Genomic DNA, 72,089 nt, shown 5'->3' with positions numbered 1-72,089 from the left:
AATTTGACTGTGGTTGTGAGGACATGCAATGAGGCTATTGTGTTGACGCTTGTGTTGGAGGTGCTCTCCCGGGGGTGAAGGAGCAATTCTAAAAATAATGATTTTCCTTTTTGATTTCCTCTCTTAAAAAACACAACAGGTAAGAGCCCAGAGCATGTTTTGACTTTGAATGGATGTTGAAACAATAGCTTGTGCTTTTGAAAATCTGTAACACCCAAATGAAAGTTGGCTGATGTCTGGGCCTGTATTTATCAAACTACTGAAGTGAAAATTGTGGACCTAATTGAAAGATAAGGCTAAAAACCTAACTCCCACTCACAAACTTAAGAATAAAAGCTATTTATCATTTTTTTAATTTAAAACACACCAGTACTCTCTTAGGGGCTGTACACATGCCACATCTTTAACCGCCTGGAAAACGCGAGGTCCAGCGCTCTGTACAACAGCTCTACCTTTTCTGTGCCAGCTTTCAATCGCACGGCGGCAGGTTGCATTTGAGGTTGCTAAGCAACCTTAACAAGGACCGTATCAAAGCCAATTTACCCGCAATCTGAGTGCAGAGCTGATCTTCTTCCAGATGCTGTTTGTGAGTAGGCCTATTGGGACAGATGTAAAACTTGCAGCTTTGTACAAAAATGATCAACTTCCTCTCAATATTCATTGCAGACTAACATTTACAGAACAAGGGAAGGATATCTGTTGGCTGTGATTGGTTGGTCCTTGTCACATGATATGTGGTGCACGCTGCTGCGTTCCTAAAGTTGAACTCTGGGCCGTCTAAGCTGTCATGCACTGAAAAATCGGTGCTTCTCTCTGGTGTTTGAGCACGCCTGCCATGCGTCTACATTAAAAACAATGAAGTTGAGGGCCCAAAAATGCAGTACGTGTACGGACCCTTAAAGGAGCTGTGTGAGGCATTCAGAGCATATCTATAATTCAGAGTCTCCACACGGTTCCCAACATGGAGGCAGCTGAACTTGTGGCCTGCAGCTAACCATGCTCAAAGTGCAAACAATGCTAAAAGTGGCAACAGTGCTTACAGACCTAATGGTGTTAACGTGGAGAGTGGGAAAAGAGGGTGGGCGTTCCACCTCCACAGCAATGCCGTTCTGCCATGGTGGGTCAGAAAGGTGAAAACCCCATATAAGCACAGTGCACAGACAGTGAAAACACACACAAGGACTCTTGTGTACTAACACGCATGCACGACTGGACCTGCTATCACAACGAAGAACGTAGAGGCTCAGATTACAACACAAAGAGGCACTGTGACATCAATCTCTGCTCAGAGCGCCATTACTCCATCATATCTGTACATAGCTGATAGCAGTTTCCTGCTATATTTATGTTCTGAATGTTGCATACAGCTCCTTTAAAGGGATAGTGCACCCAAAAATGAAAATTCAGCCATTATCTACTCACTCATATGCCGAGGGAGGCTCAGGTGAAGTTTTAGAGTCCTCACATCCCTTGCGGAGATCCCAGGGGAGAGGAAGTAGCAACACAACTCCACCTAATGCAGGCTGACGGTGCCCCAGATTCAAACGTCCAAAAAACACATAATTGAAACCACAAAATATCTCCATACTGCTCGTCCATAGCGAACCAAGTGTCCTGAAGCCCTGACATAAAAAGTTGTTTGGAAAAACGTTATTTGAACTCAGTTTTTAGCCTCATTGTAGCCTGTAGCTCTAACTGCTCTAACCCTCATGTATGCATGCTGGTGTGCACGTAGATAATGGCTGAATTTTCATTTTTGGGTGCATTAGCCCTTTAAGTTAGTTGCTAGTTCCTGGATGACTAAAGAAGTCAGCACAAACCTTCTGACAGATGTTTTGGAATTATTGTACAAAACATTATTGATCAGAATGTGAAAAAGTGAAAGTCATTTCAGTGTTGAATAGAACAGTTTTTGCATTTGATTCAAACACAATGTTACATGACTTCCTTTTTCTATTTTGGCATTTATACGTGGTGCAAACAGCAACAAAAATGCTGGCATTGATTTTATGTGCAGTCACTTTCCATGAGATTCACTTTCCATAGAGCTTCACTGTCTGCAGTGTCAGTGTGGAACCAATCTGGAAATCCATCGGTTAAAAAAAAAAAAAAACTTTTTTTTTTCTTCCTTTACCTCTGGAGGCACAGCCCAGAGTTTTTCGACTAACTAAAGTGCAGGGACCTTGGCGATCGCTCACGCCCTTCACTTCTGGCGGTGCCCCCAGGGAATCACCATGTTGTTTACAAGTACTTCGGGTAGAAAACCAGCAGAGTTTATATATCACATTTTTCACGTCACTATATCACCGTGTAGACTAATCTGAAGTTTGTTAAATCTATAAACACAATGATTGAACAAACGTTACTATTTCTGTGTGCACGTTTTGTAAATAACATGGTTATCGTAGATTAGCTGGGCTAACAGTTAGCTGTTAACGTTAGCCGTTAGCGGTGTCTGTAATAACCATAGACTGTATAAAAACAAGGTAATAACTCAATAAACGGTATATGAATAAAATATTTTTTCCAGCGGATATCTTAGTTACAACATGATTGAGCTAGCAAAGCAGTTTTGTGTTGCTATGTGTGGAATTTATTCAGTTATGGGAAATCACGATGTCTAGAAAGCATCAGTGGCTGCAGCTGACAGGGGCAGTTAGCAAAGCTAGCAAAGCAAAGCTGAAACTACTCCAGTTAGCTCAATCATGTTGTAACTAAGACATCCGCTGGAAAAAAATATTTTTTTTCACATTGACGAGAAGGCGTTTTGGGTGGAGCAGTCGCCATGGACGCAGAGCTTGCTGTTTCTGTAGGTACACATTTCCTGGGGACACCTGCACGTCTCGGCCACGCCCCCTCCATTGTGATTGGCTAAAGCGCAGCATGTTCAAACTCAAAGCCCCCCCCCCAGTTGTCTTTCACACAGGGCTGCTGACAGATTCGACAATGTAAATTGCAGAATCTGTCTTGAGAGATTAGTGTGGAACTAAATTCTCTCTTTTGTATACCGTAATTTCTTTGATGTACCTCGTCTACCAGCAGCAGAATGTCTTTCCTATTTAGGGTTGGTTTTCTTTATGTTTGCATTTCAGCCAATTTTGTGTGAATCATTATAATTATATTTGCAAATTATGGCTCTATTGATGTTCATTTTACATGTTAATAAGGGATAAGATCTTTAGGCAGAAAGAGTGTATTTTTATTTTTAAGAATTTCCAATATGGCAGACATTATGTAAATCCATGGCTCAGATTGGCTGTTTCTGGTCAGAGAATATATGATTAATCATGTGATCCCTTGAAAGTTTCTCTTAAAGATTACTCATATGCTTTGCTTTAAGAAGGAGTAAGTACCTTGATGAATGTGTGTTACTGCAAAGACTAACAGTGAAGAAGTGTCTTACTTGTAAACAGGCACTTTTCTTGAGTGTAATTCTTAAAAGTTTGATAAGTACAGGCCCTGGTCTTGTCTGCTGCATCTCTATCATTTTGTTAAATGAAGATCTAAACAACTTCCTGATATCTGTTAAAAACAGTTTACAGAGCCGCTTGGGTAGGGATTCTCCCCTGCCATGAAATATTGATTTCAGTGGGAATTTCTCCTCATGCCATAAAGTACAGTGAAATTTTCAAGCTCTCGTCAGTTGATGGTGAGCTCCACCTCCTCCATGTGAAAAAGCCTCCATCACTCAGGCCTCATTTAGCCCATGCCCCCATGACTTCAATAAATGCCAGATATGGGAAGAAGGGGGGAAAGAAGTGGTAAGGGGGGGAGTGTTGTTTAAGAGCGAGGCTGCAGCAGGATTAATGATCAGAGAGGCAAACTTGGCTTTTGCTTGCATCACGTAATCAATGGCGTTGAGCGAGGCGGACGTGCCGGCCGGCAGAGGGGCTCGATGAGAGCTGCAAGAGCCGAGACTAACCCCTTCTCATTTCTCAACAAGACAGAGGGCCCCTCGCTGCCAAGCAGACAAGGTGAAACACTGTGGGGACCCGAGTTGAATGGCAAGGGCTTTTATGCAGTTTAATGATTTTATTAATCCGATGAGTCAAATGCTCGTGTCGTGAGTCCCAGTGATATGTCATTTGTCTTAAGTGGCTGTTTTCACTTGTTTCACTTGTGCCCTTGACTGGGATTAGGTAGATATTAGGAATACCATATATACAGGAAAATAATAAATGATGCTTCAAGCTCGGTACAGAAATAAAAAGCTGTTACAAAGAAAACACAACAGTGAAACTGTAGCACTTCTGCTAAAAAAAGGACAGGGGTTATCAAGTAAAACCAAAGTACATTTATAAATATGCTGGTTCTGTTCTGTCTTCAGTGAGTTGTTACAAAGCACATTGCCAACACAGCAAGGTTTCTTTTTTTTTTCTCTTGGATTTCAAAGACACAGGGCTTTGATTGACGTGTTGGTTTGTTCCTGGTGTTTAATTGTATTTTCAAAGATCTCTCTGGGATCGTAAGGTTGACTAGTTGTTGTGTTTATCATGTTGTGTTGCTTTTTTACTTGCCTTTGATCTGACTGCTTATGCTCTTGAATAAATGCCTGCTTTCATTTTGCAAATGCACTCTGGTTTCTAATTGAGGATAAAAATGGTCCTCTGCAACTGCAAGACTTTTTTCCTTCGTCATTAGTAGCTACCGCCATTATGAGATGCCTCAAATCAGAAGTAAAGGGTCACCACGCTGACATTTCAATGCTGCATGTTGATGCCTCTGAGAGAAACATTATACCAGGTAAAAAGTGTGAATACATGACGACTTCTGAATGTTATATTATTATAATACAATTCAAATCTTAATTATATGAAACAAATTAATGTCAAGCACATGTAGAATGCATATGAAAATACACAAAGCCTGTTCACAACTGTACAATGGCTGCATTGTGCTGGGATAAGATCTCACATTGTGCCTTTTATTTACACTGTGCTTGTAGTCTACCCTAAAACCAGAGATAGTAGAATACAAGATCTCCACAAGTGTGTTTTAGAACACAGTGTGAATCTAAGGGAGATTCCTTTGCATTTCCTCAGGTCCAGACGGTTTTGCGATCTACAACTACGATCTTAATACGTACCAATTTGACTGAACAGGAGGTCTTAACATACACCTTACTGTGTTTATGGATTTTATTGTTGGTTATAGGATACTAAAGGTGTGTTCAGACAGAAAGACAGAGACCTCCAAATGCGCAGAGATTCCAGTCAATGGAAAGTTAAGAATGGCTGCAAATTTGCTCAAAGCAGTGTTGAGGTGAACTTAAGTTTAAGCCTGAGGGGTAAATTGGTTCATATGTCGGACCTTTTTTGTAATATACTTCATGAACATACAAAGACAAGAGGAAAAAGGAGAGAACATAGAGGGTTATGACCAAAAGGACTCGAGTACATGGTGAGTTCTGAGAGCCAAAATTTGAACAGCAACACAGTCAGCGTATGCAAGGTCAGTGTACATTACCAGCTAGCTTACAGCTTATGTCTATGCAATTGAAAATTTTGCTGTGAATGCTGTGAAAAAACAAAGAAAAAAAATCCCTAACCCCTCATGTTCCTTCTTAACATACCTTAAACCTCACAGACTTTTTTGGCAGCTAGATGGAAGCATGAAGGTTGTCCAACATTAGCTGTTTTGCTTTCATCCTGAGGAGAATTTTTCTAAATGTGTCTTTCTGCTGGTTAGTCCTTGGCAGGTAGTAAACAGTGGGTGACACTGATGGGGTTGGGGAGAGTACAATAAAACAGTAAAGTCGTGTGTGGGGAAACCATAGCAATGGATACTGACATACTAAACTGCTCAGTGGAGCTGTGCAACTATGCAGAGTATGGTGGTATTTCTTTCTGTTTTTTACTACGAGTGACGTCTTCCACATATCCATAGTCAGTTGATTGACTGTTAATATTAAATCTTTATGAAAGCAGCTTTAAGTGAGAAATTATGACACTTACTCAGTATTCAATAAAATGTAAATTTGAAGCCACTAAATCAAAATTGTGACATACAAAGCCAAAATTTATATATCTTGGATTTTCTGTTCATGAGAGCAGGCATATGTCACCTCACTGTTGGAACAAAGACCATGCTTAAAAGCTGCTGCATTATATTTTGTATTTCAAACAATCAAATAAACCCCAGTTTATCATTTTCTTTACTTTTCCAAAGACTGAAGAACAGTAAAAGAAAATATTTGCTGCTTCATGTCATGAGGATAAAAATGTTAAACTGTGGGAGCTGGGACAGTCAGTACATGTGTGTCTGTGGCATTACACTGAAAGGACCCTCATCAACCCCTTTATCTTGATTTCTTTTCTCTATAATGATGCCGATCATTGATGGGCATTGGGCAACAACATAACTGTTCGCCTGACTTACCATAGGATTTGGACTCCTAATAGCTAAGAAGCAACATGGTTTTCCTTTCTTATGCTATTAAACCTCAAAGACCTCAGAATTTGAATTGACTACAGTTAAATTAGAGGGCCTGCATTCACCCAAAAGAGGGCGTGGCAGGGGCAAAGTACCCAGATGTGCTGCTTTCATTTACTCCAGTTGATGTTCCATATACTTGGGATTTCTGTCCAACATTTTTTTTTCTTGGGTTATTGTGTGTATTTCAAGTTGTTTTAATCACTGCCAACTTTTCATCATTTTTCTGGCAGAAACTGACTTCCACAGAAAGGGATCCCTTCAAGATTGTGTTTAAATTTCTTAGAGTTTTTTAAGCGCCTCCGTTTGCAATGTTGCACAAAAGGTGCTTCATAGCAAAAGCCTGACTGATGGATCAATGAAGAGTTGTCAAACAAGAATGATTCACTACAGCCATCTTGCTCACTATAATCTTTGGAATTGTTCAGCTCCCCTTAATCATTGCTTTAGAAGCTGTAATATTTTATACTAGACGGCTCCAGTATTTTAGTTGTCAATCCACCATTCGTTTTTGCAATCTCTAGTAAATCTATATCTGTCTAGAACTGGCAGATGTATGTAACTGTAGGACAGAAGGTCAATCTGACAAAATCCTTTTAACCTTAACTTGTTCTTATCATACAGCCAGCTGCCTACAAGATGGGTCACAGTCGTGATGAAGCGGCCATTAGCTCAGGCAGCCTGACCTTACAAAGGAAAACTGTCACAAACTAAGTTCTCTCTGGTATCCAGCCTCCAAAAACGCATGATCAATCGAGCTGACTCAAGTGTTTTTACGAGTGCGATTCTCAGTCAAGAGTGTCAGCGTGTGATTATACCTCCATCTATCATTGTGATGGGACTAAGTATTGGCTCCTTGTGACAGACTCTGAGGAATAGGACTCGACTTCAAGACAGACTTCACAGACTCACTAGATCAGCACTCTGGAGCATTCACGAGAAACGACAGGCGCTCAGCTTTTTCCTTATCCTCTCAACAACCTCTTAATTTATAGTGCAGGGCTTCCTTTTCTGAGAGTTCTGTTGCTGCTGATTCTGTCCATCCATGCTGTGCACTCCCAGTGCCCTCTCTGGCTGATGGTGGTGATACAATGAGGAAGTATTTAAGGATTACAGGAAACTACTAAAACATCTCTAGCAGGGAGAAGTTACAGTACATCTCAATATACACATCATAATTGATGGCAAGAGACTTTCTCTCTGTCGACTGCGTGGGCGTAAACTGTGTACAGTACACAACACCGGATATTACCTCAAAGCACTTATGAATTGTAAATCCTTTTTATTATCCTGTGCAGCTACTACTTTGTCTTTTCTCTTAAGAGGAATAAGAAACAGCAATCTGAAGAGGCGGACAGGATGTAAATTCCCCCTGAAGAATTGACGCTCATCAAATTAACCATCCTCAGTAGTCTATTGTTACAATTAGAAGTTAGTGAAGCTATTCCTTACATATCGGCAGCTGTTGTCTATTTTCCTTTAATTTGTTGTAATTTGGAAGGAATCGACTTAATGCCTCGTCCGACAAGAACACGTTTTACTGATATGGATTGTTGTAAGGCAAGCTTAATTGATGCTGAGCGTTGCAGCAGAATTCTCAATGAAAAAGCGATGAAACAAGTGAATGCTTGACAACCTACCTCGGCAGAAGCGCCCCTCTTCTTCACGATCATGTTATTGGAGACACAGTGACTTAAGAGGCACGACGCATGCTTGGCCTCAGTCATTTTCTTGTCTTCTCAATCACTCGGCACTGTCTGTCACTCTAGACAGGTGTGTGCTTGTCAAAACCACCATTTGCATGGTGACTTCATTTGAATAATAGGCGAGGAAAAAAAGGGCTGAATACTCCACTCTTAACCTTAATATATTTCATTTTTTGTCTGATTAAATTACATGTTTCACTGAATCTTAATTGCTTTTTTGTGAACCTGCTTATGTGATCTGATTTGCAATTTTCAGTGGGAATGGTATTGTATTACTTTGAATATCAAGGAAAGTCAGACAGGGCAACAAGCTTTCCACAATTTGCTCTTGTACGTTTAATGGCATAAAACATAGTTCAAAGGATTCAAGGATTATGATTGTCAAAAAAGACGATTTAAATTGTTCTTTTCAGAAAAGGGCATTAATATGTTATAGTTTTTTTTCAAAGTCAATTCACTGAAATGAGGAAAAATTACTATTTTTCCTCAGAAAGAGTATGCAAAAACCTTTGCCACATGACCCACGCTGTGTGATTTTTTTTCCACATATAGCATGGTCAATCCCAGGTGAAGGTCTAATGAATATATGGGCACCTCTCCAGTGTTCATCTGCTGTGAGATTGGCGCTTAAAATGCATAATCGGCCATAATTAATCGAACAAAGTGATTAATCACATTTAGCTCCCTCTCTGTTTGCATGCAACCTGTCATAATCAATTATTTGTGGGATAAATCGTGACTCTGGAGATAGGGGTGGCAGGAGCGGAGTGGGGCGCCTGATGAAGACTGATGACAGGCCCAAACATGGGACATGACAGTGGGAACATGGTGGAGATTGAATCTGTAACCCTCCGAGCACATCATAAATTATCTCTCTCAGAATAAAATGATTGATTTGCATGGCTCCTCGCTGCACCTGGAATTGCTGTCCTTCACAGGAACAAACCAGGTGGGTGAACACTACATGACAGCAAGTATTATAAGATAATACTGGGAAAGAAAACACCATAAGATGTGTTATTCAAGGCTTGTGTCCAGAAATCACTTTTTCTATCCTCAAAGGTGGAGATGTCTATAACAAGTAGCAGTCTGACAGTCATAGAAATGGGCAGATACATTTACCTACAATCTAACAACTTACAGAAGGTTCAATTCCCAGCTCCTGACAAGAAATTTTTGCACAAGGTAAGATGTAAGTTTATATCATCTGAAGCTGGAATCTTTAACTTTTGCACATTGTCAGCCTCCCCAGAGGTGAGAGGTAGCTGAAGTGACAGTGGAAGAACAGGGAAGATGTCAGAGCAATGGGAAGGGGTTTTTGTTGAAGCCTTCTCTTTATTTAAAATATAAAAAAAAGTGCCATCTAGCAAAGTGTCATACTGGTGCAGTTGATTTTGATGTGTGAAAATAAATGACTGGTGTGAATGTGCTGGCTCTCTTTAGTACATACATTATTGGCATTGTTTAAAGAACAGATGTGACACAACAGATCACCATTTGTTTATAGCAGAGAATAGACTCCAGTGTTTTCTGCAACCCTGTCTTCCACATAATATATTTATATGCTGCTAATTTGCTTTATCAAATAGATTTTGGAGGACATGTGGCTGCCTGGATTACACTGACTAATATAATTTTTTCCAATTAATGAAGTGCGGCTGCCTTTTGCTGTGGGTGGACTCTGACAGGATATCAGGGTTTAGTTAAATATTAAAAAGTCAACATGCTGACTTTCTAATATTTTACCAAGAGCACAATTTTTCCTTAACCTTGAAATTTGTCAGATGGTCATGATATCTCATTTTTGACACTATTTGTGGTTGGTAATAGCCAGTCAATGTACATACAGTAATTACCTCTGTATACAGTAGGGCTGTGCCTGACTCAGAATTATGTCAGTCAAAGCAGATTTGGGTTTAAAAACAAATATTTGACTATTTGTTCTTGTTTTTCCATACATGAATGGGTTGGTTTGGCAGGACATTCGGGGGGGAGTAACATTAACGTAATATAATAAGCAAGCTGAGTTAGCCATCTGAGCTAATGCTTGCTAACCAGGCTAACGACAGATCGGAAATATGCAACAATATTTTTTTGCAGAGACTAGACGTCAAACAAAAGCCAGAAACTGTATCGTATTAATAGTGCTGGGGAGTAACTATTTACATGAATTACAGATAAATGCAATTGTAATTACTTTCAGTTACTGAGAAAAATATGTAATTATATTACAGTTACCAATCATAATGCTGATGATTACAAATCATTACAATATATTGTTTTTGGTAAAATGTTAATATGTAGAATAAAACATCCATTCTGTTGCTTTACATCTTTCTGTCCAGTTGGAAATGCGTTCTTTTGGCACAGCCTATTCCAAACCTTTTTCGGCTTTAATGTCCAGTGCCCAGCTTAATATGCAGCTACATCTGGGGACCGAAATGTTTAGATTAGATTAAAAAACTTTATTAATCCGAAAGGGCAATTCAGTTCAGCAGTCCGCTAAGACCATACAAACTCGTACATACATACAGTACAGGCCAAAAGTTTGGACACACCTTCTCATTCAATGCGTTTTCTTTATTTTCATGACTATTTACATTGTAGATTCTCACTGAAGGCATCAAAACTATGAATGAACACATGTGGAGTTATGTACTTAACAAAAAAAGGTGAAATAACTGAAAACATGTTTTATATTCTAGTTTCTTCAAAATAGCCACCCTTTGCTCTGATTACTGCTTTGCACACTCTTGGCATTCTCTCCATGAGCTTCAAGAGGTAGTCACCTGAAATGGTTTCCACTTCACAGGTGTGCCTTATCAGGGTTAATTAGTGGAATTTCTTGCTTTATCAATGGGGTTGGGACCATCAGTTGTGTTGTGCAGAAGTCAGGTTAATACACAGCCGACAGCCCTATTGGACAACTGTTAAAATTCATATTATGGCAAGAACCAATCAGCTAACTAAAGAAAAACGAGTGGCCATCATTACTTTAAGAAATGAAGGTCAGTCAGTCCGGAAAATTGCAAAAACTTTAAATGTGTCCCCAAGTGGAGTCGCAAAAACCATCAAGCGCTACAACGAAACTGGCACACATGAGGACCGACCCAGGAAAGGAAGACCAAGAGTCACCTCTGCTTCTGAGGATAAGTTCATCCGAGTCACCAGCCTCAGAAATCGCAAGTTAACAGCAGCTCAGATCAGAGACCAGATGAATGCCACACAGAGTTCTAGCAGCAGACCCATCTCTAGAACAACTGTTGAGAGGAGACTGCGCGAATCAGGCCTTCATGGTCAAATAGCTGCTAGGAAACCACTGCTAAGGAGAGGCAACAAGCAGAAGAGATTTGTTTGGGCCAAGAAACACAAGGAATGGACATTAGACCAGTGGAAATCTGTGCTTTGGTCTGATGAGTCCAAATTTGAGATCTTTGGTTCCAACCGCCGTGTCTTTGTGAGACGCAGAAAAGGTGAACGGATGGATTCCACATGCCTGGTTCCCACTGTGAAGCATGGAGGAGGAGGTGTGATGGTGTGGGGGTGTTTTGCTGGTGACACTGTTGGGGATTTATTCAAAATTGAAGGCACACTGAACCAGCATGGCTACCACAGCATCCTGCAGCGACATGCCACCCCATCCGGTTTGTGTTTAGTTGGACGATCATTTATTTTTCAACAGGACAATGACCCCAAACACACCTCCAGGCTGTGTAAGGGCTATTTGACCAAGAAGGAGAGTGATGGAGTGCTGCGGCAGATGACCTGGCCTCCACAGTCACCGGACCTGAACTCAATCGAGATGGTTTGGAGTGAGCTGGACCGCAGAGTGAAGGCAAAGGGGCCAACAAGTGCTAAACACCTCTGGGAACTCCTTCAAGACTGTTGGAAAACCATTTCAGGTGACTACCTCTTGAAGCTCATGGAGAGAATGCCAAGAGTGTGCAAAGCAGTAATCAGAGCAAAGGGTGGCTATTTTGAAGAAACTAGAATATAAAACATGTTTTCAGTTATTTCACCTTTTTTTGTTAAGTACATAACTCCACATGTGTTCATTCATAGTTTTGATGCCTTCAGTGAGAATCTACAATGTAAATAGTCATGAAAATAAAGAAAACGCATTGAATGAGAAGATGTGTCCAAACTTTTGGCCTGTACTGTACATACATACATACATGCGGGTGCATACAGTGTAAGCGTAAGCATGACGGTGCTCCCTTGTGACTACCACAGACATTGTGTCCCAAGATGTACACTGCACACCAATCTGGAAATCCATCGGTTAAAGAAAAAGAAAAAAAGAAAAAAAGGATTTTTTACCTCTGGAGGCACTGCCCGTAGTTTTTCGACTAACGGAAGTGCAGGGGCCTCAGGGTTCGCTCACGCCCTTTCACTTCAGGTGGTGCTCCCAGGGAATCGCCTTGTTTTTTAAAAAAATACTTCAGGTAGAAAACACATTTTTCACGTCACTCTATCACCGTTTAGACTAATCTGATGTTTGTAAAGTCTATAAACACAATGATTGAACAAACATTACTATCTCTGTGTGCACGTTTTGTAATTAATAACATGGTTATCGTAGATTAGCTGGGCTAACCGTTAGCTCTTAGCCCCGTTAGCGGTGTCTGTAGTAACTCAGTAACTCAATAAACGGTCCGTGAAAAAAATATTTTTTCCAGCGGATATCTTAGCTACAACATGATTGAGCTAGCAAAGCAGTTTTGTGTTGCTATGTGTGGCATTTATTCAGTTCTGGGAAATCACGATGTCTAGAAAGCATCAGTGGCTGCAGCTGACAGGGACAGCTAACACTAGCAGCAAAGCTAACATCAGGACATCATCTGCTAAAAGCCTCCTGTTGTCGGATATGACATGAAACTACTCCAGTTAGCTCAATCATGTTGTAACTAAGATATCTGCTGGAAAAAATATTTTTTTCACTTTGACGAGACAACGTTTTGGGTGGAGCGGTCGCCATGGATGCGGAGCTTGCTGTTTCTGTAGGTACACATTTCCTGGGGACACCGGCACGTCTCGGCCCCGCCCCCTCAATTGTGACTGGCTAAAGCGCAGCATCGTTCAAACTCAAAGCCCCGCCCTCCCCACCCTCTGTAGTCGTCTTTCACACAGGGCTGCCAACAGATTCTAAGTGTAAATTGCAGAATCTGTCTTGAGAGATTAACTGCACACTGACTGACAAAAATTATACAAAACAAAACACAAACGACTGCTCGACCTGAAATATCTCAGTCGACTGAGGGGTCTGTAGTTAATAATTTGAATCTGGGACTTTAAAGGAAATGACCACTTTAGAATGAAAATACAGACAGTACTTACTCCCTCATGCTGACAAGAAGTCCAGTGTAGTTGTTAATCAACAAAACTCATTTGGGGTATCGGAGGATAACAGCTAGCCGGATTTTTCCATACACTTGAAGTGCATGGAACCCACTTCCAAAATCATTTTGAAAATGTAATAAAACTCTGCTAATGCATTTCAAAAATGTCAGAATTAGGGGTGGGAATCTCTAGGCACCTCACAATTCGATTCAATTGCGATTCCGAGGGCAACGATTTAGATTATAAAACAATTCTCGATTCTAAAATGAGCCAATAAGAAAATTTACACCAGATATTGAAAAACATTATTGTAATAAAGCTGGGAATACATATCCAGTGCATACAAACTGTATTACTTACTGTGGTTGAGATGACTACACTCCGGTGGTCCATCCTCCTCATCCACAAATCTCAACGGGACTCTCCTGTCCCTCGTCGACCTCCTCAACAGTTCTCCAGTATTTACAAAACTATAACTGACTATAACTTTCTATGAACTATAAAAACACAAACTATTGCAAAAAAGACAAACGATGGCAAAACTACGAACTATGGTGAAAACACGACGAAAACACGGCAAAAAACACTCAAAAACACGGCATAAAGAAAAACTCGAGCTCTCAAAAAAACCAGAAATACTATTATTTACAACACTAAATATTATTTACAGAGAAAATGCCACCCAAACTCCAATAAAACTCACCAAAACTCCGGTAAAACACAGCTAAATCACTCCAACTTGCACTCTCCTCATCAGCTGTCACTCTCCTCCTACTGTGCTCATTTCCCTCCCCTCTTCCACAGGTAATGACGTCACTACCGTAATGTACTGTAACTGGAAAACCCCGCTTCTCAGCTTTCAGAATCCGTTGGAATTACGTTGATAGCGTGAGTGGTCGAGGAGTTATGGTAATTTGAAAAATAAATATGAAATAAAATTAAAATCGATTATGAGTTTTCCATATCGATGCTCGCATCGTTCAAGACAGGCATCTAAAAATAGATTTTTTCCCCCACCCTTAGTCAGAATGGCTCGTCCGTCGTAATCCAAGTGCCCTGAAGCCACAGCATGCAAAACTGACTTAAAAATACATCATTTACTCCACTTTTATAGCATAATTTCTCACTGTGGTCAGTTAGCCTTCAGGCATGCTGTGTTTACATGGCAACTCTTGCGAGACTCGAGAACGAGAACTCATGGTATCTGTAGGCCAGTGTTAACATGCTACAGTGTTTAGCTAGCTACATTCTACAGATAGCGACACACACACGATGTCTGTTTGAGCTAACTTTGAAAGTCAGGAACTTTTTGCTTCCATGATGCCTGCAAGAAGTTCAACATGGTGAACATCAACGTTAGCAACGACAGCGATCATTCATTCATTCAGTTTTAAATATTTCAAGTAGTCATGGAGCAGTCAGGAGCAACCACAGTGGGCTGTTAGATCAAGAAGTAACCAACTCTTCTGTGTCCTGCTGTTGCGTGGAAAACTACTTGCGCCGTGCGCAGCATGAAATCAAATCTTGGTTGCTCAGGGCATGATAGAAAAACAAAACAAATGTTGACTGACTTCTTCATTAAAACCATGTTTGTCTGAAATCTTGACAATTCTAACTTTAACCAAGCTTGAGTTCCCTAAACATAACCATAACAATGTTAATAATGCTTCAGCTGCCAGGAGCAGATATCAGAAGAAAAACAAATGAAATATGTTGACAGTGATGGCCGTGTAGACACATTCAGTTTGAACATTTTGCATTGGCAGTGAACAGTCTGCAGGTGTTCAATGTGAGTGTTTCCTCATTATGTTGATAAAAATGTAGTCTGGCTGTGCAAGTGTTCACGTGCATCTCACTAAATTATGAATTGTGACACTGTGCCAGTTATTTAAACTGCCTTTATTTTAGTTTTGTTAGTGCACAGTCATCCGTTTAATACCTTGATCTTCACAGGAGGGAAATGCGAACACTCCTTGTCTCTGTGCAAGAGGCAGTGAAGGTCTAGATAAGCCCAGACAGAAGCCTTGCGTTGGCACAGCCATCTTAGCAGGTCAACGCTCAAGGCTCTACAACACAGTCAAGACTGTCATCTGGCATCAGTACCTGTGTCTCTCTCATACACTTCAAAACAAGCCCTCACACCAGTCTGGATCATGTGACACGCACACACACTTGTGTGTAGACACACATACACATACAGTACATGCACAAACGCACAAAACTCAGCACATAACTACAGAGGATTGTTGGGGCTGAAAAATCCAGGGGGTTGATGGGTAGTTATGGCAGGTGACAGAGTGTGCTGCATGCTCAGACAAATGGAGTCTGGCAGCTTCCCTTCAGAAAGACTTGCAGCTGTTTTTTATTTTTCCCCCCTCTTTTTTCCTTTTTTTTTTATTATTGCCTGACTGACTGCTTCTGCCTTTTACCAAACATCCATTGTTTACCTCTGTTCTGTTCAGTCTCACCTCAGATGACAAGCCATCCGTGGAGAGCCACTTCCTTTTCATTCTCTCCCTCTTTTCCTCTTCTCTTTCATCCCCTCTGTTTCCTTCCCTCCTTTTGTTCTGTTCCTTTTCAAGCCTTTTTGCCACAGCAGTAAATGAGTTTTAAACTGACATGGTGTTGGGCTTTCTTCATAGTTCTTCAAGTTCATAGTTTTATAATTAAGTCTGGCAAAGCTCACGATGCGCCTCGGGGAACAGTCATGTGACAGGGAGTAATATCTGTGCGCGACACTCTCGGCTAATCCTAGCATGTGTTTAGATCAAGATAAAAAACTACCTGGGATATCTGAACAGAATGAAATGCATTAGGGTAGTGTCTGATGGCATTTGGTCACAGATTAAATAAAGCTTGCACTGATATTGTGACCTGCAGAATATTATTATAAAATCAAAATCAATGTCACCTTTTACATGGGACATGCACCAGACTCTGTCTAGATATGATTTAGTCTGATTTCATTCACACCTGACATTAAAGTGCATCTCTGCTCTCGATGCTGAAATTGCACTGAATTTTTTCTTTTGCAGAAATAAGACTGCCAGACATATGACTTCCTTTCACAATATTTACATCATCTTAAACATATCAAGTATGTGGAAACCATCATAATAGATGTAGTTTTTCTCACATTTTAACACATAGGAAGATGTTGCCTTACATGTCAGGTATATGGGTAGTTTTATGCAGTCAGAATAAACTGACAACCAATGCTAACTCATTTGCTAAAATAATTGTTGGCATTGTACATTTCTGTAAACCACAGAAATGTAACATTTGAACATTATTAAGTAGTGGAAAACTAGCCTCTATGATATTGACCAATCACGTTTGAACCGGCTGCAGTTGTTGCCAGGTTAAAAGGTCCGTGCGGTGAACTAACGAGGCGGAACATAATTGGCGTCACTGCAAACTCTGAATCCATTGCAGTGGTTCAGCAGTCTGCCCCCAGAGGCTGTATCGCCATCTGCCGGAAGTTAGATGCCAAATACAGCCGATGGGTTCTGAGAATGGTGGAAAACTGGTTATGTTTAGTTACAAAAACCACTGAGTTATCATTATGAGGGTCATATTTTGGCTTGAAATACTTGGTTTTGGTGGCATAATCATCACCCCTGTAAATGCCACTGATGTCTTGCTAAAAAGCTGCCACTGTTGGTGGCACAATTGCTCCTGAAATTACCAACATCTCACTTAAATAACAACCACTTTTGGTGGCAAAATACCCGCAAGAAATGCCAATGATTCAGTTTTGTTGGTCATCTGTTTGCTGGACCTCCTGAACTTGGTGCCCTGTCAATATCCAATGTGATTGGATACAGCCTACATTTTTACTTAGGTCAAATATTATGACAATGGTACAACAAGCAGCTGTAAACCAGGATGAGAGTGCCTTAAAGGATCAGTTGCTCACTGTGTGTTACCTTGAATTAGTAAAAAAACCTTTTTCTTCTGACTTGCCTCTATGAGCATGATCTCACTCCGAAGTCATCAATGCAAGTCAGCACTTGGGCAGTGACTTGCGACATCAAAAAACAACAAAAACAGGCATCCTCTAATGGCACGATACACGTCCGGTTGCCGTTATAGTTTAACAGTGCCTAGCATCATCAGGGGGAAACGTGACAGGACAAGGACGAAAGTTGAGGTGGCGAAAGTCCAAGCGGGCGGGCGGTAGTGGTGGTGGATGGGTCCAACAAACACCAACTTTCACCTGAGAGAGTGGTGTTCGCGTCCCGTGAGATTATTAAACCAAACCCTATTCTGTATGTAAACGTTACATTTCCTGTGAAAACGGAAATGTATCTTGAAAGAAGAGAACTTGACACGGTATCCCAGAATGTCAACAGCCAACACACCCAGGGTACCTTGCACGTCGTATGCGGATGTGGAAAGTCCATGACCAAAACGTCAATATGTGACCAGGTCAGAGTGAGAATGTGTTGCTTCTACAGTGAACGGAGAATCCAAAGAAGGTAAACATTCTCCATGAATCTAAGTAAACGAGGATTCCGTCTACCAACAGCAAAACTACTATACATTTATAAACTCTCACACAATTCCTGCAGTATAATCCAAGTCTTGTTTCTTCAGTTGTATGCTCAGTAGTTTCTAATCACATGTTTTTTCTGTAAAATAATTACATTTTAAACATGTTAGCACAAACAGACTCATGCACAGCCAAGTAGCATGCCTGGACATGTGCATGCATTTAAACTCTGCTCAAGTGAAGCTCATACATATGCATATGCTCCAGCATGCTCAGGCACGCCACTCGTAGGCGTGAGAGTTTTATATTGTCAGGTTTTAGCAGAATTGCATGTGTCTGGGAAGCGCTATGCATACGGCTGGATAAATGACACTTGGACTATTGTGCAGTTGTGGAGGAGTTTGTAAATGGGTGTTTTGATATAGTTTTGCTGTTGGTCCCTAATGATTTCAATTCTTGAAGCATGTTCACCTTCTGTGGATTCTCCGTTCACCCTAACACACTAAGTGTAACTGAAACTACAAATGGTCATTTTGCGGGGGTGAAGTATTCCTTTAAGAATTTCTAGAACCTGCCGGAGGAACAGGAACTACATGGCATTTGTTTTTGAAAATTTAATTGCATCTTTACGTTTAGTTACATTCAATGTCAATCAGTGATGACAAATTCAAATTCAAACTAATTTCTCAAGCAAATTACTTTTACCTTCCAGTTTGTGTCATCCTCTCATCATGTAAAGCTGCCATTGCTGAGAAAGTCATGATCACAGAGCGACATGTGCACTCACTCTTAAGGAAACTCACTAAGGAAATGCTCTTGACCACTATGTTCCTTTAAAAAAATTTGAAGGAAATGTGTGGCAAAATGGCTACAGAGAAAAATTAAACCAGGGATTTCAGACAACATCAGGGATGTCAGTTGCATATAGATTCTGTAACCACTTCCAGGTTTGTGCATCCATCAGAGATTATCTGGATCCAAGAGAAGGTTTATGTCAGATTAGCCAGTGAATTGATTGATTTAATTTGAGGGCTGTAAATGAATCTGTCCTGAACATACAGGTGCTACAGGTTTGACTAGGTCTAACCATGGTCACGTCTCTAACAGCCAATACCAGAGGGGAAATACATTCAGATTTACGGCTGTTCAGCAACACATCATTAAGTCCTGTGATGGCCAGTGAACATAATGTCACTGAACTTAGACAAGTGTATTGATTTGTAGTAAGCCTCTGGACAAACAAGCCATTCTTTGGGGTTGTCAGCATATCAATACATGTAAGCAAGTCATTATTGACAGTCCCTGACATTATTGATCTTATAAAATTTCACTTTCAACCACAAATCCCCCTCATGGCAAAGTCGTCTTTATGAGGAGTACTCAACAGTTGCCTCTGTATGTTTGGTTTCAGTTCACAAGACTATGTGTTTTTGTCTGTGTGTGTGTTTGTGTGTGTGAGTGTGTGTGTGTGTGTGAGCGTGTGTGTGTGTGTGTGTGTGTCTGTGTGTGTGTTTGTGTGTGTTGTATTTGGTTTCATTGACCAGCACTGATTGGAACTGGCAGAACTGCGGGCAAAAGGCTTGTCATGGTTGGCTTTCTGTTAAAGGGGAGGGAATCAGTCAGGCTAACGATTCCGGTAGACAAAAAAAAGTGCCTGTAAGTGTAAATCAAGAAATCGAAGACCATATTCTTATTAACATTTCTCTGCTGTGTTTCACTGAATCTTTCAATCTGCACTGACTGATTTATTGGACATTTGGGGGTTGCAGAAGAAGCTGTTCATAAGGTTGACATATTATTTCCTAGTTGATATGACGATTGTGTTAGCATACAGTTAGCATTACTAACATTTACCCGGTGTCATGTTTCTGTTCACCTACAGAATATAATTACAATATTCACCTTCCTTTAAACTTTGTTTCGTTCTAACTGCTGAAGGAAATATCTTTAGCTGCTAATTGTTCCACTTTAGCCCCTTTTACACTGCCAGATTTTCCGCGAATGTTGGGCCGTTTTGGCGGCAAGCTGCAAGTGTTTAGACACACAGAACCGGACTGGCGAGTTGATCCAAGGTGCCCAGTTTTCCGCCTTGTAGGGTAGTCATATTGCCAGAACCTTTTTGGTTTAAAAACAACAAGCCACCCTTCTGCTACGAGAGGGGCTGTTGAAGACAAGCTCAGAGAAAAACAGAAAGCGGCAGATAAAACAGTGGATACGGCCTAACACTCAAAAGCTAGTCAGTACAGGTGAGTCTTTAACTGACCCTTGAAACTATTTCCTGACAGGGCATATCTCAGACCCAGGGGGAGCGCATTCCAAAGCCTAGGGGCTACTGCCCCAAAGGACCGGTCCCCCTTTGTCTTTAGCCGGGTCCGAGGCACTGACAGGAGGCCCTGGTCAGATGATCTCAAGGACCAGCCGGGGGTGTGGTGGTGAATGAGGTCGCAGATGTAACTGGGGGCTTGGCCGTGAATGGCTTTGAAAGTGAGCAGCAGCACCTTGTACTGGATTCTGAACAGGACGGGTAGCCAGTGCAGGGAGGCGAGTATGGGTGTAATATGGCAAGACTTTTTTGACCTAGTACGTAATCTGGCAGCTGCATTCTGTACAAGCTGAAGGCGGTCGATGGATGACTGATTGAGACATGTGAACAGTGAATTGCAGTAGTCGAGCCTGGATGATATAAAAGCATGGATTGACATTTCGAGTTCTGAGTGAGACACAATGGAGCGGAGTTTAGCAATGTTTCTCAAATGGTAATAACAATTGCGACACAGAGACTTCACATGTTTCTCTAAGTGCATTGACTGGTCGAATTGAACCCCAAGATTCCTTATAATAGCGTGGACGTTGTTCTTGAGGGGCCCCAGATGTTCTTGTACCCTGGCTGTGACACTGTCAGAGGCAATGACTAGGACCTCGGTCTTCGCAGCATTTAATTGCAGGATGTTGTTGGCCATCCAGCTCTCAATGGCTGCCAGGCACTCAAGCTGAGTGCTGAGACTCTGCATGTTTTCTGGTCTGAATGAGAAATGGAGCTGAATTTCATCTGCATAACAGTGATGGGAAATGCCTGGGAACTTACTGATGATGTGACTAAGGGGGAGCATGTACAGGGCGAACAGGAGAGGGGCCAAAACGGAGCCTTGAGGAACACCACAGTGAAGGGGGGTGGAGTAAGGGCTGACGGCCACAGAAAAACATCTATCGCTGAGGTAGGAGGCTAACCAAGCTAGGGGCCTCATCATACCAGATGAGCCAATGCATCCATTGGTATCACAGTGGCAGGGCTGGAGTTGGTATTGATGAGGGGCACAATTTGGAAAATTGCCCAGATGAAACACAGATTTTTGACGATTCACTTCATTTTGCTTCATCTGCTGATACTTTGTGGAAAGAAATATTCAAGTGTTGTTTGATCTCAGCTGGTACCAGACCATAGGTCAGGCTACACTTGTTAAGATGTGTGTTGCATTTGACATGCTTTAACAAGATGACCTACATAGAAACAAACACACATTAATTCCAGTCTGTGTTAAGATTAATGAAGATTAAAGATATAATGGGCAGCTGGCGGAACAGTGATAATTGGTGTACAAGCTGAAGTCATTTTGATGACTCTGCAAATGACATTTTATAAAAAAAATAACAAAAAATGAATATTTAAGCTTTTGCATGAATGAAGATCTTGTTTCATGATGTTGGTGGAACACAACATGGTGTTATTGGAAACCATACAGAAGAAGTTAAACTGGTGTACAGAATTCCATGTGTCTGCCGTCATGTCTTTCCAACATGTCCTTCTTCTCTATAGGCTGTGGGATGAAATATCCTGCTGACTCAGTTGGCTAAGACTTAAAGAGAAAAAAAAAAATGTTTTCGCCAAGACTGACCACCAATATTTTCCATGTCCTAGAGCTGGTGTGAGGCAGGAATCACATCTGAGAGTCATACATTACTCCTCTAGGAAGTATCTGTTAAAATAGCAGTACATGGTTTGGTCCATGGCTACACACAAGAGACCAGTCCTTTGATGCTCTGTACAATTATTTGGTAATACTAATGACCGCCACACAACTCCCACCACACACTTCCTCACACATCTGCTGATAGTCGGTGCTTAATGGTAGAAATCTTTACAAGCTGCAGGATTAAGTTAATGCAACATTATTTTCTATTTCTGCTCTCCTTTGTTCTGTCCTAAAAGTTCTGTGTGAAAAAAAATCCACAAAGCTTGAGTTGAAAGACGTGGCTCTCAAAAGTAATTACTGGTGGGGTCATTAATGTCACTTAATATGCACATAGTTAAAAAGAGGTTAAATCAGCCACATCAGGTGACTGATCACTATGGAAACCTTTGTAATCCACTGTACATCTGCAACTTAACATCAGCTGCTTCATGTGTAGACGCTTAACCTTTTATTACTGCAAATGTGGTCACATAGCTCCCACTTATGTGATTTCAGCAGTAATCAGTGCACAGTACAACCAAATTACCACAAAAAAATGTTGGCATTGTAGATTTGTACAGTATTATGTAGCAGATTGAAACTTGATGTTTCAGTGACACTGTGCTGAATGTGTGATTAGGTTTAGCCACAAAAACCACTTGGTGATGGTGAGAAAAAGATCATGTTTTGGCTTAAAGTCTGGGTGAAGCAAAAACAAATATGTGTAATTAATTTGTCACACCACAGAAAAATGTTTTATTAACCGCCCAGCCAAATTAAATCTAAAAATCCTCAAGTTTATAAAATTAGGTTTCAAAATTGTTCAAAAAATTAACAGTATTTACTGCCTGGAGATGCTGGGGTCATGTCAGCTGAAGGAGCTGAGCTGAAGATCAAGCTAAATGCCAGGCTGCTGTAAAGCCATTGACTTTTGTTAGGAGCTCATCTGTAGCAGGAAACACACATACCCCCCTAGCTGAAGACCAAGCCGGCACGCAGCCACAGACCCTCCTTAGCAGCTAATTCAGCAGCCCAGTAACAAACATGGCCCCCGAGCCGAATAACATGCTGCTACGCTGATACAGTCTCTTGTTAGCTGCAGTCTATTGTGAGCGCAATCTCATAGTACATGGTTGCACAGCACACACCTTCCAAATCAGGCAACAAGAGCTGCTGCATGGCTCCTTTCGTTTAGCAGCTAACAGCGGCTAACTTTAGCACAAAACACTGACCCACAGCAGTAAACAGAAACTGCTAGTAGGATTCAGGCTAAGAGACTGAAAGGTACGTTAGTGACGGTTATATTGCTTGTTATTATATAATTGTGACATTTAACAGAGATGTTTATTTATGTATTTAAAAGACTGAATGAGCAAAGAGAGCTTGTGGGACATAGCATAGCATTTGTAGTGATGTAGCATTCATATAGCAGGGGAGGGGTTTCCGTGTAGATGTGTATGTACATATATTGTTTTATATTCATACGGGTAAATTTGACAAATTGTAGTTCTTTATATTTAAGCTGCTGTATAAAGTAATTTTGTGTAAAGATCAAACAAGTATATATCTATGTTAAAGGCTCACTTACCTTTCTGGAAATTTTACACTTTTCTTTGTTTAGGTTAAAATGCTATTAATAAGCTGATGGCACACTAAAATGTTAGTGAATTCCATCAGAAATAAAAACTTTATTCTCTTCATAATTATATCATTCTCATATGGTTCTAAGGAAACTCCCACCAATCATTGCATTCGAACCGTCTTTGCATGTGTTTTCAACAAGTATTTTATTGCAAGTATAATGTGCTTAGGGAGAAATAACCCAGCTTTGCCCAGACTTTAAAATACCCATTTTTGGTGGCAAGATCCCCCGCTGGAATCAGCAAAGTCTCAGTTAAAAACAAATGCTTTACGTGACACCATGGAAGGTGCAAGGAGTTGCTATAAAACACAACGTTTGGTGGCTAAAAACCTGCTGGAAACACAGCAATGACTCGCTACACAAATAGTGGTGTTGTTGTTTGTTGGTGTCAGACAGTGGTCTGCAACTTGGCAGGCATCTGTCTTCGGTGGCACACCATCAATCATCCCTTCCACCTCCCAATGACAATGTTGACTCATATATTATGTCACTTTGGAAACCATGATATGATATGATATATGTGAAAGGGGAAAAATAAGATATTCGTGGTTTGTACAACGCCAGTATTTTCCTCTGGCGACTGGGCTGCCTAGTAAGGGATTTGTAAAATACCAAACTGACACTGTTGGCAACCTGCATATAAAACTTAAATCTGACTACATATCGACACTTTTTACAATAAAAGTTACTATTAGTTTGTACAAAGCAAAGTTAGTCATTTTCACATGTGACTGTTTGCCAAAATTCCAGGAGGAGAAAGTTATATTTTGAGTGCAGCCTCATGTGGCTGTCTTCATTAACCTGCTATGACTGGGAGCAGATTTTAGAGTTCACTTGAAAAGGTCTCAGGTGTGTGAGGCATTTTGAGTGTTCAGAAATTAACAGAGAGCAGCTCTATGCCATTTTAACTTTAGCTTCTAACTGAACGTAATTCATCTGACAGTTGATTTGGGGACATTGGACATTATCACATTCTCCTTTTGCTGCCAGCATAAAGAATAACGATAATGTGTGATTTTTTTTTTCCTCTGGAGGTATGCACCATTTCACATCACCTTTTACTTTTCTCCATAGCTGTAAAATTGGTGTAAGATTGTCCAGATTCTCCAGGGAAAGATTAAATCCTGCATCTCTCTTTGCTTCACCAAGCTACCCTCAAATCACAAGAAAAGTGCCACTACATCAACTGTGAGGTGTCAAATATTTGGCTCATTTACCTTTTCCCATTTATATTTCCTCAGTGTTGTCTCCACCGTTCCACAGTGACAGCTGGCAAAAAGCTGTATCTTATCTACCTGGCTGACCTGCACATCCAAGCGAACCACCTGCCGACAGTAAAAATGTATCTAAACTGAGGCCTTTTTATCCCAGGGACACCTGGAGAAAGTCCTCCATGTTTTTTTTTCTCATTTGGATTACTGTGACTCACTCTGTTCCTCTCTGCAGTTTCTGAAAAGTGTTTCTTCCCCCCCCTTACAACTCCTCCAAAATGCTGCAGCAATGCTTGAAGGAGAAATGATCTCTGCTGCAGCTACCTGTGAGTTTCAGAATTGATTTTTTAAGATTCTACTTTCATGGCTCAGCTGGCTATGTCCCGTGGCTATATCACAATCCTTGAAGTCCTGTGCAAGCCCGAGTGCAGGTTCAGATCCCCAGGCTGGGCCCTTTTGGTTGTTCCAAGGTCTTGATTGAAAAGAATAAATTTTGATTTTCTTTAAACTACATATGTGAGGGGTGTAAAAGAAGGCTGTCTGGCATTAGTATTTGACTTGGAGCCCTGATCCACTGAAACCAGCACAAGCACCAGTCAGGATGGTCCTTGAAGTTATCATTATTATTATTATTATTATTATTAATAATAATAATAATTATTATTATTTTATTATTATTATTATTAATAATAATAATAATAATAATAATAATAACCACCCCCAGTTTTAAACACAACATTCCAGTTATGGTCCAGATGTGGTCACGGCAAAGTAAAATAATTATTTAAAGATAACATTTTCATATCCTTCACCCTGGTGGTTAGATAATTAACCTTCAAATTAGAAATATTGTTACAAAAACACTCCCGCATTCCCTTCACAAACTTTTACCATTTGGCTGGAGGGATGTTTTCATGTAAATCCTGCTGAGAACAAGTTCATACCACAGAGGTATGATGTTTTCCAGTCTGTTGCATCACCCTCCTTGGACCATGTAAAAGCAAAATGAGAGGATGACTGTGGTGTGAGGGTCTTAGATAAGATCTGGGAATCACCCATTGAAATGATCCATACAACATCTATTTTGGTCCAATATTGATTGATATTGATTCACACTCATATTCACACCTACGGACAATTTAGAGTCACCAATTAACCTATCCCCAATCTGCATGTCTTTGGACTGTGGGAGGAAGCTGGAGTACCTGGAGAAAACCCACACTGACACAGGGAGAACATGCAAACTCTGCACAGAAGGGCTCCCTCCTGGGATCGAACCAGGAACCCTCTTGCTGTGAAGCGACAGTGCTAACCACCAAACCACCATGCTGCCCTGCCATAGCATATAGCAATTTGAATTTATTTATTTATCTCGAACCCACGTGATGCTGGGGCTGTCTTTTAGCAAGATGTATCAGTCTATACATATTGAAATCTATATGGTGGCTAATTAATGTGTTCTGCTCTCTAGCTTTTTATGCTTTTTAATATATTATGCCCTCACAAGACAGTGCCAATGGAGTAGATGGACATTTGACGTGCTCAGTTGAATATTTTAATTCCTGGAACTCCCCCATTAGATTTTGATGGTACTTTATGTGCTCCTGTTTAAGCAATACTGTATGTTATGCCACAAAAATAGACTGTATAAAGATAATGGATGTAACTACCGTGATGTCCCCTATTGGTTTGTAGACCCCTGCTTTGAAGCCTTGTGTTTGGCATTTTGGGCGTTGCCATTTTGTATTTTTGGAGCCAGAAATGGCTGGGTGCCAGAGAGCGAGTGGCAGATCTGACTTACAGACTGTGGTGATGCCTCGCAGACGGCCTGTCACTCAAAGCCACCCACCCTCAATATGCATAACTTTAAGCCTTAAAAAAATGGAAATGGGTGAGTTATAGAACAATTCTGTCATCGTACAATTGTCATGAATGTTGAAATTAGCCATGGAGACCAAATTTTTTTTTTTTGTTGTTGTTCTAAGGCTTTAAACATGATTGTTTCTGCTGTTAAATAGGGCATTTTAACATGGGAGTCCATAGGGATCGACTTGCTCTTGGAGCCGACCTCAAGTGGCCATTCAAGGAACTGCAGTTGCTTTTGTGCTTCGGCATTGGCTTAATTTTCAACCTAGGAGGTTGCTGTTTGGGTATAACTGTGCAATGAGTTATATTCCTATTAATTAAATTATTAAAGAGGACCTATAATGGTCATTTTCAGGTTCATATGTGTATTCTGGCTTTCGACTAGAACATGTTTACATGCTTTAAAATATAAAAAACACTTTATTTTCCTCATTCTGTCTGTGCTGGGAAATCTGTGCTTCCCTCTTTATGAAATGCTGTGTTTAGCGTCCGTCTCTATCAGCCCGCCTCCCATTAAAAGCCTAGTCTGCTCTGACTGGTCAGCGTTACATGGTATTCCATGTCCTGGCGTTCCTGCACCATCATTGCAGCACTTTGTACTTTGTAAAAGATCACCAACAAAATCTTGTTCCTGATGTTAGCTTGTCGCTACATGTAACAGTGTGGGCCACGTGATGTAAACACTTGCAGTAGCCTGGAGCACATAACTATATAAAGAAATCCATAACAAGCTGATGTCACCTTGTATTAAGAATTATCTGAAGCCTGATTAGTTTTACATACATTTCCCTCAGTATGTGAGAGCTTTGGCCACATATGATACCAACATTCGTCACTGTAACATTATAACATTGTATTATGACAGAAAATAAGGAAAAGCATAATAGGCCTCCTTTAAGTATTCATATTCACAACATTCTCTTGCAATCTATCAGCCACATTTCATACTGGCTTCTAGAATTCATCTGCACAAAAGATACATCATTAGATCATTGTTGGTTCACTGTAGGGAGTGTGTTGTGGCTGTGTATCATCTAAGATGACTTAAGCACTGTTTTATCCCAAGATAATACTCTTAGATGCGAATTATCTACTTATCAGTTAATCCCATCACACTTATATCCTGTGGGTTACAGTGGGCTAACGTGATTCCAACATGTTTTGACATTCCTCATCATTGCATGTGCAAACACACTCATGTTGAGCACACATGCATGCACACACGAGAACACTTATTCTGTCATATTATTTCATAGTGTGTTTCCTCGGAGCAAACTGAATTCCCGCGTGACTCAACAGTATCCCTGCAGTGAAACAGGGCAGGGAGCTTTTATCAGCCGCCGTCGCTGGTGACAATTAATGTCAGTGATGTGATGTGTTCCAGCTCTCGGGAGGGGACGTGGGGGGGAGAATGGGCTAGAGGTGAATATAGCCCGGATCTATAGACCAAGAAGAGGTGGTGGCGGTGAGGGGGGTACATGTCTGCTGGCTGAGAAACTGTGGAACAAAGCCAAGTTCTCCATTAGGGAGCCCTGCAAGGTCACTCCAGTATGCAGTCCTTGTGCCAAGCGACCCAGGCTCTTTGGTCTGTCCTACAGGGAGGAAGGAGGGAAGGAGGGGGGGGCAGAGAGAGCAACAGATAGAGCGAGACACCGAAAGAGAGAGGGAGCTGGAAGAAGTGCGGGCCACAGTCCAACCCATCTGGGATGCGCTCCACAGACAGTCGGTGCCAGAGGTCACTGACAAAGCCGACCCCATCTTTGTAGAGTGTCTGAAGGTTCCCTGCGAGAAAATGAGTTTTAGGAGGGAATAAAAAATGCCAGCAGACTGTTCTAGATCCTTAATCAGAGCAAAGGTCCACATGAAAACAAGGGTGTCGAAGCGCAGAAATACTAATGTTCCCCCTCCTTGCGAGAGTTTTTATGGCACCTTGCCAGCAGAGAGGGGGGTTGAGATGGGGTAGATGGGTGGCATTATAAAAAGACTGGACAGTAACTCTTTTGCCCTTGAGACAAAAACAAGTAAAATGGTTTGTTTTATGTCTTTTTCTCTCTCAGCTTCAGTGCCTACAGAATGTTAACTTTTGTTCCCAGGGGAGGAGTGATTTACGCTTGCTAATATGATGAGCGCTTTCCAAATTAAGAAGAAAAGGAGGACCACTTCACAATAAACGATGTTTGTGTTTACCACTTTAAAGTACCACTTGGTTGTCGCTTATGGTGTTGATAGTCTTGTGAGGAAGCCTGCACACTGCAATACAAGTCTATTTAGAGAAAATTGGAGCTCATTAAGAGTGTGTGTCTGTGTTTGTGTATGTGTGTGTGTGTGTGTGTGTGTGTGTGTGTGTGTGTGTGGCGTCCATATACCTGTATGCACGAGGGCTTTTCAGCCTAGCATTCATCCTAGCTGCTCTCCCCTTCAGCAATACTAGCTTTAGAGCTTTTAAATTGTAATGTGATAGGGTTCACCTGCAAAGCTACCACAATGAATTATTAAGCTCTCCACTATGGATGAGTGAGTCTCATTATAGCTCCCCTCAGTACTGCAGAAAGATAAGCATGGCTGATTATTTCTGGGTTCCCTTTTGCCTTGCTTTCTAGAGTGCCTGGAAAAGGAAGAATTCAGCGGTACAGCTGGAGTGAGATAAGATTTCGAATGTGTATTCAGATGTTCTTTCACGCTCTGGGAACTGGATGCAGAAGAAAAGGTATGGTGGCGCGATTCGACATCTCTCCCTCTCTTTCTCTCCCTCTCTCTCCCTCTCTCTCCCTCTTCATCCCCAAGCCAACAGTACAGGCTGTATGGTGATAACTTTTCAAAGTGAACAAAGGCATCAAAAGGATGGAGGAGACCCGGGGATTATTTAAATACTAGGTGCATTAGAAGCCCCGGTGTGCTTTCCATCCCTTAAGTCATCAACAAAACCTGCTCCACTTTTCTCACTCTGGCTGAGGAGTATGTATACTACTGACAAAAGAAAGGAAAGACGGGGATAAAGAAGACGCTTCGGCAACCTGGCTTAAAAGTATTATGCTGTGTTATACTAGTGAATAACAGAGCGAAGAGGCACTCTATCCGTGTGAAGATAACAAGTGACCATAACTGGGATCATTATCTGCACAATACTGATGTCCACAACAAAAAAAAATATATTTTCAAAATGCAGGTAAACAAAAATGAACAACTAATCACATACATGATCATAAAACATATCCTTTCTCCCGACTGATGCAGTTTTCACATGTCACGTGGCCTTAAACACGTCTGGGACACAGACTGAAAGTGGCGTCGTCGCGTCACGGCGCTCAAAATGCAAGACAGGTTAAAAAAGATTTGTGCAAGTGCCAATAAAAGCAGTTCAGAGCTTTCAAGTTCCCTATCAGCCTTTGATCAGCTGATACGATAACATGACACCATATCGCAGGCAGAATCGGCTCGTGGCATAAATCCTTTCGTCGGTTTGGCATGTTGTATGCCCCTGGTGGTTCACTGAGTGGCGTATCATTAGCGCCGGCTGTCATCACTATACCTCCAGTCAGCGCGGCAGAGGGATCATTGTGTTTCTACATGTGCGTTACAGCTTGGTGAAGACAGAGTTATTATTGCTGGGTGAAAAACTGAATGAGTAAATTATATTTCATAAAAACTCTTTAGAATGCATGAAATTAAGCTAAAAAAAAGGCTTTTTTTCATAGCTGTGAAAAGCTGACGTGTGGGAGATAAAAGGTTCCTACATGACAGCAGTCACGTCTGCACAATACAATAAAAAGGAATTTTTGCCAGATGAACAAATTCAGTGTAGCAGAACATTTACACTTGGGAATTGAGATCTGATTTTAACATAATTATCTTAAAACAAACACACAAAAAAACACAAGATAATCAAAGAGTTTACTAAATATCACCTCAGGTGACTGTTATCTGTTTCTAATTATGTTTAAAGGTGTAATAAAACTGTTGAAATGAAAGATGAATGACTTGTTTTTAGAGGCGAGCAACTCAATACAGCACCTCAAAAGGCATTAATGGCAGTAATACTCTTCGCTCCTCAATCGATGCTGAGCAAAATTAATATTGGAGAGTAAATCTTTCATTTTCTTGATTGATTACCATCATTAAGAGCATTGATCAGCAGCGAAGAGAAAAAACAGTGAGTGGGTGGGGGAGCAGCTTGTAGCTTTTTATCTGCCTCAGACAACATTAAAGAGGGAAACAGAGGCTCATCCTCTCCTCGCTGCTCTGTCTGGAACATAGATGTCAGAAAGAAATTTGCAACCGTCAAGGGAATGTTTTTGTTCTGACCTCCTCCAGCTAAATGAACGCTCGTCCTTGATCGTGGGAAATGGATGCATAAAGTGTATGAAAAAAGGAGAGATGCGTGCAAAGTCTTCAAGGTTAATTTACTCTTAACTCTTATTAAGTGTTCGTCTGTTGGGGCTTCATTAGGGTGACACGCTAGTTGCGGCTGAGGACGAGATTAACCTTGCGCAGGGAGGGGGAGGCAGGCTTTCTTTCCCCATCTTCCATCTATCCTCGTACCGGCTCAATCGCCGTGGGGAGGCTGACGCACGTGCTCAGTAAACATCTGTAGCGCGTGAGGCATCTGGCATAACAAGGACAAGGAGGCAGCAAACAGCAGTAATATGGAATTATGGGTCACCAGCTCACATTAATGCAATGAGCTTGTGAATAAAGACAACATATTTATTACACACATATATGAGCCAACATACGCGCACACACAGTTTTCTGTGTGATGCTCCAACCTTTATTTTTTAGAGTTCTCCTCAGATAGAAACGGACACGATTTCGAAAGTACATTTAGGAAAGTTCAGTTATTATAATTTTACATGATTTTGTCACAGTTAGAAACCTCTCAAATATTTAATTTAGATGATTAAGAGCAGTCCAAATTGTGTATTTAGAATGATTAAAAGACTAAAAGATTTTCACTACAAAAGTGTAAATACACAAAAGCCTCTTTCACAATGCACAAAAACCAAACAAACACCCGCTAACATCTGGCTTTTGTATTTAGTGGGAAAAGGTACAATTGACATTCACTGCTGGGTCAAACAACTCTGCAGTAATCACAGGCATTCATCGGCTCCAGCTCTGATCTGCTCTGATCGGCGGTGATAAAAATATGAAACCTCCGTGGACTCACTAATTTAGCCCCTTATGCACTACCACAAAACACCACCCTTCTTAGTCCAAGCAGCGCTCAAACATTGTTTCAAATTTACTCTACACTGAGTCTGAGAGAGAGACTTAAAAATTAAGAGATATAAAAAGGAACTAACCACAGTAATATATTTTACTGGCCTCCAGGCTCCTTTCTACCATTTACTAACTTGTTTTCCAGCCTGTCCTTGACGTCAAATGTGACAAACCAGTATATAAAAAATAAAAAAACAGAAACACATATTCATCCACTGTAGACCCGTGTATGCAGCTGCTACTGGCAATGACACAGCAGTCTTTAATCTGTTTTTAACGGGTCTTCTTACATTTAAAACACCCACACATGCTGGAAAAAGGATAATAGAGTAATAGAGTAGGGTTTATAGTTTGGAAATTATGAATAATTGTATTTTAGTTCAATTCAGTTTCTTCACAAAACAATTAAAATACAATATACAAATTATAAATTATAATTGGGACATGTGAAATGGGACACTGTGATACGCTATCGGAAGGTTGAGAAAAGGGGCCCAGACAGAAGCAGATCGTATTTAAAATATGTTTGCTAACACATTGTCTAGAATTAAAAAGAAAGTGCATGTATTATACAGTAACATCAAATCCTACAAACACATAACACCTGAGACAAACAAGAGACCCTACAAAGTGAACTATCCTACCCTAGTAACGTTCCATGAAATCTACCAGTAAATTTAACAGTGACAGAGTGGTCTGGTACTGCTGTATCTAAAGAGGGAAAATGTGTGCAGTCACCAGGGCTGACATTAAACCAGTTGTTGATGGTCAGTGACTACCTCTACTAGAGAGGCTGACTGCCTTTTAAAGCCCAAAGAATCTTTTTATTTATCTATTTATTTGTTTTATTCCTGTGCCTTTTAAATACATATGATGTTTTTTTACAAAATAAATGTAATTGTAATCAGTTACTGAGCAAAAATGTGTAATTTAATTGCAGTTAATAATCGAAATGTTGATGGTTTCAAAGGGGTTACATCCATTTATTTGTTTATTTTTTCTTATGGACTTACATTTGAAGGAGTTTTCAGCTTTTTTGCCTAGTTTAAAACATTTGGTAGAAAGTAATCAAAGTAATCGAATGTAATATGTTACCTTACTTTGGTGATGTTATTAAAATAGTTACATTACCTTCTACATTTTCAACAAGATTACTAGTAATCTGTAACCGATTACATTTCCAAAATAACCATACCAACATTGTTTAAAGGCCCTGTGAACAGAAAGTAATATAATGAGTGTAGCTAATTTGCTGTTGAGTAATTAGTAATTACTTTTTAATTCAGTAAAACATGATGAGTAATAGATTAAATTAAAGTAACTTGCCCAACACTGGTGCTTAGCAGAGCCAGCAGGGGTCCTTCTGTATGGGACTGATTAACTAGAGCTCTAAATCACCTGTAGGTTTGAATGTCTATGTGCGACCTGTCCGGGGTTTACCCTGCCTTCTGCCCAGTGCATGCTGGGAGAGGCTTTAACCCTCTCAAGCCTAAATGGGACAGGCAGGTGTAGAAAATGGATGGATAGATAATGGGGCCAGTAAAAATCAAGAGGCCTGTAGTTTTATGACCCGATGGTCCAATAAGGCCACTAGGGGGGAAAAAAATCTGCACAGAGTGGCTATTGAAAGTAATTGACTTTTTCATAAGCACTACCTGACATGTTGAGTCATTTCCATTAGCAATATTTGTTTTCATCAAGCTGATCTGAATGTTTGAGGCTTTGTTGCCTCAATTTGTAAACAGAAACATGTTTATGGGTTGTTATTCCTTCAAGACTAATTAAATCTACCAATAGACAAGCTTGACATTAAACACTCTCCACCGCTGAAAAAAAAAAAAAGATTATGAGCACATAGTTATGACCTTTTCAATGTTTGTTTTTCCCCAGTGCTGTAATGCCATTTTTGAATTCCTCAACTTCCCAGGATTTCCAGGACTAAGGGGTTGGTGGACATTCTGGCAGCTTGAAGAACAGATAGAGGCATTAAAATCTGCTGAATACACCATATTCCCCGTAGTTGGCAAATGTAGGGGTCACATTTCAGCAGATTTTTTTGGAAACCTGGTACAAGAGTCATTTCTATATTGTTCTCCCAACCCTTGATCTTTAAATATTGTGTGAAATGAATAAAAAGCACCACCCAGAAACCTTTAGCTTTTGAGCTCTGGCATCAATCCTATGGTGTGGGGTGCCAAAAACAACACCTTTTCCGCACCCAGGCAAAGGTGCTGATGCTTCAAAGTGTCAAGCTGAATCCACACTAATGTGGTTTAAGGTTATGGCTTGGTTTCAGAGTAGGTCACGATTAGATTAGTGAAATCCTGCCTTTGTTTATGACCGTGAACTCCCCGTTCGCAACATGCCTACTGTATAAACCGCACATATCCGAGAAATAAGAGATTCTGCAACCTTTCCTGATCATCAGTCTTTCTGCGCCTACATTCTGCAGGAAAATGATCTGCATTTTACTGTAATAAAGATATAATTGACCTGTGCGCAGCAGGAGGCATGAAGAAATGGGATTGATGTCCCACAGAGAAAATTCTTCTCCTTCTGGGTGGGGATAGTGGGGGTTTCCAACGCAGGCTTAATACTTGGGTATTCATCCCCTCTATCCCACACCCCCACCACAGACCCCTCCGCTCTCTATTCCCACCTCCCGTTTTTCATGTCACCATCAATTATTTTCCTCTGCGCTCCTCAAGAAATAAGAAAAATCTCAGTTGCGAGAGGCTGAACATACAGTCAGACATGCAGAAGACGCTCCAGTCTAAAAAAATGACTGCTCCATGAGATCTTCATGAAAAGAAGGGCTTGCAGTTAGAAAAGAACTGTTTTAGTGGTAAAAATAAACTTAATGTGTTGCTTGTTCAATTATTTTAGTCAGTTACTGCCCAGTTTTAGGATCATTTCAGGCTTTATTGGATGTAGGTTCAGATTATAGTTTGAAATTGTTGGTTGTGTGATGAAAACATCTGGTCATGTATTCGGCCTCAAGTGCCAGATATCACTGTGAATACTAATCCATAAATACAGGGGAGATATACAATGCAAACAATCTGTGGTCATGATTTTAATTGTGACTTCTGATAGTTGTCTATGAGTATGACTCAGGGTAACTGCATAAAAACTATAAAAGTTGTTACTCTATCATTAAAGGATAATGTATCGTACCATTTATATTTTCACCCCTCCATACCCACAATTATATCCTTAACAATCATTTTGAATTCAACAAAATAGTGTAGGATGAGCATAATGATGAAGCAGTGCCTGTGTGTGTGTGTGTGTGTGTGTGTGTGTGTGAGAGTGTGTAAACTGTGATTACATAAGTGATGAATAATTGAGGGAAACTAGCCTAGTGAGAATACAGAGAGTTCAGTTTGATCTGAAACATCTACTGGACTGGTGCAAGTGCACATTTGATAGACCATGGCCCTCATTTATTAGGCATCCCAGAACTGCTCCGAGGAATTGTGCTGAAAGTTAACCCTGGATTAACATATTTTATTTGTATTTTATTTATAAAGCTTCCCTTTCAGCAAGGAGGAGGAGTGTGACATGGCTGTTTTACGACAGTGTCAGTTGCTGAGTTGAAAATATGATGACCTGTTGTAGTTTTCTGACAATTGTAGTATGAAATATTAAACAATAGAAAAGTGTCACTGTGAGGGTGTTAGGATTTTTGCGTGCTCATTCCCAGGTTGTCAGATAACAATGCTTACACCGTCACGCCCCCCTCTCAAGCACAGGGCACCCTTTAGCATCAGTAAGAGACGCACAGCTGTGTCTTGGATGAAACACATTGCACCATAAGATTAATGTTGTGAAACTGTCGCATCTGCCTACGGAAACAGATTCTGGAGGCAACTGGACAGGCTTTTGGTATTGAAAACATTCTGGTTTCCATTTGCAGTCTGAGCTCTGTGAGGGCGATGGGCAAGTTATCCAACATCAGGTGACCCCGAAACATCGTTATCATGTCAACACGACAAAGGCTTTCTGGTGCCCACACAACTACCACTACACTACTGAAAGGAGTGCATGTGGAGAAAAAAAAAAATCTGTCTCAAGAGCTAGTAGGCTGCAAAGAACAGCTCTCAGAGGTTGCATTGATTTACATTATGAATTGTTCAAGCTCTATTCCGTTAAAATTAGTATTGGACAAAGTTAAATTATAACTATGTTATTATAACTCATGATGTATTCAACGTAATCTTGTAAAATGCAGCTTTTGCTGAGAAACTTGAATAAATCCAGCTGTTTGAAGGCGAAATTTGTTGATGTTTTCACAGCACAGGGAATTCTGATGTATCTATATATATAGTGAAAAGGCTTTTTGATTATTTTCTAAGATGTTTTTCATATGAAAGAAGGTTATATTAAAGGTTGTTTCATAAATGTGTATTATTGAATTTGTGCCCATTCAAAGGTAGTGTAGTGTAATGGACTGAATGACTTTAAAACTGTTCAGTAATTTTTTGTAGTGTAGATTTCTCAGTCAACACAAAAACAAAATAAACATATAGAATACAATTAATTAATAAATAAAAACATCAGTATCGGCTAATGGTGAAATTGTTATTTTAAACGTTGGTATCGGCCCAGAATTTCAAAATCAGTGCATCCCTAGCTCAATTAGAAAGTTTATTTGTACATAATATTATTATTTTACAATGTCATACAGTACAGGCCAAAAGTTTGGACACACCTTCTCATTCAATGCGTTTTCTTTATTTTCATGACTATTTACATTGTAGATTCTCACTGAAGGCATCAAAACTATGAATGAACACGTGTGGAGTTATGTACTTAACAAAAAAAGGTGAAATAACTGAAAACATGTTTTATATTCTAGTTTCTTCAAAATAGCCACCCTTTGCTCTGATTACTGCTTTGCACACTCTTGGCATTCTCTCCATGAGCTTCAAGAGGTAGTCACCTGAAATGGTTTTCCAACAGTCTTGAAGGAGTTCCCAGAGGTGTTTAGCACTTGTTGGCCCCTTTGCCTTCACTCTGCGGTCCAGCTCACCCCAAACCATCTGGATTGGGTTCAGGTCCGGTGACTGTGGAGGCCAGGTCATCTGCCGCAGCACTCCATCACTCTCCTTCTTGGTCAAATAGCCCTTACACAGCCTGGAGGTGTGTTTGGGGTCATTGTCCTGTTGAAAAATAAATGATCGTCCAACTAAACGCACACCGGATGGGATGGCATGTCGCTGCAGGATGCTGTGGTAGCCATGCTGGTTCAGTGTGCCTTCAATTTTGAATAAATCCACAACAGTGTCACCAGCAAAACACCCCCACACCATCACACCTCCTCCTCCGTGCTTCACAGTGGGAACCAGGCATGTGGAATCCATCCGTTCACCTTTTCTGCGTCTCACAAAGACACGGCGGTTGGAACCAAAGATCTCAAATTTGGACTCATCAGACCAAAGCACAGATTTCCACTGGTCTAATGTCCATTCCTTGTGTTTCTTGGCCCAAACAAATCTCTTCTGCTTGTTGCCTCTCCTTAGCAGTGGTTTCCTAGCAGCTATTTGACCATGAAGGCCTGATTCGCGCAGTCTCCTCTTAACAGTTGTTCTAGAGATGGGTCTGCTGCTAGAACTGTGTGTGGCATTCATCTGGTCTCTGATCTGAGCTGCTGTTAACTTGCGATTTCTGAGGCTGGTGACTCGGATGAACTTATCCTCAGAAGCAGAGGTGACTCTTGGTCTTCCTTTCCTGGGTCGGTCCTCATGTGTGCCAGTTTCGTTGTAGTGCTTGATGGTTTTTGCGACTCCACTTGGGGACACATTTAAAGTTTTTGCAATTTTCCGGACTGACTGACCTTCATTTCTTAAAGTAATGATGGCCACTCGTTTTTCTTTAGTTAGCTGATTGGTTCTTGCCATAATATGAATTTTAACAGTTGTCCAATAGGGCTGTCGGCTGTGTATTAACCTGACTTCTGCACAACACAACTGATGGTCCCAACCCCATTGATAAAGCAAGAAATTCCACTAATTAACCCTGATAAGGCACACCTGTGAAGTGGAAACCATTTCAGGTGACTACCTCTTGAAGCTCATGGAGAGAATGCCAAGAGTGTGCAAAGCAGTAATCAGAGCAAAGGGTGGCTATTTTGAAGAAACTAGAATATAAAACATGTTTTCAGTTGTTTCACCTTTTTTTGTTAAGTACATAACTCCACATGTGTTCATTCATAGTTTTGATGCCTTCAGTGAGAATCTACAATGTAAATAGTCATGAAAATAAAGAAAACGCATTGAATGAGAAGGTGTGTCCAAACTTTTGGCCTGTACTGTATATTATTTTTATTATGTATTCTTCTTAACAATTTAATTTGTAATTCTTATTTTTATTAATTAGTCATTTATTATATTATTACAGCACGTGTACAACAAGTTGCTGAAAACATTTTGGTAATAAACCTGCTTTGACAGTTTGTGTAGAGAGGCAGAGTCACTGGTCAAAATGCAATCTCTGATCCAATTGGCTATGGTCTGACGATGATTTAGCTTTATATTAGCCAATTTATTAGCCTTCACTGATTGTACAAACAAAGAGTGACAGGAAAGGGGTAAAAGGAAGGAGGGGATGACATGCAGCAAAGGGACTAAGGTTGAACCCAAACCAGCCACAGGTAAGGCTACAGCCTCAGTACATGGGCCACATGCTCTCCCAGGTGAGCTACTGGAGCGCTCCTACTTGAGTATTTTTTTAAAATTCATCTGCATTCAAATGGGGTCCATGTCATTGGTTCGACAGCCCATTGGTTCGACATCCCATTAGTCCGACTGTCCGCGGTGCTGAACGGCTCGCGGCGGGCGTATGGTGCGCCGCGACCGGCTTGAGGCGGAGCAGGCCCACGGCTTATGTGTTTTCACTTTCTTTTTCATTTTAACCCACACCATGATCCTTTCCTGACCCTAACCAAGTGGTTTTTGTGCCTAAACCTAACCAGACCTTAACCACAGGGCATCATGATGATTTCGGACTTCGAAACAATGAGTTTAATATGGTCGGAACAATGGGATGTCGAACCAATGCGCAGTTCCCATTCAAATGTACATATCTGTTTATAGAGATTAGCCGAATTAACTGCAGCACAGAAGAGGAAGTCTCGTCTAAATATTCGCTTGCTATACAAGATCGTCTTGTTGGCTGTCACCCCTAGGCTTATCGTCATCAGACAAATAGGTGATGGGTTCCCAGATTGGGTTTAGGTAACAAAACTACTTTGTCAGGTTTAGAAAAAAGATGGCTTGGGTTAAAATAAGTACATTTGTTATGAGGTTATGGTCAAATATAATGTTGCTTAATGTAACTACAGTACATGATGGATTTATGTAACTAACATAACATTACGCTAAAATAAGTCAATCTTGACATTTGGTTTCACAGTGGACACAAGCGGCTGTTTCCTTGCTGAAAGTCCCATGTTTGTTTTGACTCGTCAACCACCCCGTACTCCTCCTTTCTTGCTCTTGATACTATGTCAATTGCTGTTACTGTCTAATACATACCTCTCCTAAATAAAAGCTTTATCACATCTCTTTTCAAATGAGGAAGATTTAAGGTAATATTTATTTGCTTTTGTACAAGGTAGATATTGTCCTCATGTCCTATTTTCATGTCATCATGCTTCTCAATCTGACTAATTTCCAGTTGAAATGGGATGCGCCAGGACATTCAGGAGAGAGAGGCTGTTTAAAATTGAGCAGGTGGCACCAGAACTAACACAGACAGTGACTCAATACTTTGCTCATACTGTAATCTTAAGCTTACAAGAGACAAAAAAAAAAAAAAAAAAGACAGAAAAACTCGGCCACATACACTGTGCACACAACCTTGCTCTGTCTCTTATTGTTTGGGATATTTTAAATTACAGATTTAATATTATAGGATGCAACATACTTGGTGGAAATTTCATGTAAATGGCGTTCAGGTTAACGACCAAATAACCATCAGATAGCTGTTTGGACTAAGAACAAAGAGTAATGAGTTAAAGTGATAAAAATATGATAAAAAGTTAGAACTTTTTAGCATGAATTGTCACTTAAGTCTGCTAACAAGGTGATAAAGCTGTTAGTCATCTCACTGTAACTTTAAAACTCACACAGTGAAGCTGAGAATTCTCCACTGAGGGAATGTGTCACACAGACAGCGCTGTGGGCAGTGTGACTGTACAGAAGCAGACACTTACATCAAGTGACTCACTCCCATTACACAGGTACCACTGTAATCATTAATATGCATATGGCAAGTGATTAAATGTGCGGCAGATAAAATGTGACGCACCATAATGAATGGAAATTTTAAAGCACATATTCAAGCTCAATTAATCATTTAAGACTATCACAACATCACTTTTATCAGATGGCTGCAGGAAATCAAAGGAGTGATGAAAAATTAAGATGGAAGAATATCACAATGCAACATTAATATGAGATATATATATATATAGATATATATATGTGTGGGTGTGTGTGTGTGTGTATGTAGTGCATGATATCTGTTTTTTTTTTTGTTTTTTTTAATTTGTAACCTGTGTGTATGCAAGGTGATATTTATTTGGATTTGTAGATATTGTTCTACGTATGTATATAGTGAATCAATAAATCCACGAGTCTTTTCTTCCTGTAAATATTGCATTGGCCATTGCTGATCTGTCAGGTTTCAGTCCTGTGTTGACTCATCCATGCAAACCTTTTTTATAACCTGCTTTAAAAACCACATGAGTGGCCTTTAATTCATCTAAGAAATTCAGATAATATAAAGGAAGTAGTCCATCACTTAATGTTACACCCACATTGGCTTTCCTGTGATTACCTAACCTTTCTAGCCCTCTCTGCTATTCCCTATGTGGCATACCACACCCATTTGGGACCTCATTTTGCTAAATGTAATAGCAAATAGAATTTGAATCATGTAGGCCTATCTGTTACATTTACTTGAGAGGGTCCATTAGATGTATTTTGTAATGCCACCTCTGTGACAAGGTGGACTTGCTTAAGATGCAAAAGGCCTGAATGTCACTTTTGTTTATTGATTTTTAAATCTCGTGGAAGAAATATTTTGTAGCTGGTAGTGGAGAGTATGGACAGGGTGGGGCAGGCGGGGTATGACTGTCATTTGACCTAGCAAGTCCATTTTATATATCTGTGGTATCAACTTTCAACAGATGACTATCTGTTGAATAAAAAGTGAGCTTGTTTTTCTAGGAAAAAGGTCACGGACAAACTGGTATTTAAGATTGAATGTGCACTCAAAGAGCAAACAAACCCAAAACAAACTCTGCATTGCAACTCAGTGTGTACATTTTTGAGAAAAGAAGAGATCAATCAATCTCAAACATCAATATCCGTTTGCATCCCTTTAGCCGCACACGTTTGCCAACTAATGAAATCTGTGCATGGCTCCCCTGTTATCGATTTCAGAGAGGCCCTAATTTGCCGCTTGAGATCAGGCCGCTCCCTCTCTCTCCCCTTCCTTCACTCTCTCTTCCTCACCATCTTTTTTTCTCTGCTATGCAAGCACTCACACACACACACACACACACACACACACACACACACATAGACATACACATCTCATCATGTGTTACATAGTCATGCCCTGGGCAGCATATTGAGCGCTGGCTGCAGCAGTGGGGAAATCCTGTGGGGCAAACTGTTTAGTGCAGTATCTGAAGTCGTTAGATATGATTAATAATGTGTTGAGAGGGGCCTTAAGCCATCAAACAGCTCATCATAAGCACATATCACCTGGCAATCACACATTCACATTTTCACATACATTTATATCTGCCATTTTGGACTGGAGACGCTTATCGCAAGTGCTTTACAGCACTGTGAGTGGATGAACTTTAAGTGTGGGAGGCTTCAATATGAATCAGGCTCCTGTCTTGAAAAACATGCCTCAGTTTGGCTGAACAATTTGGCTACAATTTTAAAAGTGCTTATGTTGTTGTCATCTCCAGGTCTGTTTTGTGGTATAAATAGTACATTTAACATTAATTGCTAATATTAAAAAAAATAACCATCAAGACATCTGAAGTCAGTAAAACAGCTATGTGGAATTTTACACTGAAGACAATAAAGATTTATCTCTGACTGACACTAATATACATAAGTAGATCAATGAAAACACAGAGTTGCAGGAATGCCTGTTTAAAGTTGGGACATACCGTGATCCATGTAGTAGTGCTATGCTCCTTTACATCTAATAATTTAAATACTTTTAAACTTTCTATCAGTGACTTTCATTCATGATCAATTATTTTAGCCAGAGTTATTAATTACATAGCTAGCTACAATAGCTCTATGCAGAGTGCTGCTGAGTCATGTCAAGCACTAAAAACACTGGTTGGCTTAAAGGCACCCTGTGCAGTGTTAAACCACTAGCAGCGCTATGGAGCAATGTTTTCATGTAGGTCCCTGTTTGTTTGTATTGTGCATATGGATGCACATGCATGTGCTGGCAAAAAGAAACAGGAATGCATTAACAACTGACATTCACTCCAGGATTTTGCAATGTTACAATCACAACAACTAATGCAAAGTCAGCTAAATCCTGTAAATTCTTGTGATTTTGTCCTGTCATCGCAACTTTCTCACAAATTTGACTATTTAAAGTGAGTAAAATCTCATGTCAATCTAGAGCTGTGTGCAGCATATTGATTCACCCAGTCCCTCTCTTTTTCTCTCTGTTTATCATAAGACTTCTGCTGCAGAACGAGGTCTCTGTGCCTGGGACAGAGTCAAGCATATATACAGTGACAGGACTAACTGTTAGCATCACATGGCTAACATTACCCAGTGACTATTAGCAGGTTTAATGACAGAACCAAACTGCTTCGGTGTTGGTGTGAAATAAATAGTTTGGTGCTGGATGTTGACCAGCTGCGGGGCCTCTGCCCACGTGGCAAAATATGACGTGTAGGAATGAGATCACATTGTGATGTTTTAGGTTGAGTTGGGCAGAGACAGCAGGAGGCTCATAAAGAAGGTCCTTCAGCACTGCGTCAAACTCAGTAGCGGCTCGTGGTGAAATTGGGTGGGAGGGCTAACGCATTAGGCCTATGGCCTATACTGATCAGTAGTTTAACCCCCCCCCCCCCTCGCTGGCTGGCTCGTACGTGCGTGGGCGCGTTCACACACACACACACACACACACACACACACACACTGACTATTTTCCGCTGTACAGACAGGGAAGGTAAAGAAAGGAAAGGAGTAATGCTCCTTTAATAAGAAGTTAGGGCTTGGGCCTAGGGCTGGGCGGGATAGCCTAAAATCAATATCACCATATTATTTTGGGGGGATGCGGTGACGGTATGATATCACGGTATCGTCTTCTTCTTCTTTTTTTTCACCTTAAATAAAACAATTTAAAAAGCCATACATGTCTAGGATGGAAACTATTTATCGTCATAAGTAAAACGGTTGCTAATCCATCTATTATTGTGTATAAAACGTTATATAGTATGTATAAACCTTAGAGGGAAGAGGGAGGGCCGGCGGCCCCCGGGCCCCCTTCTCCCGTGGGCCTGAGTTTGGTGCGGTGGGCCAGGCCACCTCCATCACGTAGCGAGGGAGGTGCGTGCCTGCCGGCCGCCGGGCCCCGTTCTGCTGCCGTAGCCAGAGTACTGCGGTATGAAGGTAACCACAAAAGCAGCACCGCGGCTCATGTTTACTGCGCTAAGTTAACGTTACCATCACCGTGAATACTGCCCAGCCCTACTTGGGCCTACCTTATTTGAAGAGAAGTTCACATCGATGGCCTTTCTGGGATCTAAACAGGTTAATCACCAAGTCGTTTAAGTCCGATGATTTTTGGATGAGGTCCCGCTCGATGGACAGCATTTAAAATAATCCACCTCGTTCAGCATGATGCTAACGCAATTCGCAAGACTCAAGGCTCACTCTCCCACTACAGTAACAGCGGGCAGGCCCTCACTGTACTTCCACGCACTGTCATTGGCCAAAAGTCAGTGGCCTGGGCTGAATGAATTTAGCCCAACTGGACAGTAAATGAAGGGGGCTGGTCACGACACCTGTCACTCACGATGTGACAACAATGATTGGAAGCTGAGTATGGGCTGTAAAAAATCAGCCCATTTAGATAAATCCTGTGTTTTTGTGACTATTTTAGTGCTGTTGCTGCTATAGGTTCCACCAGAAACAATCAGTTCTAAGATTCAGTAACTAATATTTTAATATTTTCTTTAATTTAATATTTTTCTCTTCTTTACTGTAAAAGATAGGCAGGGTTTAGCCCTGCTAGCCCATTTATACCAGCCATCTCTGGTCAAACGGCATCAACAGCTGATTGCCCTGATACCCCCACCATCAAAAACAGATTCAACTGCGCCCCAATTTCACTGAAAAAAACAAACAAACATTGCAACATGCTAATTGGCCTGCAAATCCTGGAGGGACTGAATAGATTGTGAAAAAAAGCCTATGTGGGTGTAAACATGACACAATTTAAAATATTTACAAAATCGTCTCTAAAAACGTATTATCCAAACAGATCCAAACAAAATTTGCAGAATATTTTTTTTAGGTTTCAGCATGGATTCAGAAAATTTAGCAGTTTAGCAGAATGTTTTTTTTTTCTTTTACCTTTAATGTGATGGCTGATACAACAATTCTTTTTTTTTCAAGTCTGAAGAAAATCTGCAGAGGTCTTGTCTGAATTCTTGTCTGAAATGCATTCAACATAGACCTCAAGGATGGACAGATTGCGTCTTGATGAGAAAACAAAGCACCACCTCAATACGCTCTTTGCGTCAAAGATCAAGATAAAATTTTAAGCACAGCAAAACCTAAATAGACAGACAGATAGATAGATAGATAGATAGATAGATAGATAGATGGAAGGAAAAAACAGGAAGGCACAGGCATTAAAGCATCAAAGGATCAGCAGTATCACACAGTAAATCACACCATTGGGAAATAACATTAGATACCGTGATGTAGTAGAGCATCAGAGTGCACTGTTGACTTTAATTAAGGTGGTATTAAAAGCATTATGGGTGTAAGTTTAAGTCCTTGAAAGATGGCTAAATAGTACAGTGACATCAGGGAGTGCCAGATGCTCACTAAACATTCCTGGGAAGCAGCCCCCCTGCCTGCACTGCAGTGGGTGGTCTCCAAATAAGACAGTGAATGCAAATTGAGCTGAGACAGGTGCAATTTCTGTACAATGTGTCATCTTTTGGCTACGGCTGGTTTGCGAGCACAATGTGGATTGTGGCCAACCCTGTCAATGTCAATGACTCTGTCGTGATGGCTAAAGCTTTAAGTTAGACAATAAAAAGTCTCATTTATAAAGTCGCCAAACATCATTCAATTAAGTCTTTCCTGTAATTTTAATTTCACTTTGAACTATCAACATGACATTTTTAAATAGCAAGCAACAATTAACATGTCATTTTCCACAAATTGGTACAGTACACTTTAGGCCAGTCACTGACAAACACTAACTTTGGACCAAATATTGTAGAGAGACTTCATAATCATTACGGCACCCTGTGGAGTGTTTGACCACTCGTTGGGGTCCAAAACAATGTTTTGAGGTGCAAGCTTTCATATTTGTTTCCACTCATTCTTGCTACATGTGAATGAATGGACATGCACAGGCTGACATGATACAAATCTCTATCTACGGATGTACTGATCCAGTACGCCTGGTATTGACGCTGATACTGACCTCATTACTGTACATGGATCTGCCATGACGTGAACAATCTTGTTTCTTTGTCAGTGTCATTTTAAAATTCTGTGTAAATGCGAACAGTCCAACCCTGTCTCCTGGAAATTATGTTTGTATGTCACTAAGCTGCTTTCCCAATTACATTGTTTTGGTAGTGTGATCACTGCCTGGATTGTGTACAGAAACAATGGTTCTGTCAGGAAATGAAACACTCTATTCATTTACTGCGTGGGCTTTATGAGGAGGTGGTTAGAGAGGATCGCAGCTGTACAAAGTTTTTGTCCAGACTCTTGCCTTGGATTTCGTAAAATGCCAATACAAGGGTAATAAAAAAGTAATACTGTAGTCACTACAAGTGACTACAGAATTTACAGCACAGTATACATTGACGTACATTGTCTGTGATAATGTATCATCATACAACAGTTTGTATGATGTCCTACAAAGTAGTGCTCCATAAATGACATTATAAGTTACATAATTAGCACAAAGTAACAGAGGTTATCTTTAGGCCAGTAAAGTTACTGTGGTTACTTAGGTTTATGAAAACAATAAAATGATGAGGTACTTTATAATCACTCAAAGTTGGCATGGTTCCAAACACCAGTTTCCTCGGCAAAGTCCTGTGTTTTGTGACCCTTCCACCAACAACCTGACTCCTAACTGGCCGTTTAGGACCGCTTCCTTCTTTACTCCCATCAGTACATTAGTCACATGATCACAACCTTCCAAACTACATGCATTATGCACAAATTTATCATCATAATATTAGATATGTACGCATTTTGGTGCATTACTTTTCACGGGGCATTAGAACAGCCTGTCTGTGAACATTTTGCTGGTAAGTTCAGTATCAACATTTTTGCAATTTGCCAGGTAAGTTAATTAGCAACATTTTCTCATCATGTTAATGGAAAACATAATGGTCTTGGCTTTACCTTTATCTCAAAATGTACTTTCTCTTTCAAATTAGTTGTATATTAACATAATTTCTGAACAGGTCGAACAGTAAAATTCATTCAGTCACATGTTCTGGTGTCTTTTCTTAAACAGAAATCTAAATTTTTGGAATGCCTCTTGAATGTAGTGAACAGTTGCACACTGTAAAAGGCAAAAATGCACCAATGAAAGATTAGAAGACTGTATCAAATAAACAGAACAAATTTCCTAATTGAAAAAAATGTGATTCCCTACATTGAAAAACATTAAAGGGACCTTTGAACCTGCAAGGAGAAGAAGAAGGATAAGACAAAGAAATACTCTCCAGCGACCAGTCCATGCTTCATATTTGGTCTGTACAGGGACTTAAACCTGTGACCCTCCAGTTCCCAAGCAAAGTCCCTATATACTGAGCTATCGCTACATGAATTTGTCAGCACAGAGTTGCTTATTTACAAATCCAGTAGATATGGAGCAACATTTGCATTCATGTGTCATGTTTGTGTCCACCCAGCTCAGTCTGCCTTCTGTTTGGTGCTGGACAGGTATAGCAGTCGGTGGGTGGTTAGAGCCGGTTCACGTTAAAGTCAAGCTGCAGGCTAGAAAACCAACACAATGAGCTTTAAAGAGGTTATAGTTCAAACTGAACCGAGGGGAACTGAAGAGGCAGGTGATAGTTCTCTCTGGCGTTGACACTACAAGCAGCCCCTCTCACATACAGGTGGTTATGCCATCCCTTCTCATGATGAAAATATTAATTACAGGACACTGTAAGTTACTTTAAGACTTGTATCTTATAAAAATCAGCAGGGCTAGATGTGGTATGTGTGTTAAAGGTTGGACAGATGAGCTTGCCTCTTTCCCATTTCACTGTGAGAAACATGCACTTGGTTCTTGCTTATGCAACAGAGACGTGCATCCCTATCCTCATTAGCTGAGATGTGACTGGGTTTATAGGATTTCTGAGTTTACATGGGAAATATTTAGACAGGCAGCTCTAGCTTTTACTGCCATTTGGAGCAAAGACAGATTTATGCTCAGCTTATTACTCCTCATGATCTGGGTAAGAAATGTCTTTATATGAATGATATGGTGGGACATCCTTTGTGACCAGTGAGTGCTGCATTGTAAATAAGATCATTGTAATAAAGTTCTATTAACTGAATATACTAAAGAGCCTTATATCCATATCCATATAGTAATGCACAAGTCAATATTCCTGTTTAGAGTGTAAAACCCACAGTCATAGAATCCAATTTTATTTGAACCTGTGCATAGAAAAATGGACAATAGCAGCTGAATTACTCTTAATGGAAAACTGTTACCTTTCACATACTCTCTCTCTCCGCCTCTCACTCTCTTTGTCTTTCTCTCTCTTTGGTGTTATTGTCAACACTGTTGTTGCTGCCATTTTGTTCTATTAGTTGTTTTCCATACAGTGCTCATACTCTCCTATTTTGCACAGCTCAAGTGCTATTAAAGGAAATGAACACTCACAGCACAGTGTGTTCCTTTATAAAACGCTCAGAAATGTTTTGAAAGTGGAAGACGAGTGTGACTCAGTCTGCAGTGCGGTGCGCAGTTCTGTACACAACGTGGGGGAGGAGGAGAAGTGGTAAACCTCCTAAAAGTCAGTGAAAAGAACAAAAATAAAAATGTTATTGGCCTCAAATCTGCTGTCTGTCTGGTGGGTCAGGTGTTAATGATGTGTTAATTCATTGCCCAGCATTTGCTTGCTGTTCTCTATAAATTAGCATCACTGTGAGCAAGCATGTGTGCATGTCTGTTGTGTGAAGATAGGAGTATTGGGACATGTAGGTGTGGTGTGGGGGGTGCAACAGCAGGCAGCAACAGACGGCTGAACCTTCGGAGTAAGACTACATCAGGCCTGATAGCTGCTCCTCCACCGATGCTCATCTCTGGGCAATCTGACATTTCACAACGAGAGAAGCCCATGAACAGCTGGATCTTTTTTTTCTGTCTGGAGTGTAGCGTGTGAGCAATCAGTCTGTCTTTATTAAACATAAAATGTCCCAGTTTCTGGTAAGAGTGATGTAATCCACCAGACCTTGGCCTTAACTCAGACTGCCAGCCGTACTCCTATCATGCATTTGGTGTCATTGTCGAAAACATCTTCATCACTGCAGACTGAATCAGGGCCAGGCTGCCAGAGTGTTTTTTCTTTTTAAGTGAGATTTATCAGCACAGTGCACATTGCTAACATTGCTGTTGTTATTGTAGCATGGTGCTACTACAACACAAGACCACCAACATAATCACACCACACACTGCTTCGCTGTGACAAGATAAAACAGTGTCAGCGCCACAGAGTGCTGCCACATACTGAATTACAGGACAACATCTGGCTCACCAGTTGAGTCAGAGGATCTTATGCTCACCTCATGGAACTATGGTGAAAAAAAAAAAAAAAAAGAAGTTAGTTCTGCCTCTCGGGGCTGCTTTTTCAGTTTTAAACACGTCTCTGCTTCTTTTGTCCATTAAGTGCATCCTTGGTTAATTTTAAGAGTGGACGTTGTAACAAGCAGATAATCAAACTGCTGGCTGAAGGTACTCATGGATGGAATTTATTTTTCGCTTGCTGTCTAGAGACTGTCGAGCTAAAAGAAGGCAATTGCCTTTTGTGTGCCTCTTCACCTCGCTGCACATGTACCCTGACACTTCATAACATCGTCCTCCCATATCGTTCCTGACAACCAATTTTCAACAAGCACATTTCATGTTACAGTACAATAAAAAACTACCAGGGAAAACCTTAAAACCAAACCTGAAGACACAATGATGATGATGTGGTGTACTGACTGTACGGCCATATATAGACACCACCATTCATACACTTTCATTTTGTGTGCTTTAAATTTCCACATTCATCTTCTTACTTTGAGCACTGATGTCCATGAACAGTTGGAATAGTCTTAGGTATAGACTAAATTACCATGACCAACAACCACAATCACTTCCAGGCAGACAACTGGTATTTGATTTCAATGGCGGAGATATGTGAAATCGGCGTCATTTTTAGCCGTAACCATAAGCAGTGTTGAGAAGTAGTGAGCTATGTGTAATTTAACAAGTGGTTTGAATACATTTTGCAGTAGCTTGCTGGTGGTTCACTTTCATTCATATTTGCATCATGATTTGAGTTGTTAAATCACTTTTTTATTAATTTTATGTCTATTTATGACTGAAACTGTCGCCAATTTTGAGCCATAAAAAGGAAAGGAATCATTTTTTCAGTGTATTCTCATGGTTTGTGTGATATACCCCATGAATGATGTAACATCCTTGACGTACAGTAACGTAATTAACAGTAAGTTACAGAGGTTAGGTTTAGGCAATAAAAGTTATTGTGGTTAGGGTTAGGAAAAGAAACATGGTGAAGACGTACCTTAAAATGACTCAAAGTTCACATGGATCCGAACACATGACTCCAGCTGAAAGTCCCAGGTGAAAGTCTGTTTTTTTGTGACCCGTCTGCCACCCCAACCTGCCTCCTTCCTAAGCGTTCAAGACTGCTTCCTTGCTTACTGCTGTCAGTGTATTGGTCACATGATCACAGCATTTCAAAATACGCGTGGGATATGTACGAATTCGGGGGCATTGCTTTTTATTGTAAATCATATGAAAAATTTGTGACAACAGCCTTATTTTTTTACTTTAATTTTATCATCGCTTCTACAGTATACTGTAATTGAACCTCTTTGGCAACAAATGTTCAAAGAAGCTGTTAATAGCTGTATAGTTGGTGCAATATCCCCTCTGAACTCTGGTTTCTGAGGGCAAAAACTATGATTGATGGACACTGTATACAAAACCGAAGCATTTGTTGCACTTTCCATGAATAGTGGAGTATTTTTTTGTTTTGGTTTGTTTAATGTATGACCGGTAAACAAGTGGGCACTTTTTGAAATAAACTTCAGTGGCATGTTATGCTGGCCTGTGACTTTTTTGTATTATAATTTGTTATAATTTTGTATCACATTTATTGGTCAGTTTTGATCACTTTTTTCCACCTCGGCAACCTCTGGGGCTGAAAAATGAAGCCAAAGCAAACAAAAAAAAATTGTAGTTCATTGCCAATTGAGGCTGGCTCCAGAAGTGAGTCAACCCCCATAGACACCCATGTTAAAATGGCCAACTTTACAGCAGAAATAAACATGTTTACAGCCTGGTACAAAAAATAATTTCCCCCCTACGTAACAACTGTGCTGTGGTGAATATTTATATAACTAAACTGTTTACATTTCACTGCTTTTCCTAAGTAGCTTTGGTTAACCAAACTAGATTTCTTCTTTAGGGTAGCTTTGCTGTAGTTCACCATCTTCCAGTGTGAAGTAATTGGTAGCTTGCAAAGCTGTGTTTTCAAAGTAGCTTCCTCAACACTGTGTTTAGATATATAGGTAAACACAGTGATCCGACCTGTCTGACGTTTCATGCTGTGCATATTTTGTATACTGTATTGTTTTCCTGCAGTCTTTGATAAAGCAAGTCTACCGGTGTGCAAGCTAAGCATGTACTGCTGTGAATATGGGCTTCCCCAAAAGTTAAATCAAATCTGATCGAAATACACCTACACAGTCCTGAGTAGCAGAGTAGCTCGGTTTTTGAGTGTTAATCATAAAAACCACGCTAACAGATAATGTTTTCTGAGCTTTAACTTTGACTGCTGTTTATTTAGTCATGAATATTTAATGTTACAGAGACATTTTTTCAAGTTTGCACACCCAGTTTGGAGCAGAGGCCGTCATAGCAGCAGATTAATGCCAGCAAGTTTGGAATAGGAAGTTCAGCCACAGCGTATGAGTTTAATCTTCTTGTGTCCACATACTTTCGGCCACGTCGTGTATTTACGGGGGACAGGTATCTGATGCAGCAGCACACTGTGTTACATGTTGCATTTCATATTTTTGATGATGCAGACATAAGTCCAAGCCTTTGTGCCCTCGCATCTGCTACTGTAGTTACACCTCTGCTTTATGCCTCTGTGGTGTCACACCGCGTCGCCGAGTTCCAGATGAGGTGACTTGGAAACAGGATAGTGCACCTGGCCAACAGAGAATGTGGAGAGAATATGTAAATGGGCCAAGGCAGCAGAGGTTATTTGGTATTTGTGAGATGAATGAAATTCTCCCCTCTCTTTTCCTCATTTCCCCTCTCACATTTGTGTGACTAGACTAGTTAAGTCCCTGTCACTCAAGCTGCCAAGGTCTATGGGGCACCAGAGCGAGAAGCCGAGTAATAGGAGAAAAAGTGAGAGAGAAAGAGAGGGAGGGAAGGTGAGAGAAATTGGGCCAGGGATGATTGCAAATTGTCTGTCTAATGGCTGCCACCCAGGAAGCCATTTCAGGTGACTTGTTATCCGTCATGAGAGAGGCAGACCTGCCAGGATCCCTCTTCTCACTCTCCTTCGCAGTGGGCCACCATACCTAAGAGCTTCAGGCTATCACCAGTGACCTCACCTCTTAAAACTCATCTGTCTCCAATTTTAGATGCCTTTTCTTTTCTCTTCTCCTTCTGTGTTGCTTTCTCCATGTCTCTCCCTCTCACACTTCGCCTCGTCCTCCCTGCAGTGCGTCTCTCTGGCTCCTGCTCAGCAGCTGTTGTTTAGTGATAGATCAGTGAAGCAAAAAATGATGCCGGGTATAAAAAATAGATCTTGAAGCAAAGCACAGCCTCCCTATTCTCACTACCTATTGTTCTGCATTAGCAGCGAGACTTTAGGGATTCATTCAGAGGTAATCATTTGTTACTCAGGGGCACCGTGTCTTTCAGGCACCAATGATGAAGTCACCTCTGAAAGGGCCACACGTGAGAGAGAAATCATTTGCTATCTAACCATGCTGGATAACCATTGATTAGTGGAGCTACGATGAGAAACTTTAATATCTAAAAGTCATTTCTTAAGCCCTTTAATCTCATCCTGTAAGACAGTGTTGGTGGCTCTGTAAACACAGAAGTGTTTTTTAATTCAGGGCAATTTATATGGTGTAAAGATTCATGGATATGGCTTCCTGTTACCAGGGTGAAAACAGCACTGATCCCTCCACTGCCTCAGATTGACATTAGAGAGGAAACTGACATGCAAACCATGTCTGCTGAAAGTTAATCTGTATGTGCAACGTATCACGTGGATCACAGCTCGGAGGCAGCTAGCATTAAAAGGAACCTGTCAAGCTAAGTGTGCTTCTCAACCTTTCTGCCATTACTCTGACATGTTTTGTGACCCGTGAATTGAAGTCTTGTCAAGACCTGGTCATTTTACCAGCTCTCAACACAGACGGGAGGGCTCCTAGTAAATCTGCCTCTCCTAAAAATGCTTTCTGTCTCTTCTTCACAGCAGGTGGCGCCGATTGGCTCCTGCACATATCACTCACCTGTCAACTCGTCCCTGTGATGGCTCAAGGACTGCCTGAGGAAACCTGGCATTAGCCACCGGCCCTGCCAATAACTTGGAGATGAAAGAGGACGCAATCGGATTGGATGTCAACACATTTGATTCTTACCTCAGAAATTACAGACTTGTTACAGCAACCCAGTCACCAGGAAAAATGTTGGCATCATACGTTCCTGCTAACCATGGATATGTTACACTTGTAAGTTATTATGTAGCCGATATGTTCTAACTTTACACTTCTTTGCATTTCTAACTGCTGTGGTTAACAGTGGTTAGGTTTAGACACAAAAATCACTTGGTTATGGTTAGGAGAAGATCATGTTTTGGTTAAAAATATGTGGCTTTGATGGCACAATCCTAGCTAGAGACACAGTGATGTCTTTGTTAAAAAGCACCACTTTTCTTGTGACACTGTCCTCGGTGGAAAAGCAGTGACAGGTCGCCAAAAACATCTGCACACAGTGCCTGAAGAGCTGCTGTTCCCTTTTCGACTATGGATTCATCACCCTCCTTAAATCATACCATCTCTACAGGGTCTAATCGCCAAAAACTTTCCACATCCTTATTCATTCATTCACATGTTAATAAATATTCTTTTACCATAAAAATAGTCTCTCCTGATTTTTTTTTAATTTTTTTATTTTTTATTTTTATATACTTTATTAATCCCCCTGAGGGGAAATTCAATTTTTCACTTTGTTGTCAATTACACACAGGTCCAAACACACACATGCACAAACAAGACCTATACATGCACTAAGTGGAGAGATCTCAGAGTGAGGGGGCTGCCCATGACAGGCACTCCGAGCTGTTGGGGGGTTCGGTGCCTTGCTCAGGGACATCTCAGCAGTGCCCAGGAGGTGAACTGGCACCTCTCCAGCTACCAGTCCACGATCCATACTTTGGTCCGGACGGGGACTTGAATAGGCAACCCTCCGGTTCCCAACCCAAGTCCCTATTGACTGAGCTACTGCCGCCAAACTATTGGCTACTATATCATGTCAGTCTCATAGAAATACTTGAAATGGTAACAAAGTCTTAAGCATGACATTGTCAAGAGCACGAATGTGTTAATATTATGTGCTGGCAACACAAACACAAAAACAAAGCCAATGCCATGTCAGTTAGGGTCTTTTGTTGTGGTGGATACACAAATTAAGGATGAAAGAGCGAGAAGTCCATGTACGGCAGGCGCAAGGGGAGGTGGATGAGTCAAACAAAATTAGACATCCAACCAGGAGACAACTGTTTGTGTCCAGTATGAAACCAAGAGTCAATGTATTATAGTGACATTACAGAAACTGAATAACCATGCAAAGTACTTAATGTAGGTACTTTACATAACCACATGTCCTCTAACATGAAGCTGTGTTAGCCTAGCTGACCTTCCAAATTCAGATCAACAATCCTACAAGCCTACAGCTATTGTATCTAGGTAAGCTAAAATATTAATATAGCATTTCATATAACAAATCACAGAAAAGGATGATACTGCTACTACTCTTACTGCCACAGCTATGACTAATATTACTATTATTAATACAGCCACTGCTACTACTACTGTATTTCCTCCCACTACTACCTACAATAATAATAATAATAGTTGTTGCACTCGTGGCATTTTGAGAAGAGCTCCTTTTCTTCCTAATCTATATGCTTGGAGGCTGCATATGCTATAGCAGCTCTGGCTCCAGAAATGTTTGCACAGCTAAAATTGCAACCTGCTGTTGGATTGTCGTCAACTTAAAAACACGACATTGAAGAAAAACACTCCGAACAAAATTCAGTTTGAAAATATATATATATATATATATATATATATATATATATATATATATATAGACTTCAAACATATATACATTCCACAAAAGCATTGATGCATCACACAGACTCACTACATAATCAGTCTTCACCTAAAGATCTTTTTTCAAGCCGGCCACACTGTGTTAGACTCTCTGGGGAAGGTTGGACAGCATGTTTTGATGCTTCAGGGCTCTCCAGGCATCTGTCCTGTGGAGCCTGATTGCCTCACAGCCCCCGCTCTGTGGAGAAAATGAGGTTGAGGTGGGCCACTCGGGCCTCTCCAAGGCACACAGCCATCGCAGTCGAAGTGGAGCCCTGACCCCCAGCAGATTTCTAATGGATTTTAGGCGTCACAGGCAAACACACAGCTGGGCTCCAAACAAACTCATCAGAGCACCCCAGATCTGTGGCTCCCCCATCGACCGACGCACCCACCCACACAATCCTGCCACCCGCACACTTTTTTTCTGTACTTGTGACAGCAGTCACACCCTGAAAAACTAAATCCACTGCCATTCTTTGTACTTCAGAGAAATATATATATATATATATATAAGATCTATTGCTACATTAGCTCATTTTTAATAAAATCAACTTTCTGTTTCTAATGTTTTGAGTATTTTATGTGTTTTTGCTTCTTCAACAACTCCATAGGGAGAAAGAAAAATGATTTCAGTGTTTCATAACTCACTTTTGTGGGGTTTCCTTGTGTTCCTCTCTTCTCTGTCTCTCTCTGCCTCCGTCTCTGTCCCTGTGTGGGTGTATATTTGTGCGCAGTCTTATTTTTGTAGAGCCCTGTGTTGTATTAAGCCACAGACACAGTAGTTCACTTCACTTTCAGTGAGAAAGTCAGAAAATAGCAAGGTGACAAGCTGAAACATCATGCATTAATCAAAGGAGCATTAAATCCCAAATGTTTGTGTTTGTACTACAAAAGATGGAAATTTTATGTAAAAAAGTATTCATTGCTTGAATATTACTGAATGTCAGCTTCCTGAATGGACTGGAATGAAAGTGGAACTGAACTAAACCAGGCATCGTTACTGTTTGATGCAGCAGTTGATCCGGTGTTTTTGGGCTTTTGCCATACATGGGAAAGTCATGGGTACATGTCCCTGGCAAAGTGGCTCTTGGCTTGGCAAGGTCTTAGCTTTTGTCTCATAGAAGTCAGAGGTATTGATTCACGCTTGAGGTGTCTCTCTGTGGAGATTGGCTTGCTGCGCTAGCATTATCTTGGGTGGCAGTGTATTCATAGAGTACTGAACAATGGGGCTGAGGGACGATGCAGCTAAATTGTTCTGAATGACTTTCACAAGCAGCAGGGGCCTGTGGGTTGTAGGAGAAAGCGGGCAATATACTACTTTAGAGGATACCGAGGACAAGGGGAGCTCTTCATGCTCAAACTTCCAAGTTGTACTTTTTGTAAGTACCACAACTTGACATGTTATTTTACCTCTTCCGGAGTCTCCACTTTGCAGTTAGCAGTTTAACATGGGTTTTTTGGGGAGTGTTAAAACATTTATATTCAACTTTTTCCCTTGGATGACGAGAGGTGCATATGAGACTATCATCATTAACGTAATTATTAAGACATGTCTCTCTTTCTCTCTCTAATGTGTTAATATTCTGAATCCATCCATGTCATGTGTTTCAAGAGATACACAGTGCCCAGTGGGGGGAGGGAAAGAGACAAAAGCGTTGCATTAGCCTAACAAGCTAACATTTAAGGTACCCAAACAAAGTTATATTTACATTCAAACAGGGAGTTCTACGGAGCCTGGAAAGGTCCTGAAAGATGATTTTTTAATTGTTTTTTTGTAATCTGGTTCCCACAAGTTATTATCTTGTGTGCACAAGTTACTTGTCTTGTAGGAGCAAGTTAACAAGTGGCACCTAATTATTATTTTGTGAGGAAAAATTATTCCTTGTGAATACAAGATTATAACTCGTTGTCACAAGATAATTAGCTTATGAATCAAAAAAATTGTAAAAACTCTGCAGGGTAATTTAAGTTTTGCATGAAAACAAGTGCAAATACAGCCTTAGGTCTTAATGTTTGGCAGTAACAGTTGGGCACGAACCAAGTTAAGGTCTCCGGTTTAGACTTGTGCAAAACTCTATTGCATCTTCCTGGTATGTATCTCTTGTTAGTGAAGTTTTGTTGAATTTCTGAGAAGCATTATTTTTCATCCGACACTCTCAATCCATGTAGCTTCACAAAATTTTTACAAAAATGTCATTCTCTTCTCTGCAAACTATGCTTTGCCAACTTGCCCAAGGGCATTTGTTTAAAAAAAAAAAAAAGCATGCACAGCACTGCATGGACTTTGACAAGTACCTTCATGCTGATGCACTAATGACGGTTTGGAAATTCAGTGGTAATACACAAGAACACTTTTTTAAATTGTTATTTTAACTTGCACAATAAATGTAATCACTGAAGCATGAATTAGCTTCAAGTGTCTCCGTTTCCATTATTTCCCCTGTCGTAAGCTTCACATATTCATCATTGCATGAGATTAATTTTGCCTTCATTCCTCCTCCATAGCCTAAACTGACCTCCTGGCAAGCCTAACATGACACCCAGAGAATGATGATGACACTAAAGACAGTATTCCTCATACAGGATATTCCAGTTATTTCCATCTTATTATCACGTCTTCATCTCTGGAACATTGCTTGTAGGCTGCCCGAGGCAGAAAAAAATCTGAATAAATGCAGCCCACATGGATTTTTTTAAAGTCAGAAGTGCTATTTTAGTCATTGAATTTTGCTATATTATTACAAATTATGCGTTGGTCCACTGTATGTATTCCACCTGCCAGTTTTATGGTGCACATGCACAGTTATATGTTTGTGAAAGGTGATCCCATCATTGTAAAGATACATAACAATTAATTCTGTATTTTGTCAGCTATCAATTGGATTCATTTACCTATAATGTGGAGCTGAAAGTAGTCTAATGGAATAAAAATAATACCATAATACTAACTTACACATATCCAAAATAGCAAAACCTGCACAGTATTGATGAAAAAATGCCTAAAGTATTTCAAACCTAATGGCAATAAAAAGTGAAAAAACTCAAAAGCAGAATCACCATAGAAACAGATGAACAGCTCAAGGTGAGCTACTCAAAACAGAGTATGAGAAACAATGCTTTGTGGAGGTGGAGAGTCAAGGCGCATTCAGAAGTATGCATGCTTACCATATGTCTCAGATAGCTGCATCCTCCAGTTCAAGGTTTATGCTTCTGGTCTCACTCTCCCATTATTGAAGTTGGTGTGCAACGTGATGAAGACTCAGTAACATAAACAAAAGTACCGAAGTGAAGGGATCATGCCATTGGAAACGTGAAAGCCATGATTTACAGATTCTACGCTTCCACTCTTCTTTAAGCTGATTGACCCACATAGCTGAGAACCCCTGCTGATCCGAGATCGTGTTTCCTGCAGGAAGGAGTCTGGTGAATCAACAGCATGTTTCATTCTCTGTCCTCCAAATCTGTTCGCAGTTGTACCACTTAAGAGTCTGACGTCTGTCCATATAGCCTGAAGCGTCAGATTTCACAGACCCCACAGTGAATAGATAAAGCCGTGGAAACACATCATACTTTTGTAGCTTACCAAAATAACTTAAGGGCTGATATTAAAATGCTTGTTATGCTCTTGTCACGTCAGTGGAGTATTTTAGTTCTCCTTTACAAAGGTGAAAATTACAAAAAAAAATATTTTTGTACTGTTGTACATAAAAGCTTCTTATAGCTTCTCTTTGTATGGATCCCCATAGAGTTCTATGTTAAATAAATAAACAAGAAATTATAAAATAAATAATCGAACCAAATCTTTTGTAAAATAGATAAGCAGAGTAAAATATAAGAATGAAGCAATAGATAGAGATGGGAAATAATTTGCTGAGTTTTTAAAACTTAAATCATTAATATGAAATGCTATTTCATCATTCTTTTTTTACACAGTAACAGAGTTTTATATGTATTTTTCTGACATTTATCTTAATGTCATTTTTATTTCATATTTGGCTTTGGCTTTGCGAGAGCCATCACTATGCCAAATATCAATTTACACAGGTGTTGCTACAAACAAACACATTAACAGCAACTAACCTTACTTTTCTTTACAAATCTCAATATTTACCATCCTGGATGTGACCACAAAGTAGTCTACAAAACTGTATGCAATGGGAGGATTGTATGTCTTGAGTTGTTCTTTTGTATGGATGCTGGGTTTTTCCACAAGGTACATGATGTCCGCCCACTGTAACGTTGGCATTGGTCAGAGTTAGTTTGTACCCTATACATACACATACATAGGATAATTTATCATCACAAGGAACTATATAAACTCAAGTTTGTCAAGCATGGCTTTGTTTAATGTGGAAGTAACATCAGACAACTTTTCAACAAGCTAGCTAACGCTGTCTGCTTATTAAGTCCTTGATTATAACAGAATATAGTAGTATAAGGACACCACAAGAAAACATGCTCTTTGTTTAGATCAGCCATAGCTAGCACTACATTGCTACCATTAGCAAGCCTTTCATTTTCCCTGCCTGGATACAGATTGGAACCAATGTAAATACACTTTATAGTCTCTACGTCAACATAAACAGGAACACATTTTCTTGTAGTTTCGCGTGCTCTCCGGTGCTTAGAGCTATACTGAGGTATTTAGGGATTGTATAGCTCCTCATAATTATAGACAGTCAGGATGAACTGTTCGTCATTGCACTGCATTGCCATTGTGTTTACACAATTTACCTCAGCTACTCTCAACAACAAAACATGAATGAAGTTGACATGATAGCAAAACCCGCCTCTTGCTTGATTCCATAGATTTGATTGGCTGCCTGGGCCAAGTAGCCTACAACAATGACGAAATGGTGCTACTGCCGCCTGACGCCCATAACCTGAGATTATTTCAACTTTCAGCGTCTACAAACGTGCGTCTAAAAAGACGCCAGAAAGACGCTCGTCATAAAAAATGCTTGAAAACCAGTCAGAGCATACGTATCTGTGTCATACGGAATCAATTGTTTTACTGGCATCTCATTTCTAGCACTCCTTGTAGATGTGATCGCCCCTAACACACTCCTTTACTGAGCACTGAGCAGCAGTGATTAGCCTAAATATCCAGATTCTCTGAACTGGAGACACATTTTTTTTCTACTACACATAGATCATAAACCCATGGGTATATAAACAACTGATTGCAATTGGTTGTCAAATATAAAAGTTAAAGTGCTTTTTAGATTTTATTTGGCACTCACCTCGACACCACTACTGTACCTTTCTGCCACCAGTTCGTCATCTCTGTTAACAAACACAAAAATGTCAATGGCCAAGCCCACTCTGATAAAAATCAAAGATTCAGTTATAATTTGTGGCTGACGTTACTGTCTTTAAGTGAGGCAATTTTAGCTAGGGGAAAATGGGCATGGTCATTTTCACCTTAAGATAACTGAATAAACATAAGTACTAAGGGAACTTAAAAGTCTTCTCTGAACAGACATGCCTACTTTATGCCAATCCCATGTAATTTGGGCCAAAAAAAAACATGTTTTTTTTGCCCACAGTATAAATGTGTTATTATCTGTGTTATTTTAGTAACATTAACTATAAAATAATAAACCAAAGTATATCAGTGTGTGATTCCTTAGCCCTCAAATTAACATAGTTTTCAATTGGCCTATACACTAGAATTCCTGAAATATGGTTATGGCTTTTGGTTTTGGTATGACATTGAAAGGGCAATTTGAAAAAAAAAAAGATAAGAATGATAAAAATATCAGTGTCTTTTCATAATAATGTGTATTATGTCTTATTGATTCATTTTACCGCTCAGACTCAAGGTCCTTGTTTCTTTCTTTCTTTTGAATTTTAAACGTAGAATAGGCTACAGGAAGTGGTCAGGGCTAGTTGCAGCTGCTTCAGCTCGCTAACAAATACTAGACTTAATATTGTTGACTTGTTATTGCACTGTATTATGTAATGAATTTTTAAATAGGCTACCTATTGTTGTCCTGTTTTGTATTTGATGCACTATTTGATCCTGCCTTGGCTATAGTGTCTCACTTGCAAGTATAAATGTCAGTGTGACTTCCTAGTTAAATAAAGGCTTAATTATTCAACCAATCTGAAGCAAAAACAACCAGTTATAATTTAATTTGTTTAACCAAAAGACATAATATCATGGGTGCATCAGATTTTCAACACAATTCAGTGAAACAAGTTGGTGAAAACCCCTAGACAGTAGCTTTTCCTCCCTTTATTAATGTGAATGTGCTTAAGCCCCCATAGGTGCAGTGATAGAACACAGAGGATAAGATATCATGCTTCCTTTGCCTTTGAGGGCAGCTTGAAATTGAATTAGGGTGCTTCCTTTTGGAAGCTACTATGCATTTTATAGATTCATTGGGTTGAAATATTTATTGTCTGAGCTTTCTGTACAAGAACCAAACTGGTCACTATCAATATAGGATGAATTTGTGGGAATTTAAATGCTGCATGAAGTTTTGTGTTTTGTGTGTGTGTGTGTGTGTGTGCGTGTGTGTAAATGTTGAGAACATATTGGCCCCCTTTTTTTACTGTAATTCTGATATGACAGCTGTGACAGTGGCTCTCTTGAATTGTAAAAAGGGAAATTATCTAGCTGCAAAGCTGCCTTATTGCAGTGCAACCTCTTTTGCCCTCACGTCTTCTTTTGCAGCAACTTTGATGTCAGCTCGGCTTGTACAGGAACATCAGACAAATGACTGGGGTAAAAAAAACACTGCAGTTATGATTTAGCTTTAGCTTTCATGCCCTTTTCCTTTTTCGACCAGTTCAGCTTTGACTGCTTTTTCCCAGCCTTTTCTTTCCACAGCAGTTTGTCATGACACTGGCTTTCTCAACAATATTACTTTTTGGAGTTTGAAATGTCACCATTTTTAAGCCAAATCTTTTTAATAAAGTGCATTTAATAGCCTGTCTAGTTAATGTTATGTATTTCTGTAGAGTTGGAATCACAAAAGAGAAATAGGAGGATATTTAATTAAGGTACAAGTGAATCTTTAACATTAAAAGGCCTAGGTTATAGTGCCAGCGGTAGAAAGAGGGGAAGAAAGCTGTTGGAGGGAAGAATGATTTGGTTCATTTTGACCTGAAAACATGCTCAGTTTTATACTCATGCACCTGCAGAGCAGTAGATGGGCTTTTTGGAGAAGTCGCAATGGCTTTTCTGCCAGAGGCCTCATATGGGACTACCTGGCGATAGAATAGACTACAGCTCAACAGGGATCTGAGGCTGCAAAATCATTACAGCTACAATCCATTTGCGACTATGCAATCCAGCTCTTACACTTTAAAACTCGTGTATTATGTTTTGTTTTTTGCCTGTGAAAGCCCCGATCAATACATGCAAAGTAGCTGCAGAGAAACAAGGTCTGAAAACCAGCTGCTGAAAGGGCTGTATACTGCCAGAGATATCTGAGAATCCAAAACAAAAGCTTGATTAACATATTTTTACATTCTCCCCTCTCTGATTATATGATTAAAGCTGGTATTTAATGGTAAAATCCCTGTGATTAGCTTTCTTATATATCAGAGTCTTGTCTGAAGAAAAGTAATAACTTCCAGGCATGTTATTCTGGTTTGTTGTGTAGAATTTAAGGTTTTATGATCCCTTTTTAAATCAATACAGGGCTTGGCCCGAGTTTATCTGTTGCAAAGCTTTTTACTCCCTGTACACATACGAATTGTTAGATGTACAACCACAAGTATTTTCCTCTGTTCCAGTTCAGATCTCTTGAGTCTTAAGTCAAAACATACTGTAGTTTTATCGCCTTAAGATGTGACTAAAGGCCCATTTTATACACTTTCATATTGTAGTGATATTTTTACAGTGTTTGTTTAGAAAATGGTATAGCTGAACAGTTCCTGATACACCCCTAATGAGCCATAAAGGCATAGATGGATCAACATAGATAATTATCACTTAATTACAACTGATTGTTGAAAAGTGAGTTTTGGTCATTTACTTTTACACCCTTTTAATTTTACATAATATACAGGCTACAGTCATATGATTTCATATTAGAGTGCAATATCACAGAAATTTACATTGCCCATCTGGGCTTTAAATATGTTCATTAGATCTATTAACATCTAACAATTTGCAATATGCTTATTCAAGCCTTAAATAAATCCTTAATAGCAAAAATTTTTCACTGATTCTTATGGAGTGATAGAATCGAAACGACAGCCATTTTTCTCATTTTTGCTTGTTTTTCATATTTATGCATGCTTGACTGTCCTTCAAAATATGACCACATAAGCAAACATTACAACCCATTTTTTCATTTTGAAATGAATTTACTCACGCCACGTGATGATGCTCTGTGGCTCAAAAAGACTTTTTCCCACACACCTACATAGAGAAAAGAGACGTCTGTTAATTAAAGGATACACTTTTTAAAGCATCACAAACCCCGCAAAATGACTTATTTCACTGTCACAATTTGACCCACGTGATCAGATAACATTTGGAAAGTCTACATCCATGTCTCCAATGTAAAGAGGAACATTAACATATCTAGCATTGCAAAATGTTTGAAGGTCTGTTCCCTGACAATGTATTTAATTTGTTCATCTTATTCATTTAAATAATGTCTGCATCCCTGCACACTGAACAGAGACTCCAGGTTTAATATCTGAATGTGAACTAACTTGTCAGGACCTTAGAACATTTTTTCATGTCCCAGTCTAATCACACTATTATCTAAAAAGTACAAGCAATATTGAAGCAATTGTTTGGAACATCCAGCACATCGTGTCTGTGCAGCTGATTCAGCTGTCTGCTCATTATGTTCTTTTAAACCAAAAGTGGAACTATTTTTCTTTCACTTGATCCTGTTTTAATAGCTGTAAAAGCAGATATGTCAGCCTAGGTTGTTTTTGCCAATGTGACATCTCATTTGCTATTGCTTGGGATTATTACTCAACCAAAGGCTATGACATTGATCAACTTGGATCCTCAGATGCTAAAAAAATATTATTTATACTTTTAGTTTTTTGAAGCAACCAGTTTTCAGTTACACTGTGCAACTGAGGGAGCACAGAGTATTAAAACTGTCTAATAGCTCTTTTATTAATGAGAATAAATTATAAATTCAAATACGGAAATTTTCCTCAGGGTCTTGACTTGCTAGGTGAAAGAATCTTGAGTACATTTGACAATTTTGTCACTGAGCCTGAGGTCAGAATGTTTTTTTTTTTTTCTGAGGCAGGTGTTTACACATGCAGATATGCAGACATTACTAAAGACATTCACTTCAACTATCAAAGGCTCTGTAATCCCTCAGTGCCTAAATTAATGTTTAAAATACTGTAGATATAGTGTGTAGGTGTAGTTCAGGCAGCCAAATGTTATAGTACGTAGAAATTTCATTTGATGGTGCAGCATTACAGCGATGCTACATGCTCTCTATGTAAATCCATATACATTATTATCTTACTATATAATGACGAAAACCCTGTCTGTGTGTCTGTCTGTGTGTCTGTTCCACGTTTTTCTCCTCACTGACTTGGTCAATCCATGTGAAATTTGGCACAGTGGTAGAGGGTCATGGGACGATGCGAATGAAGCAATATTACATCAATTGGCCAAAGGGGGGCGCTATAGCAACCGATTGAAATTGTAAACTTTGAATGGGCATATCTCATGCCCCGTATGTCGTAGAGACATGAAACTTTGCACAGAGATGCCTCTCCTCATGAGGAACAAATTTGCCTCAAGAACCCATAACTTCCGGTCATATAGGTTTTCCGCCATTTTGAATTTTTTGAAAAACACTTAAAATTGATCTCTTCCTAGGAAGTTTGACCGATCTGCATGAAACTCAGTGAACATAATCTAGGGACCAATATCTAAAGTTCCCTAACTAATTTCCCTAGCTAATTTCTTATCTAGGCCTAACCGCCATATCGATTTTTACTAAACTTGGTAGAGATGTAGAACAGGACGCCTCAAGGTGACTGGAGAAATTTAACTCTAATTGGCAACTGGGTGGCGCTATAACAACAGAAAAATGCTTAAAAATGGCTAAAATGCGACCAATCACTGTGGCTCCCCCTGTGGCCGAATGTTGTTGTTTTTTTCTAATTTTTGGTATGACTAAGTCATGGTATGGTATGCTGTACTCAATGGGTATGGACTAGTCTTTAGATAACAACAATTCACCCATTGGTGGGAGATTGGCACTGAGTACATTCAATGTGACGGTTGTATTGTCATAGGCTGTTACTGTTAATGAGTAACAGTATGTAAAACACACTAAGTATTTATGACAGTTATAATGGAGCTTAAAGACTATTTGTTTTCTGCAACTTAAGTCCACAAATAGGCACAAGCAGAACATAAAAACTACTCCAGACAGTTACTCCATTGATGAATTAGAGTCACTTGCTGTGTGTATTCATGTTACACTCCCTGTGAACATGTACTGTACTTTTGGGTCACCTGTGGTTATTGATTGGCACAGCTGAGGTACTGTATGGCTCAACACATTTTAGCCAAATCTTCATGGAATACAGTGTGTTTCAACACTTTTTTTTAACAAGTGGCTATGGTTTCTCCCTGAAGTAAATGGTCCTGATAGAAACAACAAGCTTAGCACCATGTCTTTTTGGGGTAATATTTGTTTGATGCTTGAGACACTGCATCAAGTACACCAAATTTGAGTGTGGCAAGTATGTAGCATCATCTCAGTGTACTCATTGATCCCATGCATGTTTTTTTTTTATTTTCAAACCATTCTGTCAGTTTCCATTAAAGCAAGCCAATGGTGGATCTGATTGGATTCCAAGGACACTATCAGTAGACAGCCTGTTACTCAAGTGGCCCCTGCCATAAATAATGCCTACAGATGTCATGAACTAGCCGTAGAAACCAAAACTAGTTTTTGTGCCAGGCCCTAAACATGTTTATTTCTGCTGTAGAGTTGGTCATTTTAACATGGGGCTCTGTGGGTATTGACACTATTTTGGAGCCAGCCTCAAGTGGCCATTTAATGAATTGTATTTTATGGCACTTTTGCACTGGCCTTATTTGTAAGCCTCGGAGGTTGTTGCTTGGTCCCAGTATGTCATTTAAAATACCCACTTTTGTTGTTTGTTGGTCTCAAACAGTGCTGTGCTGCTGTCTGCTGCTTGGCAGCTGTCTTGCCATCCGCTGTCCCATCCTCCTCTTGATGAAAAACTCAGCACATTTACATGGAACCTGAACTACATCACTGTAGAAATTTGATATATGTTGATATGTTCATATAAAACATACAAATGTAACAAACACATGGTTTGCAGAAATGTACAATGCAAATATTTTATTCTGGTGGTTGGGCTGCAATTGTATTATTGAAAGAAATGAAAAAATCAAGGCTTGAAAGTCTGCCAAAACATGGCACTGAATAGCTCTTGATCCTGAGGCAATAAAACAACTCTATATTCAATTACAAGGCAATTCAACATTAATATAGTATCTCAATATGCTTTTAAAAAACACAGAAATCAAAGGAAATAATACATTGCATCTGACCTCTGGGTACATTATAAAAGTGACTTAAAATGAGTACTATAAAAGAGCAAAGCAGATCCACATCATCCCCCTTTGACCCTGAAATCCACTCACTGAGACATTGTTAGAATATGACTGAGAGACAATGAGGCCTTATCATGGAGATTATTGCAGTCATCATGTGTGTTGCTAATGCACTTGTATATGCTGTGTTAGGCCATGGTCTGCTACACACCCCGGATAGGACAGGAGCCATTCATAATTGATACCCAGCGTTTACTGCAAGCCCAGGTGTGTTGCAGGAAATAACCACTGACCCAATTACAGTTTGCATCCAGCATGCTTTGGTTAATTTGTGTAAAAGCCATAATTGCTCTTGGTTTTATAATTCATGAACAAGGGCATGCGGCACTGGCAGAGCACCAGCATCTATTACTCAACCACCCATGAGTGCATCCTCACACTTGCTCTACACAGACAAATAGTAAACACGTGCATGTATGTGTGTGTTTGAGTGTGCACTCACACACACACAAAGACAAACACAAAGCCCAGAAAGGCACGTGGGCTAAATGGTTGCAGATGTTAATATTGTGAGTGAGTAAGATTATGAACTTGAACTCTAGTGAGTTGCCGCTGGGAGATACTAATGTGTTTTGACTGATGTGTTGTTGTTTTTTTTTCCTACAGGTGCTGCTGCCATCCGAAAAAGATTGGCGGCGGGTGGGGGTCAACATGCCCATTGTTAACAGCATTGCCCATAAAGAGGAACTGCACTGCATGCTTGAGGCTGTCTGAGTTCCTGGGATGGCACAGACCAAATTCACACTGTTTACTGATAAGTGTTTTCTCCTGCTTTGCCACATTCTTCTTCTTCTTGACTCACTAATGTAATTCATATTTCTGAAGCAATTTCAGGGATGATGGTGTATTTTTCTTGCTATCATATAGACAATCTTATGTCGCATTCAGCTATTTTTACCTAAATCTACAAAGGCCTGGAGTAAATATGAGGCATCTATGTTCAGACTTTAGTGACATATTTGACACCCCCACTGTTTTCTGTCTTGTTTTTTTTTTACATGAAATAAGACAGCAAAGGGGTTATTGCGGCCATAACCTGTGATAAAGGGTCACAAGTTTACATCACAGCATTTTAGAGGGTCACAAGCAAAGCCTCAAGTTCAACATTTGGGCCGTTGCCCTTTTTGTTTTTTTGGAGCCAGAAGTGACTATATTTGGATGGGAAGTTGGCACCCCCTAAGTTGTGATGAAGGGGAAAATTAGCTATAAAGATCAAAATGTTTTGTACCAGGCTGTAAATGTGTTTTTTTCTGTGAAGTTGGGCATTTTGACATCTCTATGGGGATTGACAGGTTTCCAGAGCCAGCCCCAAGTGGCCATTCAAAGAACTGCAGTTTTTGGCACTACTGTGTTGGCTTCATTTTCAGCTGCGTAGGTTTCTGCCTGTTCACAAGGCAAATAGGTTTGGAAAATTTGTTCTGTAATATCAACACTAAAGGTCAGCTTTTAGTGTAAAGAATCCACAAGCTGGGGTGTCTTTCATTATTCATAACTGCTCGACAGTCATACAAGCAAGGACACGAGAGCCACTAATTTCTCTAGTAGCCAAAAAAGAGAAGAATGCATTTTTGTAATTTCATCTTGGCACAAGGCCTTGTTTTCTCTCCAGGCTCATATTTTCTTAATGCGCTATGATTAATGCTTCATTTAGCTCTATGTAGACTACAACCCACAGTTTGAAACAAGGTGGTAAACCAGTGTTGTAGCCAATACCACCTAAACCAAGACCAAGTGATGACCAAGATCAGAGTGTTTTGAGAGTGAGACAAGTCCAAGACCAGATTGTTGCGAGTCTCTCACTGCTTGACACACTTATGTTAAAATGTGGGACATGAAAACTATAGGCACTCCTCAAACTGATCTAAAAGCTCTACATTTCCTTGAAAACACCTACAGAAAACAAATGAAGATTCCTCTTCTTTCATCTCTTTTATTGCCATACACTGTATGTGTAAGTATATGTGTATGAGACAATTCTTGATAAAATAATCCTAAAGTATTGCAGAAGTGAATTTTATGTGTTGGAATTTTACTTTCAATCAATCAATCAATCAATCAATCAATTTTATTTATAAAGCCCAATATCACAAATCACAATTTGCCTCACAGGGCTTTACAGCATACGACATCCTTCTGTCCTTAGGACCCTCACAGCGGATAAGGAAAAACTCCCCCCAAAAAAAAACCTTTAACGGGGAAAAAAACGGTAGAAACCTCAGGAAGAGCAACTGAGGAGGGATCCCTCTTCCAGGACGGACAGACGTGCAATAGATGTCGTACAGAACAGATCAGCATACTAAATTAACAGTAATCCGCATGACACAATGAGACAGAGAGAGAGAGAGAGAGAGAGAGAGAGAGAGAGAGAGATGCAGGTAATGACAGTAGCTTACAACAACATTATTGAAAGTAATAATATTATAGTTATAGTTCTGGCTACTGTGGTACAATATGTTGAAAGTATGTATTAATATCTGGCAGTATACATATGTGACAATAGTCATATGTGTATAATAATGGTAGAAGTATGACTAATGATAACAGCAGCAGCAGGAGGCATCTGGCAGGACCACGGCAGCAGCACAACTACACACGTCACGCTGTCCAGGCACCGCTGCGATATGAGTTAATCTGAGAGACAGTGGAGCACAAAGGCTCCGGAGAAGAAGCCGAGTTAGTGACATGCAGAATGGCCGAGTTAGCAAGATGCAGTAATAGAATACGAGAGAGAGAGAGAGAGAGAGAGAGAGAGAAGGAGAGAAGGAGAGAAGGTGCCCGGTGTATTATAGGGGGGTCCTCCGGCAGACTAGGCCTAAGTCAGCCTAACTAGGGGCTGGTACAGGGCAAGCCTGAGCCAGCCCTAACTATAAGCTTTATCAAAGAGGAAAGTCTTAAGTCTAGTCTTAAATGTGGAGACGGTGTCTGCCTCCCGGACCGTAACAGGAAGATGATTCCACAGGAGAGGAGCCTGATAGCTGAAGGCTCTGGCTCCTGATCTACTTTTGGAGAGTTTAGGGACCACGAGTAACCCTGCATTCTCAGAGCGCAGCTTTGTATTCTATGACTAAACAAATACATATGAACACTTAAGAGCTGAAATCAACTTAACCATCTTTATTCAACATTCCATTATGGCACAAGCATTTAAGTTATATCCCCTTAGTCATGGTGTTGTATGCTCTTGAAACAAAATCCAGAGTCCTCTTCGTGTGAGAGTGAGAAAAGACCAAGTTAAAATGCGGTCAAGTCAGTGAAAAAAAATCTAAAATAGTGGTCTAAGACTGAGAAGTCTGATCTTGAGTACTGCAACACCGTGGTAAATAATTAAGTGGTAAATAATAGGTTTTAAAGGTTATGATCTTCTGGTGGAAACTATATTGGCTGTACTGAAGTCACTAGAAAAGGTGCCCAACTTGACTATGACTGAACCATTACAATCCTTAAATTGTTGTGTCTGTTAACAATATAATAGATTTTGGTTGTTTTAGGCTTACATTTGGCTAAAATGTGATTATGTATAATTTGATTCATAACTTTGAACTCAGTTAAAACAGAATCTCAGAAAGCAATCTATACAAGTAATTGTCCAGGCTGTTCTCATGCACTGTTTGTATATGTACCTATGAAAAGGAGCACAACACAATTTGTATATAACCTACATAATCATGAGTAACCCATGTAATAGAAGGCAGCAATCACATTTCCAATGTGCTGACATGAAAAATGAAGGTAGTATAAAGACCAAAAGTCCATGCAAGGACACAGGTTGGGGTGGTGTGTTGGTCACTCAACACAGAACTTTTAACCAGGAGACTGGTGTTTGGAACTGTGTCAACTGTGACTTATTTTAAGGTACGTCATCACAGTTTTTGTTCTGCTAAACCTAACCTATGTTACTTCATTCTAATTACATAACATCATTAGTGTGGTGCTGCTTGTTAGATGTCATATGAGCTGTTATATGTGCATTTTTTAGAAGATATCAAATGAACCATTGTATGAGAGTATGCTGAATTGCCTTATATTGCTTTTGCTTTTTTTTTGCACAAAATAGACAAAAGGGCAGTCCTAGATGACAGAGTAACTCTTAACTCGCTTTTCAGCAGGAAACTGTCCCAAGCCTAAAACTGACATTTAGAGGTTTAAGATGTTACATAGAAACCCATAACAAGTAGCAGCTATAAAAGAAAAGAACCGCCTGTCGATGTTGCACATCAGCATGTCTCCACAGCTGTAGTCCAAACCTGCAGCGGCTGTTACTTTCTTTTCTTGTAGGTGGTGCAGATTAAACTTCAGGACTGTAACTATTGGAAACTGTCCTCACAAGAAGGCGTCGGTATGCTTCTTTGCACTGCTTCTTTTTTACTACCACCAGTGCCGTTCATGTCCTCCACATGCACAATAAAAACAAAACAGGGAACCATGCACTGGGTGACATTACAGTGGGGGAAGTGTCAACTTAAAAATCTCACATTGGCAGTATACAAAAAACTACACTTACATAGTAGGGCTTATATGATAACGTAATAATCAGATTTTTTTTATTCTATATACTTTTATATAAACTTACACAACAACAAAAAATACACATCAATATCCATGGCAAACATGGCATTTGTCTTGTGAACCTTATCTTTTTCTAACCACTCTTGTGAATGTATTGCTAAATATGTGACTTTCCAGAGCTTTTTTCTGTCCTGCATCTTCTCTGCAGGTCCGCAGTTTTCTGTAATCTTCTGGTTTGTATGGTCCATCCCGAACTGTGTCTGTAGCCCTTGCGGACTGTGACTTTGCTGGGATATTTGGACAGAATGGGCAATCACTACTCACATGGCTTTAGCTAGGCCAGGGGCTGATTATATACAGTATATCACAACAAAAGAGCATGCACAAGAAAATGATGAGGACAATAGCGAGGGGAGGGTGGGAATGGGGGGTAGAGGGAGAAATGTAGAGGAAATGTATAAAGGATTTTAAAGACTCATTTGTCTGGCTCCTTAATGAGAGGAAGCGGAACAAAGACCCCGGCTAATATTCCGAGGGGTCTAATTAAAATTAGGTGTGATCCGATGGAGGAAGGAGCCACAGAGGTGATTTTAGTCACAGCCCAAAAGAGACCAGCTAATTAGGGAGAGTGATGGCCTTTACTTGGAAACCACTGGAGAGACACAGGGCACACACATTGTCCACGTCCCTCTGGCCTGGCATGGAGATTGCTGCCATACTCTTTGCTACAACCAGGGCAGAGAAAAGAGGACGCTATGGGGGAATGAGACAAGAACACCGGGCCGCGACAGGGTCGGAGGGCGGCTGTGGACTGTGATTGGACAACAGAGCGGAGATGAATTCCATCCCTGCGATTTCTCATTTTCACACACAACCAGCTGCTCTATTTCTGTTCTCCTCATCCATGTTTTCCAAGTCTTATTTTCAAACTGTAGGATGGAGGCAGACTTCAGCTCAAGCTAAAAAAAATGTTCCCTCGGTGCACGAAGAAGTCCAAGAATTCATCCTCCCACCCATCGCATCGAGAAAATAAAACTGATGCCTGAAATAAATTAATTAGATTCATCCTCGCCAAATTTCGGCATAATTTCATTTCAGAGCTCAATCGGGATCCCCTCCAAGCTGTTTGAGCCGTGTCACTCTCATTGATGAAGAAACATCAATAGCTATTTGTCAATGCGA

The sequence above is a fragment of the Epinephelus lanceolatus genome, chromosome 2 (assembly GCF_041903045.1).
Source record: "Epinephelus lanceolatus isolate andai-2023 chromosome 2, ASM4190304v1, whole genome shotgun sequence".
NCBI lineage: Eukaryota > Metazoa > Chordata > Actinopteri > Perciformes > Serranidae > Epinephelus > Epinephelus lanceolatus.
The sequence above is the reverse complement of the archived record's forward strand: the minus strand, read 5'-3'. Positions refer to the sequence as shown.